This window comes from Arachis ipaensis, chromosome B9, assembly GCF_059453495.1.
Source record: "Arachis ipaensis isolate K30076 ecotype BB chromosome B9, ASM5945349v1, whole genome shotgun sequence".
Taxonomy (NCBI): Eukaryota; Viridiplantae; Streptophyta; class Magnoliopsida; order Fabales; family Fabaceae; genus Arachis; species Arachis ipaensis.
Window position 1 is genome coordinate 157,901,100 of NC_142444.1, and position 70,954 is coordinate 157,972,053.

Sequence of the window (70,954 nt, forward strand, 5' to 3'; positions counted from 1 at the left end):
TCACAGGAAAGGGCAGAGGAGGTGGCCAGGCAGGCGGCCAGCCTCCTTGAAGCAGGGTTCATCCGGGAATTGGACTACTCGACCTGGCTGTCGAACGTAGTTTTGGTGAAGAAACACAATGGGAGGTGGAGAATGTGTGTAGACTACTCTGACCTCAATAAGGCATGTCCTAAGGACTGCTACCCCCTGCCCAACATTGACGCACTCGTCGACGCAGCGGCGGGGTACCGGTATCTGAGCTTCATGGACGCCTATTCTGGGTACAACCAGATACCGATGCACCGACCCGACGAGAAAAAAACGGCGTTCATAACGCCAGGAGGGACCTATTGCTACAAAGTAATGCCATTTGGTTTGAAAAATGCTGGCGCCACATACCAAAGATTGATGAACAAGATATTCAGTGAGCTTATAGGCAAGACAGTGGAAGTCTACGTGGATGACATCCTCGCAAAAACCACACGACCAGACGATCTCCTGAGCGACCTGGGGGGCATATTTGCATCCCTCCGGCAACACGGCATGAGACTTAACCCGCTCAAATGCGCCTTTGCCATGGAGGCCAGAAAGTTCCTGGGATTCATGATCACCCAAAGAGGAGTAGAAGCCAACCCCGAGAAGTGCCAAGCGATTCTCCAGATGAAGAGCCCGGGTTGTATCAAAGATATCCAACGATTGGCGGGGAGACTGACGGCATTATCCCGTTTCCTCGGTGCATCGGCAGCCAAAGCCCTGCCCTTCTTCAATCTGATGAAAAAGGGAATAGCATTCGAATGGACCCCGGCGTGCGAGGAGGCATTCAACCACTTCAAGGAGACCCTAGCAGCGCCTCCAGTGCTCGGGAAGCCCAAGGCCGGAGAATCACTCTACCTCTACCTGGCAGTAACAGAGGAAGCGCTTGCAGCGGTGCTTGTAAGAGAAGAAGGGAAAGCTCAGCAGCCGATCTACTTCGTGAGTAGGGCTCTACAAGGAGCCGAGCTGAGGTACAACAAACTGGAAAAACTGGCGTTGACACTCCTAACTTCCTCCCGAAGGTTAAGGCAATACTTCCAGGGTCACCGTATAGTCGTGAGGACGGACCAGGCAATTCGCCAAGTACTCCAAAAACCTGATTTGGATGGTAGGATGATGACCTGGGCCATCGAGCTCTCCCAATATGACTTGTAGTATGAGCCCCGGCACGCAATCAAGGCCCAGGCAATGGCAGACTTTTTGGTAGAGGTCACGGGTGATCCCCCCGAGGAAACGGGCACACGGTGGAGGCTCCACGTGGACGGGGCCTCCAACCAAACGTCCGGGGGAGACGGGGTCATCTTAGAAAGCCCGGCAGGAGTCATCTACGAACAATCGACCAAATTCGAGTTTCCTGTGTCGAACAATCAGGCGGAATATGAAGCTCTCCTAAGCGGACTAATACTAGCTCGGGAAGTCGGAGCAACGAAGATCGAAGTATGCAGTGACTCACAGGTCGTCACCTCGCAAGTAAACGGAAGCTACCAAGCCCGGGACCCCCTCCTGCAAAAATACTTGGAAAAGGTTAAAGAAATGACAAGTCAGTTCCAAGAGGTCACGATCCAACACGTCCCAAGAGAAAGGAACACACGGGCGGACCTCCTATCCAACTAGCGAGCACGAAGCCAGGAGCGGGTAACCGGTCTCTCATCCAGGGCATGGTGAAGGAGCCAACGGTCGCCCTCCATCTGACGGAGTCAAGCCCCTCGTGGTTGGACCCCATCATAAACTTCCTGGAATTCGGCAAGTTGCCTGACGATGAGAAGGCGGCCAAAACATTGAGAAGGGAGGCAGCCAGATATGCAATTATACAAGGGCAACTGTTCAGAAAGGGGCTCAGCCAGCCCCTATTGAAGTGCTTGCACCCCGACCAGACGGACTACGTACTTAGAGAAGTCCACGAGGGATGTTGCGGCCACCATATCGGGGGCAAAGCCCTAGCGAGGAAGCTCATCCGAGCTGGATACTACTGGCCATCAATGATGAAGGACTCCAGGAAATTCGTTAGAAAGTGCGTAAAGTGTCAACAAAATGCCAATTTCCACAAGGCGCCGGCCTCCGAGCTGAGCCTTCTGACGACTACACGACCTTTCGCTCAATGGGGAGTCGACCTTCTAGGACCCTTCCCGGTTGGCCCAGGACAAGTCAAATATCTCATAGTGGCCATCGATTACTACACCAAATGGATAGAGGCTGAGCCGCTGGCCGGCATATCTTCCTCTAATTGCAGGAAGTTCATGTGGAGACAGGTGATAACCCGGTTCGGCATCCCGGAGGTCGTCATCTCAGATAATGGAACACAATTCACTGACAAGAAATTCACGGAGTTCCTCACCGGCCTAGGGGTAAAGCAAAAATTTTCCTCAGTTGAACACCCCCAGACGAACGGACAGGTAGAGTCCGCAAACAAGGTCATCTTACTTGGCCTCAGGAAACGCCTAGACAACAAGAAAGGTGCATGGGCCGACGAGCTCGCTTCGGTCCTATGGTCCTACCGAACGACCGAGCAAAGCGCTACGGGGGAAACCCCTTTTCGCCTAACGTACGGGGTCGACGCCGTGATACTCGTCGAAATCGGCGAACCGAGCCCGTGGCTACTGCTCACAGGTGTGGACGAAGCGGTAGAAAAGGACCTGGTGGAGGAGACGAGGGAGATGGCCCATTTGTCAGAAACAGCGTTGAAACAAAGAATAGCCCTACGATACAACGCTAAAGTCCTCAGGAGGGATTTTGGGGAAAAAGACCTCATTCTGCGACGCAACGACGTCGGTCTGCCGACCCCTGGGGAAGGAAAGCTGGCGGCAAATTGGGAAGGACCCTACAGAATTAGAGAAGTGCTTGGCAAGGGTGCCTACAAGCTCGAGAGACTTGACGGCAAAGAAATTCCTAGAACATGGAATGCAGGTAACCTGAGAAGGTTCTACTCCTGACTTGGGTAAGCCGACCAGGAGGCCTAACGGACTTATGCATGCCTGTTCTGTTCACATGTTAATTTTTAATCACTTTCTAGCTATTTACTCTTATTGAATACTTACCATATTAACAAGCTTGCCTAGCTGACGATTAATTCTCACTTGTCAAAATATTATCCTACTTATCTGTTACTTCCCAATACGCGCTTCACACGATTGCGTCCTAAAACGGCAGCCCGAGACTGATCACCCCGAGAGCCAGATGGACCATTGCCATAATTAACACGGCGACAACACGACCAAATTGGTCCGAATAGTTACCAACGTAAAAATGACAAACGGGCAGAAGCAATAAGCCCACCACGAAAAAGGCGGTAACAAAAATAATACGACGAGCAAGGCGAAAGATAGTAACGGCCACTCGGCCAAACGACTAACCTAACATAAATGTTACGGAGTATCAAATTACAAAACACGCAACAAACGTTCAACAAATCTACATCAAAATGTTTAAGTTATAAGAAGTCACTTCCTAGGCATGTCGACAATCTTGCCGTCTTGGACCATTTTGAAGACCCCAATAGCCGAGGTGTCAAAGTCTGGTGCCACGATCTTCACCTGAGCCTTCAGGACGTCCTCAGTCATAGAAATCGCATTCTTCCCTTGCTCTTTGGTCGCTTTCAGCTTCTTCCTGAGCTCCTCGACCTCAACCCTAGCGGCTTTAGCCGACGACACGGCTTGGTCCCGCTTCTTTTCCAAGGCTGCCACACGCCCCTGGGCGGCGTTCAGCTGGCTCTCCAAGGTCATCTCTCGCTCAGTTAAACGGGCCACCGTCTCGTCGGAAGCCTTCAGTTTCTCCTCGGCAGATGTCGTCTTTTCCTCGGATGCCTTGAGCTTCTCCCCCATCTCAGACAACTGACTCTGGAGCAGCTCAACCTGCGCCTTGAAGTCATTGTTTGCTTTGACAGAAGACTCGAGCTTCCTCCGGAGGGCCTGCATTCTCGACAACTCGAACTCAGCCTTTCGAGCTATCACGGCCCCCCCAGAGCAAAGTCCGATACATCCATCTTGCCTGCCCGGCTAGGTCGGTCCCGTGGAAATGCTCCTCTGTCCCAGGGATCAGCTGCGAGTCAATAAAAGTTGTGGCATCGAAATTCCTCTCCATGATGGTAAGAGCCCCCTCTGGGCTCGAAGACGCCCTCCGCCTCTTAGGGGTGTGGATGAGTTCCACATCGTCATCTACCTGAGGAGCAGAGGGCGAATGCCCGCCAACGATGACCTCGGGAGGGGGAGAAGCCTGTGCCCCCTCTGGGTTCACACCGGACATATCGGTATCCTGGAGAGGGGGCTCAGTCTGGTCCTCCTTCTTCCCAGAAGGTCCAACCGATTTTCCGGCATCCTTCTCCTCAGCTTTCTCGTCATCGCTTTCTTCGAAGAAGGTCTTCATCAGGTTCTCGAGACCCGTCACTGTAGCAGACATTTCCACTGCAACAAACAAACACATCAACCGTTATATCGTGTAAAGCAAACAATAATAAACAACACAAAAATAGAAAACAAGACGACTCACGGATATAGCTCCTGGCGGCCTCCCGTTCACCCATAAGGAGATGAGGATTTACAGGGTTCTTTTCAAAAATAGCAAATAGCACATCGGCTATTTGCTTATCTACCGAGGACATCCTCTTATATGTTACCTTAATAAAAGAATTCGACCCCGCCCCAAAGCTCCAGTAAGTAGGGATGAGGCGCTCCCCCTCCAAGGATAACCAAAAGGGATGGCGACCTCTAACGGGACGGACTTTGAAAAACTTATCTTTAAACCCATGGTAGGAGTCCTCGAACAGACCAAATATTCTCCTACCCTGGGCAGACCAGAAAGAAAGGAACCCTTTCCTCGCCTTCCCTTGTTTGGAAGGGTTGGTAAGGTTGAAGAAGAAAAGGAAGACATCCACCGACACCGGCAGCTCGAGATACTCGCAAACCATCTCAAAACAGCGGATGGAAGCCCAACTGTTCGGATGGAGCTGTGACGGAGACACGGATATCCGATTCAAGAGCGACATCTGGAATTCGGAAAATGGAATGCGAACCCCAACCTGGGTGAACATGGATTTGTAAAACCAAATCCAGTCGGCAATTCGGGGAGAATGAAGATTGACCTCGTACAGCCGCTCATGGGGGGCAGGCACGAAGGTCTCATAATTGGCCTCTTCGTCTGTTCCCCCGCACAAGTACCCGGCCTGCCGGAACTCCGTCAACTCCGCCAGATCCATCTGGTTTGGCGAATCCTTTACATCCGAGGTTACCCAAGCGTACGGATCATAGCTCGCCGCGAAAGGGGAAGCCCGGGAGACGACGCGAGGCATACCTACAGCGGGGTACCATTCCGTTAGTCTATGAGATCGGGAGCCCGGAAAATACCCAGAAGCTATGATTCGTCCTACTGAACAGTTAAAATCAAGTATGAACCAAGCAAGCCACCTAAAAATCTACCCTGGAATAGTACCCCTCCCCTAATACTCTACCTATCATCAGAAAGCCATGTAGCAACAAAACCCAAATAAGGCAGCAAAAACAAACATACACAAACAGCAAGCATACAATGCCAGAACGAAGAAGAGGAAGGTTCGAGGATTACCTGGATTTTGTTAAAAACTGGAAGGACAAGAGGAAGATGTTCGTAGAAATTGCAGCGACACTCTGGAACTTCTGAGAGAAGAAGAAGGAGATAGCAAGGAAATGGGAGAGGCAAGAGCGTAAAAAAGAAGAAAAGTGGGAGATAAACTATTTAAAACTGCCTCCCAGGAAGCGTGAAAGACTGGGGGCAAAATGGTCTTTCCATGCGGGGTTTCCCAACCCATTATGAGCATTCAATGCTAAGCACGGAGAACGAAGCGATGAGCGGTTACCTTAGTAACCAAAAGACACGCGCGCAGGGGGCACGTTCCCCCCACGGGCGGCCGATCTGACGACGTGTGGAGAAAGAAGACAAACACGCCACCAATAGTCCTCACGGCTACCACTGGCGCGTGGGGGCACTGTTACGGCCCGGCCCAAACCTTCAGCTGGCTTGGGCCGACCCGAGCTCCACCCGACCCGAACGGTCAGGGGGCAGGGCGCTCCGTCACCGACCCGGACACGCGTCCGTAACAGCTCACCCTTAGCTGTGAAGGAAACGTCTCGGGAATAGTGGGCCTGCCTTCACAGGGCCCACCTCTGACGATATATAAGGGGAAGATTTATTCTTCCCCAGAGGTACGTAATACACTCTATCACCCTTTCCGCCTGCACACCTTACTGACAAGAGCGTCGGAGTGTCTTTGCAGGTGGCACCCCCCTCTCACGCGAAGTACCCGGGACCTCGCACACCGCTGACCGGCAGTCCACGACTTGACGAGCCCCTATCATCATCCCGGATCACAACCCGAACCGTTCAGCAACCGACTTACCGAACAAATATATAGACCAAAAGATCAAAAATCTATTTATCCTTTTCTCCTCTAAAAACATATTTTAGTTCCTTAAATATAAAATTTATTATATTAGTCTTTGAAATCAAACTCTGACACTATATTAGTTTCTAAAACCTTTTTAGTATTAGGTCACTCAATAAAATATTGAGCTGACTCACGCTGAATACCAGAATAAAATGTGTCAATAAACTGTTTTGACACTTAATTAAAGTAAAAACAAAACAATGTTATTTAGTCTTGTATTCAATGTGAGCCAATTCAGTACTTCGTAGGGGTGTTCGCGAATCGGATCGGATATGGCCGAAAATTTGATCCGATCCGCACAATTTCCATCGGATCGGATCGAATATGGTATCCGCACTTTTTAGTGTCGGATTTGATCTGATCCGAATCGGATATATCCGCATGATTAAAACTTCTCTTTTTAATCATATTTCTATGTAAAAGAATTCGATAAAAATATTTCTTTCATACTTTTAAATTTATTTATTCCTAAAATATTTTTAATCAAACTCTCTCTAAATAACAAAAATAAAATAATACAATATATGAATAATAATTACTAACTAAAACATACAAACAAGTAAATATAATACCAAGCCAATGAGTTATAGCTCAAATGATATAGTCTTCCCATACTCAATTAAGAGGTTGCGGGTTCGAGTCTCCTATCTTTGGTAAAAAAAAGTAAATATAATATCAAACATATATATATATTTATTTATTTTTTAATTATTATAGTGCGGATCTGCAAATGTAGAGCAAATATCCGCGATCCGATCAATTTGCGGATCGGATCGTATCCGCAATTTTCGAATCGGATGCGGATATTTACCGCACATATGCGGATACGATCCGATCCATAGACACCCCTAGTAGTACTTCATTGACTGACTTAGTATTAATATGATATTTAGATCTAAATTTGAGAGACGAGAGATACTAAAACAGTGAAAATTAGTCCAACAGACCAACACAAGCACACACCAACATAGAATGACAAAACAAACAAGATCTGAATTTGAATTTTGAACTTTCAACAAGGATGAAAATGTGTAAGATAAGCCTCGGCAAGCATTTGACCCAATTGAACTTGAGCCTCTGTAGTTAGGTGAAGATTATCTTCCTTCAACTGCAATCCCTTGGCGTCGACGCACATCACATTCGAAATATCAATCGCCTTTTGTGCCTCTCTCACTTTCTCCATGTACTCAGATCCCGAAGCTATTGCAACCTGTATCCAAAGCCCGCATCATTTTCTATTTTTATTTGCCAGACACACTACTCTACAACAAAAAAGGGCAAGATGGGAATTTACGAAACCTGAATGATTGGAAGAGAAGGGAGATTAAGGTCTTGACGAACGTTTTGGATGAGATTCTCCATATTGACCTTGTAACCCTCAGCGTCTTCCTCACTTGACGTGTCGCTCTCTCCTTGGTACCACAACAACGCTTTGATCTCGCTCTTATCATCTTCCTTCACGCTCTCCTTCGCTCTCTTCACCATGTTCTCGTACAATTCTTCCCCACGCGCCCACTCCTTTATGGCCGTGCCCCCCACCGCGCACGGCACCAATCCCAAAGGAGAGTCCACGCGCCGCCGCACAGCGTTCGCGAAGCTCATGCCGGGACCCACCCCGCATGCTTTCTTGGTGTCGATGTCGGCGTGGAGGGGCTCATGTGCTTGTTCCCATCGGAGGGCGGCGCTGAGGCGGTAGGTGGAAGGGTCAGAGCTGCACTCCGGCGGTACGACGCCGTCCCAGTGCTGTATCGTCCGGTGGTGGTGGTCGTCGTAGGTCTTGATGACGCCTCCGCGACCGGCCATGTTGCTCTGGCCGGATAGAATGAAGATGTGCATTTTGCGTGGGTTGAGGTTGGGATCTGTATTGGATTCTTCCATTGCTTACTTGTGAGTGTAAGTTTTGTTCTTAACCCAATATGAAGAAGGTTCAGAAGCTTGCCTTGCACACAAGTCAAACCCATAACGAAACTGTCAGTAATTAAATGAGTGGGCCTAATGGTTGTCCTTTTTTGTTGGTGGGTGGACTTATTCAATTGTATAGACCCAAGAAAATCATAGGCCGTTCTTCCACAATTACAATGATCTCCAATGAGTTCTTCATATACTAGCAGAAGTTATCACTACAATAAAGAGGCAATCATAAGTAACAATTAGATGGGTAATCGTTCATGACATACTTCACTAGCCAACTGGTCTCTTCGTTTTTTGAATTTAAGGTGCCGGAGCACATTTTCTGAATCTCCTCTCTGGATTAGATATATATTTTACGCTCCCCTGCACAAAACTCCTGCCATGGATCATCATCACGTACACAAGAACACAAGGAAAAGAACGGCCCAGCCCATTGCAACAATAAACATCATGGGATAGTCCAAACAAAACTAACCAACTTGCCATCAGCGTTCAGCAACGTGCTGACTTGTCCCCATCAAAGTAAAGGATGTTAAATATAATTTATAACCATCAAGCAAGATCCTTGTACTGGTGAAGGTAAACGTGACTTATAGTTATAACTCTAAAGGGTCTTTCATTTACTATTTTTCCGTATACATGCTTAGAAAAATGAAATATATACGTTACGATCCGCAAAGACCTTTCTTCTTTTATGAAATTTTCGGGACCCTAAAATGCAGCAGTTCTCTTATAATAAAGGGCTTTCGTCTTCAAGGGTGAAACTACAAAGGGGCCTCAAAATGAAGAATGTTCAATTTAAGTCCTTTACCCCGATAGAATCAAATTAATGAAAATACTAAAATTAACTATTAAAATTAATTATTAATATAAAATATATATTAAAATATAAATATATATTAAAAATAAATTAAATTTTATATATTTATATATAAATATATTAAAAAAAATTAGAGAACTAACAAAAATATAAGCCAATTCTCTCTTTTCTGATTTTAAAATTTAAAAAAATAGAGTTGTGGGGGTTGGATTTTTTTAAATAAACAGGTTTTTTAATTAATTGACTAGAGTTAGCTTCTGTCCTAATTGATTTTTTAGCGGAACGGATATATTACTAACTGATTTTAGTTTATGAATATAAATTTTTAAAAAATATATATAAATAAAGAAAGAACTTTTCCCATCCTTAATCCTTTTCAAATCTATTAAAATAGTTGTTTCTGATTTACGAATAGGCACGCATGATGATCTAAACAGCATAAAACTATAAACTTTAGGAAAGCTTTAAACAAAAGTAGCGATTCCAGAGTTCACATTATAAAAAGACTTGGATCCACGCATCATCAAACATTTGTGTAGCAGAAATCAGATGCACCGAACCTCACACATAAATCCGTCATAATAACCAAACCATATATGTATGTAGGACCAAACAGTCAGCATCTGCTGCGTAAGCTTTATTACTAATAGTCAGCAACACCGACCATTGGTCTCCGTGAAAAAGCACATTACACAGACAAGGATTTGATTCGATTCGATTCAGTGGTCAATGTTACAATCATCGTCACTTTCCCTCCATAAACTAATTAATACTGCTAATCAAGTCAACAAAAGCAGAGGAAAAAAGCTAACAATAGAGTGAGTTTAATTTGTAGCAGATGAAGGGATCTTGTCCAAGATATGCAGAGCCTCTTTCATAGAGGGTCTCTTGTGTGGGGCAACTGAGGTACAACTAAGCCCCAACTTGAAGCATGTCAAGATAGCAGTCTCTCTTCTGGCCACGTCAGACTTGATTGCCACGTCGGCCATCCTCAACAACACCCGGTTCTTCTCCTCTTCCACCGAACCCGGTCCAACTCCAAACCACTGCTCCAACTCCCGGTCTGAAACAATCCTCCCACTGAGAAGCTCAAGTAGAACCATTCCAAACGAGTACACGTCCCACTTGGGGTTCGGCCTAATGTTTTGAAGCGATTCTGGTGCTTGATACGCCATTGGAGTCCCACTAATGGATGATGATGTTCCAAGCATTGTTGTTGTTGTTGTTGTTGTTGCAGCATAGGGGCTTGAACCAATGGTTGCACTTTCTTGCTGCTGTTGAAGTAAGTTCCTAGCTGAACCGTTTGCTCTATGGTTAATGTTGTGGTGGTTCAAGATGAGCCGGTCTAGCCCAAAATCACAGATGATTGGTTCCATCTCAGAGTTTAACAAAATGTTGCTGGGTTTAATGTTGCCATGCACGTGTTTCTTCTCGTGAATGAACGCTAACCCTCGCGCAACCCCTTTTGCTATCTTTAACCGAATTTCCAATCCCAAGTTCAAGGGTGATGATGAACCTCCTCTTCCTAAATTATTAAAGATGAATTAATTAAAAATTAATAAATAATAATTTAGTCAAATATATTATTAAAAATAAGAGATTAAATTAAAAAAATTTATGTATTATTAAATATATTTAAATTATATAGAATGAAATAATATAAAAAGATATTTATAGATACTAAAAAAATCATAATAATAAAGACGTAATCCCCTACAATAAATATTCAGATATACTAAATAATACTAATCGATTCTAATTATATTCTAACGTATATCAAATAGTGTGTTAGAACTTACTGGGACCGATGGAAGCGAGGGTGGTAGTAGAAACGTAGTCGGAGACTAGAAGCTTCTCGTCTTTCGCCCAGCTGAAAGCGCGAAGCCTAACCAAATTTGGGTGGCGAAGCTTGGCAATGGCTCTTACTTGGTTCTCGAAGTCCTTCATCCTCTCAATTCCACACTCACCGATTCTTCGAACGGCGAAGATTCTTCCATCTTCAAGAACTGCCTTGTACACTATGCTGCTGCCGCCACTGTTTCCCAATATATACGCCGATGCCTTCAGGAGATTCTCCAGATCAAGCTTTGTCTCTCCGTCCACCGTCACAAGACTCCCTCCTTTCGCAACCTTGTTGTTTTCTGAGTTCTCCTGCTCACTCTCTGAGCTTGTTGATTCTTCTGATGAGGTCGCTTCTTCTTTCATTGTTAGGCATGAGCATGGGAGTGATGATGTTGTTTTCGCGTCATTCTCGTGGTTTTGTTTTGTGGTGATTATTTCGTCTTTGTTTACGCTGTTGTTGGTTGGTTTTGGATCCCTTTTCTTTCTCTTTTGGTAGACCAAGAGAATGATCAATGCAAGAACGGCCATGCCAGCTAAATCTCCAACAACAATGGCGGCTATGGTTGCAGGTTTTAGGCCACTCGGTGACACGTTATTGCTTCCTCCTGTTGCGTTTGTTGGTGGTGTTGTGTCGATTGTTTTTGGTATGGCTGCAATTGCAGGTGAAGATGTAGTTGCATTGGTTGGAGGATCAGAGAGTGTAGAAGGAATGGAACACAGAATCTTGAGAGGCTTCCCGCATAGATCAGCATTCCCAGATAGAGATTCGGTTTTCTGGTTGAGTAAAGCAGAAGAATCTGGTATTGGACCTGTGAGGTTGTTGAATGAGAGATCAATAGTGGCGTTTCCAGGAATATGCCTTGCAAATGTTTGTGGAATTGTCCCTGAAACCTTGTTGTAAGAGAGGTTCAAGTACCTCAAGTTTTCCCCACCAAACTCATTTGGGAGAGAACCGTTGAGCAGATTTGATGAAAGATCCAAAACCTCGGTGAAGTTGAAACCACTTGGGACCCTTCCTGAGAAGTAGTTACTCTTGAGTGAAACAGTTGTTAGGTTCTGCAAAGAAGTCAGGGTTTCTGGGATTGAACCACCAAAGGCATTGTCAGAGAGATTGAGAACTTGAAGGCTTGTTAATTTGTCAACGAGCTCTGCTAACTCTCCTGAGATGACATTGTTCGAGAGAGAAAGAACTTGAAGCTGTGAAGAGTTGAAGATAGAATTTGGCAGTGAACCATTGAGGAGGTTGTGGGAGAGATCAAGGTGGCGTAGGTATTGGATCATGCCTAGCTCTTCAGCAATGGAACCAAGAAGCTGGCTATGGGGAAGGTTCAAGCTTGTGACTCTCAGAAAATCCGGGGTATCTGGTGTTCCAATTTCTGTGCATGTGATTCCATTCCATGAACATGGAGTTACATCATCGTAGTTCCATGTATCTAAGACTGATAAAGGGTCACTGAGGATAGAGTACTTGAAGTGAAGCAAGAGAATCCCGTCAGAGTTAAGAGCAAGTACTGATGATTGAAGCACAACAAGAAAAAGAAGAACAACGAAAGATGAGACACTCCACCACAAATGGAGAATGTTAGAGGTAAGGTTCATGATTCCTTGAAAAAACACAACATGTTTGCAACTACAAGTTCATAGTGTAGAAAAAGAGCTCCAGGAGCCAAGGGTGAAGTGCAAGAGACAAAGAAGAAAAAAAGAAGGAGGAGATAGTAACCAACTACAAGCTGTTTGTTTTGTTCACCAAATCTATGATCACTTTAACTCAGTTAACACAAAAACCCCTGTAGAGAGCAGCTAAGATGTGTTGTGTTATGTTATGAGTATGGTAGACAAAAGAGGTTGTAAGAAGATCAAAAAATGATTAAATTCTGTACTAAGAAAATAAAGGAGGGATTGGATTGAGTTGTAGAACAGTAGAAGGAAAGTGGTTGGCTGGCAGCAGAGAAAATTAAGATAATTCTCTTGTTCTGTGTAGTTGATATCTAACGAACTGAACCTAACCAAAGTAAAGATTAATAAAAGGTCTTTAAGAAAGTGAGTTAATTGGTACTGCTGTGCTCTCTCTCTCTCTCTCTGTCACATATTGAAAACTATAATTTTTCTTAGACATAATTGGCAAAAATGGAGCAGAGAGGAATCTAACTTGGTACTAAAGGACACCCGAGTGAGTTGGAGCCCATAACTTATTGCAGAGTCCACCACTTCCCCCCCGTGAATTTGGTATAACCTATACACGAAAAAAAAAAAATGAAATGAAAATCAATAGTTAATCATTACTGCTTTGATTTTTAGGAAAGTGATTCATTTACATTATTCTTTACATCCTCCTTTATATTAGTTTTTTTAAAAGTACTATATATACATCAAAATCCACTAAAATAAGAGACCAATATATTTGTGTATAAATATATATGTGATTTAATTTATTTTCAATATGTATTTATATTTTAATATGTATTTTATACTGATAATTAACTTTGGTGATTAATTTTAATATACATGTAACATAGTTATATTTTTTTATATATATAAATTTGTATGACTTAGACGTTAACATGATGAGAAAACTCTTACTTTTGGGAGTTGGATTAGGTCTATTTAATGCTTGTTTAGCCGTTATTATTTTGATAAAAAAAGATTTTTTTTTTAATAATTTTTTTTATTTTTTAGTGTGTTTGACAAATTTCTAGTAATAAAAATAAAATATTAAAAAAATAAAAAAATATCTTTTTTTGAAAAACTGTAATTTATATTTTTTTTAAAAGATATTTTTTCCTTAAGCCATTATTTACATGTCTATCATGCAAATTTTATACTTCTCCAAGTCCTTGTTTTTTGAGTGTGATAAAAGGTAATAGAGTTGCACATTATTTAAAAATAAGATGTCAATAACCTTGAACAATTGCAGCATATAAAAAAAAAATAGAGACAACAAACTAAAGTTGCAACAACAGTTTGGTGATTCAACTCCAAGCAAAATACAAGTCATATGAAATGTTGGATTCCCGAATATCTATCCTTCTTCGTAGATATAATCATTTATATACTTTCTCTTATAGTTTAAGATTTTAAAATAAATAATTTCATATAATTTTTAAAAGAGCATATGGACAGAAATTGAAGTCATAGAATTTGAAAGGAGTAAATGGGGGGCCTCTTATTTTGTTTCGCTTTGCCTCATGCATATTGAGTGCGGTATCATCTACGTTTAGTTCCTATCAATATCAAATACAACAACTGTGGACCTAAGAAAAATAGGCTAAGGTGGTAATGGCATCAAAAGTGGTTATTAGTGAGTACAAATAAGTTGTAAATATTCAGCACTAAAGTCACTAATCAACACCATTTGAAGTTTTGGACACATGCATGTACAGTTTAACAAACATTTCAGATCACGGGTGTGTAAAGTGTAAACTATTTGGAGGTGAAAACATTTCACCCATCACCTCAGATTATATAGGCCATTATTATCATTATTATTATTCAATCAATATTCATCCATGTAGAGGTGGCTCTGTGACTTCACAAGATGCTAATTGAATTCAACTACAAATTTAAGCTCATTGTGACAGACCTTGTCACACTCAGATTCCTAAATAATCGACATTGAACATTGTCACACGCGATGTCGTACATAATCCCAACTCCTACCTTAAAAGTCATTAATTATTGACCTCATAGAAATATAGGTCTAACTGCTTTCTGATCACACCAGTTTTTAATTGGGAAAATGTGGGAAATAATTCTAATTTTCAACACAATATAGCATAAAATCCAAAGCCTATCCCTATTTTTCTAATTACAGTCACGAGGTTACATAGTTCTCTTAACAATATAAGACACATTTGTAGATATATTTTTTTAATTATATATACATGTGAATATAAATATCTTATTCATGAATCATGAGTGTGCTTGCAGTTTCTGTAAAGGGACAAAACTTTCACATGAGTCTTCACATTTTCTTCTGATATGAAACACTGTCCAATACTAAGGGCAGGGCAAGAGAATTTAGAAAAAAAATGAGTCATTATTGGTTAAGTAATTATAATTCCATTAAATGACTTGTTAATGTTACAAGTGTGAAGAATAGAATATGAAATTAACAAAATGGGAGAATTTAACAACATTTTTTTATATTCTTAACTAATAAATCACTACTTAACATAAAACTAGTGATTAGGGTGAGTTTCGTGAAAAATAGATTAAGTAAAAAATAATGGTTAAGATGAGAGATTCAGGATAAGTATACTTGTGAGGAAAACACTTCTATTAATGATGAATAAGCAATACAAGAACTAATAATGAGAAATAGAGGTAGAGAACAAGTGTTGAGACCTCCACTAATGTCACAAGAGGATGAATGAACTTTGTTTAAAGTGGACAATGGCTGGTTAATGGTTGTCGAGTGTTTTGGTGGAACACTCGAATACCAGTTTTTTACTCGTGAAGGTGATGAATGAAATGAAGAACAACGATAAGAATTTTTGGGGAGAGAAAAAGATGGGTTTCTAACTTCTCAGCTTCAGAAATAAGAAAGGTCTCAGAAGAAGGTGAAGGTGAAGGTAAAGGTGAAGGTGAAGGTGAAGGTGAAGGTTTTCAGAAAAGAAGCTCTGCCTTAAAGAGGTGGCTTGAGGTCTTTTTTATAGTGTAAAACCATGATGAAGAGAAAATCTATTATCCAATGTTATAGTCTGACATTTGATTTACTCCTTTTGCCCAAAATATTTTTAGGTATTCCCGTCACTTTAAGTATTGTCAACCGAAAAGGTAGGAAGTTGATTTCCACAAGTTAAACTAAAGCTCATGACATGTGACATTAGTGAATAGACATTTAATTTGGTTTTCTTTCAACTAGATTATACTCTTTATACTCCAAATCCAACCAATCCACTTCCACCAATTTAGTTCTCACTGAAGAGAAATTCAACTCCTCAAAGTGTTCTTTTGAGTTCCATCCTTTTTACCCAATACCTTTAGGAGGAACTTGACTCTTGTTTGACCATGTTTGTAGGTCATTCTTAAAATTAATTATGTACAAAAAAGATTTATATTTTTAGTACACATTGAGTGAGAACATTTGTCCTTGATATAATTAGCATTAAAACTCTAATCTATGGTAAAAAGGTAATCATGTGGGATTTTTTTAAAATAATATTTTCTCTAAGCTGAAGTTAGGAGAACAAATTGCTGATAGAGAATTTGGAACTGTCACAAGCAGCATAATTAATGGTTTGTTTTCAAGAGTTTCTTTTGAGACATGATTGTGAAAACTCATGCAATTGAAGACAAAAAACATTGAATGGTCTTTCGAAACTGCTGATAATAAGGCCATTAGTTGAAGCACTAATGGTCCCTCTGATAAGGTATTTGAAAAGGCTCTAACATGGTTGAAACCAAGGTGGCTAAAAATGGTGACAAAACAATCATTCGAAGCTCCCCGAAGAAGTAAAGAGAAACCAAAACTCTAGCGGGTTAGACAGTGTTTGGATGCAAAGAATGTAATTGTCAAAGGCAAAGGGTGATGATGCGCATGCACTTGGAACCATGTGGATGATAATGAGAGATTCTCGCTTGAGTGTTCTATGGTGAATCCCATGCAATACCATAAGAGTTCCTTTCGTGATTATTCACAACTGCACATGCTACACTTTTTGTCTTAAGTTTTGGCATGTCATTCTTATATGAAAATTAGATAAACTAGTGAGTCTGTTGTGCCATGCCCAATGAAATAAATTAAATATACTATATAATATATTTTAATAAGTGTTATATTGTTTAGAAATTGATCAAATAATATATAAATTAATATTAAATTTAAAGTGTTATATATTAAAATTATTTTGTATAATATTTATTTAATAATTCGTATATAATTTCATATATAATTGTTTAACTAAAATATAATATAAATTGAAATATAATTTGTTATTTTAGAAATTTAAATTTATTTATTTTAGAAAAAAACAAAGATTTTTTTATATTAAAATTATACAAAATTGTATTTTTATTTGTTATTTTTATTTTTATTTTTATATTTACTTTAATTTTCATACTTTCTCTTCTCACTTTAGCTTTTAAATAATCCAAAAAAAGATTAGAAACAAAAATAAATGAAGATGACGAATACACAAAAAATAATGTAATATAAAATTATAAATTAATTTTATAATTATAATATATTTAAATGTACTTAATAAAGAGATGTGTTAAATTTAAATTTGTTTGTAGGAATTTTTGACAATTAGTATGACTTTATGAGAGATTAAGAAATGAAGTAATAATAATAAAAAGCAAGTCAAATAAATATAGTAATAATTAAGTTTTATACACTATGTATATAAATTATGGAATTTGAATATTTGTAATTGAAATTTTTTATAATTATTATTATGATACTACCAATGTATATATATATATTTATTGTATTTAATTAGTATTTTATATTTTAATTGAATAAGAATAAGTATGAGCTTTTACTTTTTATTTTTTTAATTTTTTACTAAAGAAAGATTAGTTGATTTATATCTTTTATCAAGTAATTAGAATTGCTGATATGACATCATTAGAAAGGAAAAAATAACTTAGATTCATTGTATAAAGAGTTGGTATTAACTTTTATATATTATAGATAGATAAATTTATGATTTAGTAAGTATTAAAATTTCTGAAAATCAAACCAATTTAAATGTTTAAAAGTCTAACCGAAATTTATTAATTAGAATTGAATTGAATATAATAAAATAATATATTTATATATAAAATAAATATCTTTTCAAAAAATATTTTTATATTTTATTCTTTTAAACAATTAAAAAAATCAGTTTGACTGATTTACTAATTTTTTATGTGTTGATTGGTATTGGCAACTAATTTTCTATTTTAAATTGAACAAAATATGATGGATGATTTTTTATTAAATTAATCAAATCGATCAATTCGATCTGATTCTAATAACCATAGTCAACAACCACCTCTTTAATTCATTCATGAAGTAGACATAATGTGATGAATTATGTTTAAAAAGTAAAGTATTAACACAAGGCATAACTATCAATGATACTTAAATAATATCCCAAATTTAGTGACTGATGAGGTATATATTTAAGTATGCATTAGCAAGAGTTTGCAACTTTGCATAAAGTCCCACTTAAACTAAATAATAATAACGACAGAAACAGGAGGAACTTTATATCTTTTAGCCGGTTCATGTAAGAAAAATGGTAAAATATATTATCTTATTAGCTACATAATATAATAAGGAAATAAGCATGGGGCTAGTGGTGCAGTAAAATTCAAAAGTCGAACTTGCTTTATTCAAAGTTGTCTGGTAAAGTGATGGTTTTATTCAATTTGTATGTATCAATCTATTATGATAAAGGATTTAATGTTGTTTAAAAGGGTTATCAAGCTGTACCTCACATCTAAATCCACTCAACATCTTTTTTTTACTTTTCTTTTTTAGATCGTATTGCTTCTTTTTCTTCACCGTATATGCTACAATGCCCGTTATGATAGCCAATAAACTATTATACACGTATTATATTTATCCCTATGTTTTAATTGATTATAACTATATCAAGTCCATAATAATGACAATAGTACCTCATCACATGTTTGCATATGCATGAACAAAACAAATGCAAAAAGCAAAATTTATTTTTCTTTTGGTAAAAGACAAAAGAACCTTAGTGACCAAGTATTTGTAAAAGGACTTGGTCACGTGACCCTGTGGATCGAATAATGTACAGATTTTTTTGGGCACTAAACTGAAAACAGTATTTAAGAATAATGGTAAACCGTTCTACCATATGTTTGTTTGTTTAATTAAAGAAAACAAATACTTCCCTCCACAGAGGATAAATTTCACTTTACCTTGTATACTTAATAATTCACATGTAGATACAACACTTTTACAAATCATAAGAAACTCAATTAATCCTATTCGAATGGAGTTTGGTAAACTGATTAAATTCTTGTGTATTCGTTAATAAATTATTTAATTATTTTATTGGGTCATGGATCTTGTATTCTTGGACGAAAGGATATTGGGCTAGTTTTAATTCTTGGTGGTAAAGGAGGCCCAATAACCCAATCAATACTGAGTCGTCAGTCTTGGGCCCAATAATAGGCCCAATAATAGCTCTATTTTTATTTTTTTGGTGACAGAGCTACAAAAGTTAAAACTGTTGGCAGCTGAGAAAGCAGAAGACGGAGAAAGACCAGTGAGCAGCCAAACAGATTCTCTTCTTCTTTTACAGAAATCAAACTGCAATGCAAACGCTACTTCCGCCGGCGACACACTCCGGGGGGTTCACGGTGGCGCCGGCCGCGGTTCCGCTTTCAGCCTCCGCAATCTCCTCCTGTCGGATTCCCCGAGCTATTCTCCGCGCGAATTTCCTTCCCTCACTCTCTCTGAAGCCTCTTCCCTCACTTGCACCTTCGTCTTCCTTGTTCGGTTCCTTGGTTTCTCGCCGTCCGTGGAAGCTTCCCTTCATCGTGGTGAGTGCTTCCTCTCAAGTTTCTCAAGCTTATTCTCCCTCCAACGACGAATCAGAGAAAGCAAAACTTGATCAGGTACTCTCTCTCTCTCTCTCTTATCGCCGTCCGCATTTCTCTCTCTAAAGTTCCAATGAATGTAGATTTCTGAATTTCAGAAGAATTTCCAGCTGCTTCGTAGCTCAGTGTCTCTAAATTATTCGAATGTAGAGTTGACTTCCGATCTCTAGGTTTTAAAATTGTAGTTTCAGTTGATGCAATTCGAAATGCATTTACGGCAAGGCAATGTTGCTTCGTGTTGATAACACTTATGCAGGTGTCGAAGAGATTGGAGAAAACTGCGAGGTACTTCAAGCGATTGGGTAGCTTAGGGTTTTGGGGTCAGCTAGTGTGCACCGTGGTGGCTGCAGTTATACTTTCCTTTTCAGTTGTTGTCACCGGAAAAGTCACGTCGCCGGCTACGTTTTATGCAACTGCCGGTGGAATTGCGGCTGCTTTCATCTCTGTGTTTTGGTCGTTTGGTTATATTCGGCTCTCTGAGAAGCTTAGAAGAACTGCCAGCGACCCAACCAAGGTGCATTATCATTGTTATTTTTTATTGTGTGAATTATGAATGATTGAGATGATGTTGAATTCTAATGTGATTCATGCACTTCCGAATGTGTATAATTTCTGAATTCTGAGAATAGCTTACTCAGTTAGACGAAAATGCTGATTGTCCCAAGCATCTTCATCGTTTTAATGCGAAATCGTTTTCTGTTTATAATTCTGATATCAAAAACCAAGATAATTGACTCTGACTTTGATGTTTTTGTAAAACCACATCAACATTATTGATCTCATGTGGATCTTTTTTATGTGTGTATGACTGATAGTAGCTTACAATTTCACTGGTGTTTTAGGCTCCCCCTCGTGCTGATGTAATTAAAAGCTTGAAAAATGGTATCGTAGTGAACCTTTTGGGAATGGGTGCTGCTATTCTTGGGATGCAAGCTACTGTTGGATTGTTGGTTGCAAAGGCTCTCACTTCCTCTGCCAACCCATATTATCAGGGAATATCTCCGGGCTACAGCCCTGTTCTTGCTTTGGATGTATTTTTGGTGCAGGTAAAGCATACTATGATTCCTTACTGTAGATGAAACCTTTTTTATTATCTTTGGTCTGATGTAGGACAGAGAGTCTTAGCTAGGTTATACCAAGAAATTGGAAAGTTTTGAGAGAAGAATATGTCAACAACCAATGGCTAGTTTTGTTAGTGTAACATCCAGGAAAAGAAAAATGTTCCATTAGTAATTCAGATAGAAACAGTTGTGCATATAAAGAAATGAAGAATAATGCCCGGCTAAGACTCGGATTCCATCTCTTTAAGTACAGACAATCACATTCTGAACATGGTTTGCTATTCTAAACTTAAAAAAAAAAAAAAACCCAAAATGTAATTGTTGACTCTTACGACAAACCCAAACCCATTAAGAATTTGTGGGACTTACGAATTGATTATGGTTGGTGGAACTTGGATTATAGGACTCAGAGCAGAAACCACAGATCTCTTGTCGCATAAATAACATCTTATGAAGTTATCTATTATAAAAATATAGTAGGGGGCCTGTGTATGAATTGCAAACGACTTCTTATCTTGAGAAATCTGTAACACTCAGTATGAAACTTTCTGTGTGCTGCTTAGTGGTGAATGAAAAATTGGAAAGTCTTAGTGGACCTTATTAACTGTCATGTATCTGTAGCCTGTAGGTTTATTATATTCCATAACTGCATTTTCGTTGCAGTTAGTAAATTTCTTTCTTTTATTTTTGGCATTTTTCCCTTTTATTCTAAATTATCAGCCATGCCAATTTTCTTTGCAAGCAACTTCTTCATATTGAGTTGGATACATCTGATGGCCACTGCTATTTGAGAATTATCAAGAAATTAAAAGAAACCTTTAGCTTATGAGACTGAGTAAATGTTATTGAAATGTTTGTTATCCTTCTTTGATTTACAGGCTTCCGCCAACACCATTCTTTCTCATTTTCTTGGGCTAGTTTTCTCACTAGAGTTGTTGAGATCTGTCACATTACCACCGTCAGAAGCAACTCCATTTCCCAAGTTTGCATAAGGTGTGCTCAACATTAGTATTATGGTCAACTATAAATATCACTCCCGTATGATAAACGCACAGGGGAAAAAAATTTAAGAGTTCCCACATTTGCAGTAGTTGTTTTGTTAATGGACGATGCTCAGCCTTGATAAGGCATTTGGTAGTTCCAAGTTTTGTAAAATCCCAGCAATATTTCTAATAAGCTTCTCACCAATTAACACTTGTAAGAAATGATTGTACATTAGACCTGCGGTACCATCCTTGGGTATTTGTATTTTTTTTTTGTGCGTAAAAAATATAAGCATGCTTCTCCTATCTCTGGATGTAGAGGTTTATTTGAGGAACAAGGTTTGTCTTGTTAGCGTCGATTCTGGACGTAGTTTTTGCAGTTGTCACTTTTTAAAAATAATCCGAGATTTTTACAGGATTCGTTTTTCTGTTCATGCTCAGTAGTAAGTATTCACATGGGGTTTTATGAAGGTATTTGGTCGATCTTGGCATATATTAAAGCCTTGAGGAGAAATTGCAAAATAAAATATCCAAACCAAACCAGTATAGGAAGGAAGAATAACTGCTTTTCACTTCTCACATAGCTGATCCTGAAGCAGTCCTTTTACTTCATATACAAGGTTTCCGTTGAACTTGTTCCAATACGGATATATAAAATTATTTAGTGTTATTTGCTGCTATTTTTATTGATAAGTGGTAAAGATCTTCAAAACAAAGGCATACTGCATAAATCTTCGTGGGTCTGTCTGGGGTTTATATAATAATTTGTATGACAGAAATAAACATGCCTTAGTAGCTAGTACTGGCGATAAGGCTCTATCTAATTCTTGGGGACCTAAAATTTGGAGGAAGTGTGCAATATTGCTCAATAATAAACGTGAATTTGAATAGACTTGTTTGTACTATGGTTAACGATTTACTTGGTTGTAAATTTCAATATCTAAATATTATGTACTACATACGTATTGCGTAACGAAGGAAAAGTGGAAAACCATTTGTCTAAAATATACCAACAATTATACAGGAAACCAAACTTCGTGGTCGAGGAAGGAAACGACCGTTACCAATCAAAACATGCGTCTTGCTGGGAGCAATGACAAAAATGTGGCAGTAAGCCACACATTTAGTTAATTCTTTTGATTCTCATTACTACATTCCTACTTAGAACAATAAACAGATGATAAACCGAAAAAAAAAGAGGGGGGGGGGGGGGGGGGGATTTAAAAGATGATAAATACTTCCAGTAATTATCATATAACGAAATACCAACCTAATCAAAATCTTTTCGTGGTCAAAACCAATCTTACAATCGTGAAGAAACAAATAGATAGGCAAATTCTCCCATGTCCTTTGTTTTCTTTCTATTTTTCTTCCCTTCCTGATCCAGTAATCTATTCCAAAGTGAAGCATAACAAGGGTAACATACCCAACTAAAAAAATCCAAAGAAAGCATCTTCCAATGGGTAGGTACCATATAAAATTGGAAGAGAATATTACCTACGCTGCAGCTATTTGTCAATCTTGCGTCTCAAGAATTACCATACCATCTAACCATCAACTAAAACAGCGAGAACATCCCAGCTAAAGAAAAACCTCAAGTACTTCATATGTTAAGCACTCATTTATACGCCCCTAAATTGACTTCGCTTGTCCATGTGCACCCTGAATTTCAAACTTGAAGAAGTTAACCCAAAAATTCAGGTAAACCATTTTAAGGTTTTTAACATAATGCTTCATTCATATTGCTTATAAAACTCAGTTATGATTGTTAAATCAGTTAAAATGATTAATCAAAACAGTCATCTGCTTAAAACAGAGAGATGTAAGACAAAAGGACAGAAATGATCAACATACACCAAACTAGCATTATGCGTATATACTACCAGTAGAAGCAACATAAGATTGCGTTTGTACTTGGTATAGCAAAAATTGAAACATTTCATCACATAGATAAATTGCTTACAAAAATAAGACCGCAATATTTGCTCTTTTAACAACTATCAGGTTCAAATATGAAAAATGAAGGTACATGTTGCTTACCTACTGCACCTTCTTTTCTTTGTTTGACAGTTTTGGAATCTTGCTTGAAATCCTTCTATAATGTGGCTCAATAATTCCATTTATCATGTACAGCTTAGTATCGATTCGGTCCTGGAACTTGTCATACAAAACAGGAACTGACAAGCTTAGAAGAACACCTATCAAGAAAATTATTGAAATATCAGCAGCAAATTAATGCAGGCAAACTATGTAAAAAATATAATATCCGTGTACAAAAGCTAAAGAAGTAGAGAGCCTACCAATATAGATTAAAGTCAGGAAGTTGAACAGACCACCAATAAAAGATATTACCCACAATGCACAGGCAACCTGATTCAACATGTTCACATACAGAACTATCGCGATAAGTACTGATCCCAAAATTAAACACATTGAATTTGGCAATACAAAAAGATGAGAGAAAACTATAGCCGCATACCTGTAGGCAAAGGAGCAAATTCCTCTCGATAGCTATGTCATGTGCAATGGACAATGCATGATTTATCCAAATTTTAAGCATGTCAGCAACCTTGGCAATGGTTTGCTCAGAAATCTCCAGATCAGGTAGAGGAGGAAGAGGCCTGAATCATAGAATCAATTTCAGATGAAACAAAAAGCATACTGAAAAATGAGACCTACACAATATGTCTCTGAAAATTTCAGAACACTGCACTCTTATAAGTTAAAATTAATCCATGTGGACATTTTATTAGAACAGTAAATAGAGCATAAATCACTTTTAGTCATGAATATCATAAATTAACAATAGAAATGATATTTTAGCAGATACGATTCAGCGTAAAAATTGAAATAGAAATGTGATACCTATTAAGAACTCTAGCAGATTTGGCCCACAAGAAGAGAATAACGACGAGAAGCAATATTACATTGGCCACGAATGACAAGAAATTATAGCCAGCTCGTTCGAAGAGGTACCACAAAGCGGTAGCCGAAGCCAGAACAACACCTGCGCCACACCAATTCTTCCAAAGCAACACATCGGCAACTGCCACGAATTCAAATCACAAACCGAAACACATGAAATACAAACCAATCAGCTTCTAATTTTTTCTACGGAGAAATCTATCAATCGCATCGTTACGGAACAGAGCTATAGGAACAGATCGTTTTCCTGACTATCAGCAACAGAAGTGAAGGATCCATTGCGGAATTGGATTTGTTTAGAAGACGAAATCAGAGATTGCGAGAGAGAAAGAGAGAGAGAGAGAGAGAGAACCTGGGCCAGCGCCGAGGGCGTGGTGAACGGAAATGCGTTGGCGAGGCGTGGTTTCTCCCATTGGCGAAGGTTGTACGGAGAGTGAGTGAGTGAGTGGTGGCACGTCGCGACTGTCGAGTATAACAACCAGCGGAGACTCAGACGTTACTAACAGATACAGTTGCGGTTACGGTGGCTCTTTCTTCTTTCCGTTTTTGCTCATCCCACGCATGCCTTTCTCCCTGTGCTTCGGTGCTTCCAATACCAAACACTGAAATACGAAAGTCCGTTTTCACCTGCCCATTAATAAGATGGGCCTCACTTGGGCTTTCTTCAGTCCATTATTCTCCTAAATGTCTCTCTGATGGACCACGAGCAATTATGGCCCAAAACTAAACTATTTTTTTCCTATCAACTCTCATAAATAAAAACCCCATAACGATGTACCAATGCAAGTTGGCACAAATAGACGAGGGTTGGCACAAATAGACGAGGGTCTGTGTTCCTTAACTCATTAGGCTTGTACCAATGCAAGTTGGCACAGATAGACGAAGGTCTGTGTTCCTTAACTCATTAGGCTTCCGGCCTGATGGATACTCTGGTGCAAAAAAAAAATAATAATAACCCATAACGATGTTAAAAATATCATGTATAGTCACCAAATCAGTCTATATTATTTTTTACATATCTCTAATATGCATTTTGTATTTTAAGTTTTTATTTTTTAACATAAACTCCATGCAAATAGCTGTTTTAATGGTTAATTTTCAGTATATGTTGTATGACAAGTTGGTTCGTCTAACTTTCCATATCAAAGCTTGCTTATGCTTAAAGGTTTTACTTATTTACGCATGATTTAGTCACATCAGTAACAAGTAAGTGGCACGCTTCTTTTAACCACAGAGCTTTGAAACAACGATGTTCGTTCAGGAGAGAAACTTCATCTTAAATTTTGTGCTAGTTTATACAATATAAAACATACAATTCTAATTTAATTTTAGTTTTGGGGGAAGAAGCTTGACGTAGAAAATCAGTCAATCTCAAAGCAACATGATCTTCTTACAAAGAAACCCATGCAACATCACAAATCAATTCGGCCTCAAGTCAAAATCCACCTAGCTTGAACCAAATTTCAAGTGTTTGAGTACAACTAAAGCTTCATCTAAGGTGCTGCCTCTTCATCTTTATCAGAGTCTCCATCATCTGAAGTATCTTCTTTCTCTGGCTGCTCTTCTCCGCTGTTTAATTTCATCTTCTTCTCCTTTTTCCTTTGCTTCTTCTTTTGACGCTTTGCTCTTTTCTTCGCCGTCCGTTCTTCTGCAGCTTTTAGCCTTTCCTCCCTTCTCATTTTAAATTCTGTTAGCTCTTTCCTCTTCTGGTAGTCAACCTCCATCCTAGCAAGTCGATCTTGCTCCTTACGCCGCATTTGCCGATACTATTGCAAACAGAATTTGAAGAGTATTAAAAAACAACCAGAACAAATTATTTATCACCTTCTGAGTTATTGATTCATAACAAATAAGAGAACAGCTAAATTCTCATAAGTTACAATATTATGTAGGCCCAATCACACTAGAAAAACAAGAAAATCAGTGAACAGATGACAGATGCCCAAAACATAATTAAGGACAAGATCTCAGGTGCAAGAAATGATGTATCAGCATCATCAACAATGTCGCTTAAAAACGAATTACAGAAGCAAGCTAAAAAGCACTAACAAAGTTTGTGCAATAGAAAATGACACTCGAAACCAAAAGATTCAAAAGTCATTTGCATTTGAAAAATCAAGAACACCCATCAAATGAGCTAGTAGCCTTCACTTAACAAACATGCAATGATCAAGATCAACATTTTTGCCAATCAGTTTGCATCAAACATCCATATGAAACTTCACAATATGTTTTACAAACTGAGCTTTGAGATTTAATTATCCAAATAGGAGAGTTGTATATTGTTTTTTTGGTATAGGAGTGTTATACATTCTTAAAAGTGCTATTTCGATGCAAAAAATTATTAGTCACAATGAAAAATTGATACAGAACACTTTAAGCCCTCCCCTTCCATTCTAACCCCTGCAAGTACAAACTAACAGTAATCCTCGCCTCCTTGCATAAACGTTCAACTTATAGAACTTCTGCGCCCTACCATGCTTCTGAGCTTCATACATGTGGAGTTTCAGCTATGCACCTATCCTCCTCATTATGGTTCCTTCTGAGCCTCATGCATGAGAAGTTTCAGTTATGCATCCATCCTCCTTATCACTACCATAAGAATTGAATAATGCAGTGATCTAATAGGCAAACAAAAGATACAGTTGCAGCATCCCTTCATGCTGCTTTTGTCATCTTGTTACAATCCAAAATGGGGCATGATTCATTTACTGCAGCCCTATCCACAAACCAAAACTAAAATTTCCTACTCCCACTCATGTCCTTTTGTAATTACTGTTTGTGCATATAGATTGAATCAAACAGTTTGTATTGATTACTCCTGAATCAAGAATCTTAGATTCTTAGTGCAAGTTCTACTACAAATATGAGGGCATCATTTGTCATTGATAAACACTAATACCATTAATCAAACAACTAAACCACAAGGGAAGTTCTTATTTCTTTATTTCAAAAAATAAATGCAGAAAACAGCATTCGTACCTGATGGAAGTCACCGGAGCCAGAACCGGCAGAACTACCGGAGGTGTTGCTGACACGCACGGGGACGTTATCGATAATACGGCGTAGCTTGACTTCCAGGTCCTCCTCTTCCTCCTTGAAAGTCACCGGTGTTGTGTATTCCACTAAGGCATTCGAAGATGATGGCGCTAGCGGCGGTTTTGAGCTTCCAGGCACTGCAACCATCTGAAAGTCACCGTCTTTGGGTTTGCCCGTCGACATATCTGGAATTTACCAAAACCCTAATAGTTGTGGTGTGCTCCTCTCATTAGTCTTTATCAAAACCTAAATGGTAACCAAAACAACAATAAATATCATCCAGACTATATACTATATATTACTTCATCATGTACCAAAAAAAATAGAGAAGTGATACTTGCATATTTACAAATTTCTGCTAGTTTGGAGATCTTGATAAAAATTTTGCGAAGCTGAGAAGATGCGATGGATGCTGCGGAGTTGTGGCGATGAGAACCGAGAAGCTACGATGGAGGCTAGAATGAGGGCGGCTGACTGAGCCTTGACCCTAGCCCGGTTGAATTAATAGACCGGATAGCAATTTTAACCTTTGGGTCTGACACTCTGACCTGATATCAAGCCGGGCCAATTTTAGCCCAAACACACCGGATCTAGGCGGAGCCTTTGGATAATGCCGATGGTGCTTACCCCTAAGTAATACGGGAATTTTCTGTGCGATTTGGCTTGATTTTGACTCTAAAATTCATCAAATTTAAATACTAAGTTTGTTTGTGTTTCGGTTGAAATCGAATGATTTTTTTTTTTCAAATAATCCGATCCAATTTTAAGCAATTTGAATTTTACTGAATTTGTGATTTTGTTAAATTAAAAAAATAAATAAATATATAAATAAATTTTTTCTTTAGAAGTTTTTGTGTTTATTATCAAGAGAAAAACCAAAAAAAAAATAAGTCGTATAATCCTTTCATTTTTTTTTGGTTTGATTCTTTTTTATTTTTTGTTTTTACTCTTTTTAGATGGTGAAATAAGAAGAATTATAAAGGTGTAAGACAAGAAGAATTATAAAAATAAGAAAAAAAGATGAAGAGTTATTTTAAAAAAATATAAAACATAAAAATAGTATCAAAATTTTTTAATCACAATACAATAATATCTTAAATTTGACACTAAAATTTTTTAAAGTTCTAAATTTAATACAATAATTTTTTAATAAAAACTTATTTGATTTCTTCTTATTCTTCTTTTTTTTTTAGCTTTTTTTTGTTATGCATTTTTTTATTTTCTTCTCTTTTAGTTTTTTTTTTTTTTGAGAGAAAAAAAAAAGAAAAATAGAACTGAAAAAGAGAAGAAAAAGAATATAATGATGATGTTAATAATGCGGAAGAAGAAAATAAAAAAAAATGTAGAAAAAGGAGGAGGATAAAAAAGAAGATCAAGTAAACGGTATATGTAATTCAATTATTTATATTTTTGTGTTAGCTAAAATAAATTTGGTATGTGAATCTAAATTGTATTATTTCAACTTCGTTTGACTTGGTTAAATAAAAAATTTGGATGCGTAATTTTGTTTGGGCGCCATTATTTTGTTAAAAAAAGATCTTTTTTCAATGAAAAAAGATCTTTTTTTATTTTTTAACGTGTTTGGCAAATTTTTAGTAGTAAAAGTAAAAGCACTAGTAAAATAAAAAAAAGATCTTTTTTGAGAAGCTGTAATTTACATCTTTTTTTAAAAGATCTTTTTTCCTTAAAAAAAAGATGTTTTTCGTGTAATAAATGAACAAAAAAGTACTTTTATATTGTTATACCCAAACATAATTGATAGATAAAAAGATCTTTTTACATAAGATATCCAAACATAAAATTACTTTTACTTCTCTATAAGATCTTTTAAAAAAAGATAACTCAAAAAAAGATCTTTTCTCAAAAGCTCACCCAAACAAGCCCAAATTGAATAACATTACAGTAGGATTAATGATACTTCGCTTTTTCTTTTTTTTTTTATTTCCTAAAACACTTAGCTCGTTTTCATAAAAGGAAAAAAGAAGTCACCAAAAAAAAATAAAAGGAAAAAAGAAGTCACCAAAAAATAAAAGGAAAAAAGTCATTTTGGGCCTATATTTTTTCATAAAAGGAAAAAGTAATTTTGGGCCTATGTTTGTTTGTGCTGTGGAATCCGGTAGAGGGCCCAAGTTCATGTAACTAAGTTTGATTTTACTATATGGTCCCTGCCCATCTCGCATCTGAGTTTGAGCGACCGGAGAGAAGAGAAAGAGAGAGATTCATTCATAGATCAGAGTGCTGGCATTCGCCATTCGAATTTCGCAGGGAAGAAAGAATCCTGGATCGACTTCTGTTCTGAGCTGACATAGCAAAATAGAAGAGAAGAAGAAGAAGTAGAAGAAGAAGAAGAAGAAGAAGAAGAAGAGGAGGAGTTGTGAACAGTGAAGAAGGCAAAGAAGGATGTTGCCCACATCATCTTCGAAAGGACGCGCTTCGTCCTCCTCTTCTTCCTCTCGACCTAATCCCATGCTCCTTCCCTACCTCCGCAGAATCATCAAGGTTCTCTCTCTCATCTCTCTTACTTCCTTCCCAATTTTCATATCTAAGATCCAGTTCACATTTCATTCTACCATTGTTAATGCCATACAACGTTTTCCCCAACAACTTTTGCCATGGGAAACCGAATAGGTTCAGCTCTAATACTCGTGCTTTTTTGTGACTTCTAAAATAGTTCGATTAAGTAGGTTTGATTCTGAATTTCTGAATTGAATAGTCATAATTCACTGCTCATCTGTGTCCGATGAAGCAGGTGTGTATGCCTTTCGTTGTTGTGGATTCTGTGTTATGATTCTAATACGGAAATCCAAACAGCGCACTGGAAATTTATATATCTTGATATATGTTTTAGTTCTAATTTCTACTTTGTTAACTCTTTATTTTCTCTCTGTGATTTGATTATGCATTGTAGTGGCGACAAATGGATATCGAATATACGTTTTGGCAAATGCTTCATCTATGTACGTCACCAAAAGTTGTGTAAGTGTTAAGTAAATATAGAATTTTCCACTTCTAAAATAGCTAAAAACACATTTTGTTATCATGATCTGCTCCCACAACAGTATGATCCCTCTTTTATTTGACAAATTGCACCACTGTATGGTGTACACACAGACTTATTCCGATGTTCTGGGTTGTATATGTGCTTGGAATTCTGAATTACCTGTTTTTCTGTTTGCCTTTTTTGGTGCACTTGATGTGGAACTGGATAATGGATGCAGCTACCAGCATACAAAGTATCATAAACGTACGTCCTCTTCTGATGATTTTCTTGTTCTATCTTGCCGTAAATATTTATAGATCATGATTAGTTCAATGATTATCTTGTTCTATCATGCCGTAAATATTTATAGAAAATTATTAGTCCAACAATGTTTATTAAGCTTCTTTTTTACATGTGTATTACTGGGTTATTATCTGCAACACTTATGCTAGTTACATGCATATTTCACATGTTCTGGGATCTGGGGTGTGGGGATGACAAATAGATGTTATCCTCGGTAAACTCTTGATAAAAGCATTGTGCATGAAGTAACAAGTTAGAAATGCATTTAGTGATAAATGATGCTGATATGTTATCCATCTTATCTAATCATGTATTGCTGAAGTTTCTTAATCCTGAAATTCACTCACATGGTCTGGCTTTGGCAACATTGCTGCTCAAACAGAGGGTGTTATGAATGTCAACTGATATGGGTCTCATCCCTCTATTACATTCCCTTTAGTTGTATCTCTTAAGATTTATTAGTACATTTTAGCAATTTGATCAATTTTGTTCACAGTAATAATGGGGTAAAAATTAATAATTTTACAGTTAACCTGCCTTTTGAGTGAAGATATCACTATGCCTTTGAACTTGAGCCTTAATGATGTTTGTTAAGGATGTTTCGTCATCAACTTAATTTGGTGATATATTACACAGTTGTTTCAGAACAAAAATGGAAACCATTTCTTACATAAGTATCTATTTTGAAGAGCAAATTTCTTTGTGTTTCATAAAAGGTGTTTAATTTGTTTCTTTTGCCTTATTTGGTATCAGAAACCAAGAACCAATGGGCACGTGACGACCCTGCTTTTGTTGTGATCTGCAGCCTTCTTGTGGCCATTGCAACTCTGGCTTATTGTGCAGCGTAAGTTTCTCTTACACCATGCTGGTGGTGTCTTATCATCATTAGATTGCAAGGAAAATAAAAATAAAAAGTTTTAACTATTGTGATGCGAAATCAACATATAATCACAAATGAAAGTCCTTGTGTTTCATCTATGCAGCTAAAGGGTAATTGTTTCGAAAAACTTTACAAGCACCAGCAAACAGGCTCATTGAACCTGTGTGTTGCTTTATATTTCGAAATGTATGACTTAGCAAATCTGAAAATACTTGTTTCTAGACTTATATTATTTGCCTCCTTATTGAGTTCAGCAAGTGCTACACTGTTCTAATCTTAACTTTTCTGTATTTTGCCATTTATTTTCAGGTATGATCATAGTAGTGCACATGCTATTTTTGTTGTCTTCTCAGTATTGCTCTTCCACTTCTTTTTGACTGGGTTATTTCTAGCTACTTTTTGTTGGTAAGGAAACTTCCAAAAGTAAATAATACATCTATTTCTTTTTTAAGATCTTGATATTAAAGCTGATCTGCAATCTACAGGTTCCTAACTAATGCCTATCTTCGAGAAGAGGCTCCAAATAGTTATGTGGTGGAACAGCGTGTTGAATGGTAAGGTCCAGGATGTTATTTCCTGCTTACCTGCTATGTTAACAGTATTTAGTTGCATACATCAATTTCAAGAGCATGTCCTGATCTTTTTTGAAACTTAATTTGACACTTCTTCTTTAAAGGCTTGACATCATTGATAAGCATGGGATTTAATTGGTCACCTGTCTCAGATTTTATTTATTATATTCTAGTGGCTGACTAGATATTTTTTTCTTTCATGGAAGGATGTATGCATTTGATGTGCATTGTAACTCTTTCTTCCCAATGTTTGTATTGCTATATGGTAATTTCTTACTCTTTATATGTTATAAGATTCTGTCATAATGTTGGCAGCCATATTTCTCGCATTAGAGGGGCACTAATTCTGGTTCCTTGGCAGTGATCCATTATTTTCTGTCTCCTCTATTGGTGGCTCATGGCTTCATTCCAGTTTTGCTGTCAAATCTACTGTTCATGGTGGGCGCATCATACTATCATTATCTAAATTTTTTAGGTTACGATGGTAATAATACTCTTCTTTCTCTTGCTTGCTCTCTGTCTCTCTTATTTTAGGTTCTTGGCTTAATAACTGATTATTACTTTCGGGATTGTATATATATAGTCACTAATGTAATTATCAAGTTAAGCTGTGTACATTACACCTTTTGAGTGCGGCCCTTCCTCAGACCCTGCTTTAACACAGGATGCTTGTGCATCAGACTGTCCTTTTTTTTTTCTATATATGGATGTTACAATATATTTCAGTGTAGTTTCCATTGCTGGTGACGGAATAACTGGATGTTAAGAATGTTTGTGGCAAACTTGTTTCTTAGGAATTTAATTTCAGCTTGAATTTGAATTAGTGGGAATAATAGTGAACTAATTGACTGACGTATATGGCTGTAGTTCTGCCCTTTTTGGAGAGGACCACCTTTTTCCTTTACCCGATTGGTGTTGTAATTGTCCTATCTCCCATTTGTAAGTATTTAAATACGTCTGTCATTTTTGTTCTTTCACGCTGTGTTAATCTCGCAATAAACTCAATTTTCGGTTTGCAGTGATTTTGAGTGGCTTCAATCCTTCTAGATACTTCATGAATGTGTACTTCAGCCGACAAATATGATCCATTCCGGCTTCAACTTTTGACCTGTCAAGTGTCCTTGAGCTTATTAGGGTATTCTAAGACTACAAGATGAGAAGGCATGGCATGGATGAGTGTTTGATTGTTTGTTTGACGAATGCTATAGCTTGGAAATGTCTCAATTTAGGCCTCCTACCACCCAATAGAAGTTGGATCTGTAGTAATTCAAGATAACCAGTGTATTTTTTACAGTATTAAATAGAAAGATATTTGTTAAAATGAATATACCCATTGTAATGAATTTTTTCTGTCAATCTGTTATCTTTTAGCTAACAAAGAACATTCATGTTAAATATATTCTTATTTTCATCAAAATTCATACATGATAGATTGATAATTGTGTGTAAAATACTCCTGTCATGATCAAACATCGTATTGGTAAATGTTTCCATTGTGTGACACTATCAGATAGACATATAGACATTGAGCTTTTGGTCCTAATAAGTAATTACTGTTAGAGTTGAGGAAGGTTAGAAAAAATTAAAAAGTGTTTGATTTTGATGCACTAGAGTGTACACTGTCGATCAATTATATTAGTTTCTTTAGATGATTATTCACGTGTTGATTATTGAAAGAGAATATATACCATCGTTCAATTATATTAGTTTTTTTAGATAATTATTGACGTGTTCATTGTTAAAAGTAATTATTTTTATTGATGTAGTGATATATAATTAAATACACATATTAGTTTTTTTAGATAATTATTGACATGGTCATTGTTAAAAGTAATTATTTTTATTGATGTGGTAATATATAATTGAATACATATGTAAAACTCATTTACATTGTGCGGGCAGGGCGCAACTGAAATATATTAATTGTTGTTGGCTGTTGCAGTTTATTGACTAAATATTTCCTTAGGTTACTCTCTGCCTATTCTTGTGTGGAGTAGGTGAAATTAAAATATGTACAAATTGTCGCGTAAGGAAATGAAATGCAATGACTAATTTATATCAAGAGATAAAGTCATGCAATAATGAAGCTGTCTCTTAATCATTAGATGGTATTAAGAAAGGTTAAAAGGAAAAAATAATGCCAAATGCCCAGTGAGACATACATGCACGTCGTTATATAATATAATATTGTCATTCATAGTTGAAGTTGCTACACCTATACGGAGAGAAATGGTCGTTTCTGGGACACATACCAGTGACTACAGCCTAAAGGGGTAAGCTTGCCTTAGATACAATGCATTGAAGGCGCCCTTTTGATTCCGAAATACAACCAGCTACATGAATGGGGGGAAAATAAATCATATTAACTAACTTGATTGTTGGATAAAATCAGAGTTGGCTTAAGTAAGAACTAAAATTTAAATAGTTAGTCAAAACGGTCATCCAAGGGTGGATCCATAAGTTTAATCTCGAAGTGCTTAAGAAATAATAGAAAGAATCTTCATAAATGGCATCTGTTAATCAAATTATGGTTTTGTTTATTTATTATATAAAATTATTTTTTTTAAAAATATCTTTTTAAAATAAAATAAAATTATAACTTCTAAAAAAAAATTGATTAAAAAACAATAATATTTAGGAGATATTTTTCGTATATCATAAGAGTGCATACACTTGTTTTACATTATAAGTTGGTGAAACATTTGATTAAAAAACAATAATATTTAATTTAAGAAAAAGTATAGGTAACCAATAAGATTTTTGAACAATGTGTAAACAATGTGAATTAATAGGGTTAAAAGAGTAAATTTAATTATTAGCATTAAATTAGGGTGTAGTGTATTTTCATTTGATTGGTAGTTGTTTATATTGTTCAAAATTTTCATTGTTCTCCTAGCACTTCCCTTAATTTAATGCTCATTGTACTTTCGCGGTGACTCTTGTATTTAATATTGTGTAATAGAGATATTTAAATCTTGGGCAATTATTGAAGAAACAAAATACCAGCCTCGTCATAATATAATAATCATTATTGATCTGAGAATTAGATCAAATTAATTGGTTAAACTGAATTAATTAAAACTTATTCATATGATCATTTTGGTTTAGACTAAAAAATTTGTTAAAATCTGATAAAATCGATAAACTAATGTGATTTTTTTTTCTGAAAAATAGTTAAAAGATTAACTTTTAAAAAGAAAATATTTCTTTAGAAAAATATATATTTTACAAAAAATACTATTATTATCATTATTATATTTGATAATTAAATTTTTAAATCTCTAATTTTACATGATTCAATAAACGTTTTCAATCATGCAAACGAAGAATACGAAGCTATAAAGTGTAGTATAAGCTACGAAGCATGTTCCAGTTCCACTTAACTAACTACGTGTGTGGCTGAGAGAGAATGTCTCATTTTCACTTTCAAATCAAATATTAGGTGGGTGGTGTCACTCAACGACTTACACTCTTCCACACCTTTCAATGCAAGTTGGTGAGCCACTACCCTAATCCATAATCTTTTCTTTTCAACTTTAAACGGATGGAAAATGAAAATCATTTTCAATATTCATTCATTCATTCATCAAGAAGACTCCAATTACAAAACAATAAGTTTGGTATCACAAATAGCTTTTAACAGAGGAAACAGAGGAAACAGAGCACTCATGAATTAACAAAACACAAAGAAACTACTTAATCGGGTTTATGCATAGCACCCCATATATAATCTTCTTCATCAAACTTGTTTAGTTGGTATAATAGTAATAATGTCACTGATCAAGCTTGCTTCCTTTAACATCCACAACAAACCTGTATCTCACATCGTTCTTCTCCAGTCTTTCCACTGCTGTGTTGATATAATCCATGTTCACAATCTCAATCATCGAACTCAGTCCCTTCTCCTTCCAGAATTGCAGCATCTCCTCTGTCTCCTTCATGCTCCCAATGAAGCTTCCCGTGATTGATTTCCTCCCTACACACACACCCCAATACCAATATTAACATTAAAACCAGTATATGAAATCAAAAGAGTGGTTGGTTGGTTCAGAAGTAGTTACTTACCAAGCATGACCATAGGGCTAACGAATTGAAGAGGGGTGTTGATGACACCCATCAAGATCAACTTGCCATCAAGCTTGAGAAGAGACAGATAAGGTTCAAGAGGGTGTCCAACAGGGACAGTGTCAATGATGTAATCAAGTGAATCAGCAGCTTCTTGCATGCTTGAAGAATCAGAGCTAACCAAGTAGCTATCAGCACCAAGATCCTCAAGTGCTTCTTTCTTCTTCTTATCAGAAGAGCTTATAACAGTGATGTGGTGACCCAGTGCCTTTGCTATCTTCACACCCATGTGTCCAACTCCACCAAGCCCCAATATTCCACCTCTCATGCCACTCTTCTTCAACCCAAAGTGCGCCAGTGGACTGTACACAGTCACACCTGCACACAACAATGGCGCAACTTGCTCTGGCTCCATGCCTTCTGGTATCTTCACAACAAACCTGAAGTGAACATTGAACATCATATCAAATGATGGGTATTTCAGGATTCGCATAAAGACAAGGACTTGAATGAAGAAGCTACTTACTTTTGCTCAACGATCATGGTTTCAGCGAAGCCACCCTGAGTGGGTCTTCCATCAATGTAAACATCGTTGTAAGACCAGATCTTCTTGCTGCAGTAATTCTCTACTTCAGATTCGCATGCAGAGCAGGTTTTGCAGCACCCAACGAGGAGTCCTGCTCCCACGATCTCACCCACTTTGAACCTCGTAACGTTGGAGCCAACCTCGAGAACCTCCCCTACGACTTCGTGGCCAGGGACCATAGGGTAATTGGACATGCCAAGATCGTTTTTAATTTGGTGGAGATCGGAATGGCAGAGTCCACAGTAGTGAACTTTGATGTAAACATCATCGGGGCCCGTGTCTCTGCATGCATGGATTTCAATTTAATGTTGAATGACACAAGAGATTTTTGTTAGTTAATTAGTACAAGTGATGGAAGAGATTATTAATTACCTGAGAGGGTATGTGTATGGAGAAAGAACACCAGAAGGGTCTCTAGCTGCCCATCCAACAGTTGTCCTTTCGGTCTCAAGGCTACCCATTTTTCTTGTGAATCTCAATGAAAATGGATCTTAGCTTTTAGATTTAGTGGCTGTTGCAGATAAGAAGGATATATAAAGAAAAGTAAGGTCCCATACATGATGCCAAATACCAAGGTGGTGGGTGGGCTCCACCTTGTGGTAGGTGAGTGACTATGCACCCTATTTTTTTTTTCAAAAATGTTATTAAAATACTAAAATTAGTTATTAAAATCAACTACTAATATATTTGTGTATAAATATATGTATAATTTAATTTATTTTTAATATATATTTAAATTTTAACATATATTTTGCATTTATAATTGATTTTAATTTATACACACATAATTCTATATTCGTCCAAATTCATTTTAAAAAATACTACTTGTATAACACTAATCAGCCTTTAATCATATTTAATTATTTTTTTTTATTAAAACATATCCCTATTTTTTAGATACATATCTATAAATTAATTTAATTTAAATATTAAAAACAAAAATTTCTCTAACAACATAATTCACTTCATAGGTAGTTATTGGGACTTTGCTTCTTTTACGTAACTTCTGATAATAAATACGATTTGTTATTCTTTTTTTACGTAACATTTACACTGCTTTAGTGAATTTCAAACGAACAAGAACCTTCAAGCTGAAGCCTCCTCTTTTCATATCACCACCTTCCAGCTGAAGCATCCTCTCGTCTTCATTGGTGGAAGGTATCACCACTTTTTACATATGTGCTTTAGTAATGTTATGAAATATCATGTTCATCATTTTTAATTATATTTAAAAATAAACATACAAACTCCATTCTTATTTAATCGAAACAAGTTTGATTTTATTTGATTTTATCAATAGAATTGTTACAAATAAAGTATTTTGAGTAAAGAAGCAAAAAAAAATTTATAGTTTAAGAGAGAAGATGGAGCTGATATGGTCATAAAAATTGTGTATTTTTTAATTATAACACATCTAATAGTAGGACTAGAATATTATATACAAAATATTTTTAAAACACATCCAAAATCGTAAAATTTTAGTTTTTAAATATAAACGTTTTCAAAATCGTTAAATTATAATTTTTAAATATAAAAATTTTCAAAACCAGTTAAACTCACTTCAATTATTTTTTTTATTCAAAATATTCAAAACTCATGTAAACAACACATCTAAAATTAAATAAACAACATAAACACATTTAAAATTATGTATTAACACATCTAAATTATTATCATTGTAGTTCTAAATTACATATTAAACACAAAAAAAATTAAACTTAAATACACATCCAAAATTATAAGAATGCACTCTAAATATTTTATAACACATCCAAAACTCATGTAAAAAAATTTATATATGTACATAAAAACATAATGAACAACATAAACACATCCAAAATTAATTTAGAATTTAATAAGGGGGAGACGCTACAACTCTGGATCTTTACGAGCGAAGATTTTACTAGTGATTTAAGATAGTTTAAGATTTATTTTAGAATTTTAAATTCGAAATTTTGAATTCTAACTAATTTGATTTTTGGATGTGTATTTAAACTGTAATATATTAATAATTAAATATATTAAATCTGAAACAAAAATTTAAAATTTAAATTTAAATTTTAAATTTTGGTTTTATTTAGTTTGTTTTTTGAATGTGTATTTAATTTTAACAAGACACTAAATCTATTTATAATTTTTAGATGTGTTTGTTTTATTTTTTAAAATTATTGTAATAAAAGGCTGAATATTGTACAACTTTTAAAGAATACCTAGTTAAATTGATTCACTTTTAGTCAAATCTCTCTATTATTTTAAAATTATCTATAAATATAAGATATATATTAAAATATAAATATATATTAAAAATAATTAAATTATTTATTTATATACAAATATATTAATAATTAATTTTAATATATAAATAATATTTTTAAAAATAAATATATATATATATATATATATAATTATTTTATATAAGATGAATATATTTATAAATAATTTATTTTAAAAATCTATTTCAAACATAAATAAAAAAAAAGTAGATATTTTCTGTGCGTTGTACTGATATAAAGGAGAAAATATTGCTTTTGCATCTGATTATTTATCTTGAGGCAACAAATATATGACTATCTGAGTGACCGAAATTATAAAGGGAAAGAAATCTTCCAATTAAGCTCGGTTTGCGCATGCGGATATGGTTACTAAAATTGCATCATACATACGTCAATTTTATTTCTTTATTTGCATATAAAAATAAATGAATGGTTATATTTTCTGTGGTCCAAAAGTTGCTGGGACTTCCTATTCCATTTCGTGTTCTTTTTCTCTCAGTGAATTGAACTTATTAGTTATTACTTTAACTAATAACTTGCTAACTGTAGAAAGAAGGGAGTTACTAATAATTAGGAGTAGAATTCTCTCTATTAGCTATTAATATGAATTAATTTTTGTTCGTAATTGGTAATTAATTAAAAGTCAACTAATATAATACCCAGAGACGATAAAGTTAGATAAAATATTAGAAGAGAACAAAAATATTTATATAATAAAATAAAACTAAAATAAAATTTTAAAGATGACTAAACTAAAATTTATATATAATTTACATATAAAAAATTAAAATTAGGAAGGCCATTACTCTCCTTTCCTATCACTAGGTTCTGTCCCTGATAACACCTATCTATATATATAAGAAAGTAGAAAAAGTTTTGGAATCAATATTTTTATTAAACTTTAGTCTGTACTTAATCAATAAAATTTTTTTATATTGTTAAATATAATTTTATATTATTAAAAATATTAATAATAATTAATTGATAGTTACAAATTACAAAAATTGATATCCTAAACCCTAACACTCCTTTCACACGTTCGTGCTACAATCACTCCACCACTTACCATTTTCTCTTTCGTAAGTTTATTTTTTGGTAAATTTTTCGTTAGGTGTCTGTTTGTTTTTGGATACTTAAGCAAAAAAGTTAGGTGCATGATTTGACGTGAACCAATTTATTTTAATATTTTCTTATATATATATATATATATATATATATATATATATATATTATCAGCAAGAGTTGAATGTTTATGCCAATGAGTAATAGCTCAAATGACATAGTCTCTCCATACTCAATTAAGAAGTTGCGAGTTCGACTCTTCTATCTTTGGTTAAAAAAAAAAGAGTTGAAGGTTTATCATTATCAAAATATAATATTTTTATTCAGCTATATATATTATATAGAAATAGACTTTTTTTTTTAATTTGACAGAAGGCAGAAAATGAAAAATAGAATACCGGACAATCAATGTGAGTCCTTTGAGATTATCCCTACATTACCCCAAATGTGTAATTTTTATTAATTAATCTTAACTAATAAAGACTTAAAATATTCACCAAAACAAACTAAACTACTATTTCATCACATACACTAGAGAAATAAAATGGATAAAGGGTGGATGAAAAGGAAGATAATATTTTAGTTGAAGATGTTGATCGTTGGTGGCCAAGTCGTAACTAACTCAAGTTAAAAAATTAACTTTATTAATTAATAATAAAATATTATTTATATATTAAAATTAATTATCAAAATTAATTATTATGTATAAATACATATGTTATATAATTCATTTTAATATATATTTTATATTAACAGCAAATTTTAATAACTGATTTTAGTATATACTTAATATGATTAATTAATAGTTGTATGTTAAATTATATCAAATAATAAATATGTGTAGGTTACATGGAAAAATTTTTATTAATAATTTTACCAAAAATATAAACAATTGTGAAAATATATTATTGCATTATTTTGTATATATTTTTAAAATTGAGATTTAAAATCATTTAAAAGATAAATGTGTTCACCATTTAATCAATGTAATATATTGTTTTCTATCTTTTTTAATTTTTTTTTATTTTTTCTAGTTAAGGATAAAATTTTTAAATAAGACTAAACCATCAAAATAGATACTAATATAGATAAAATTTTCTGATGTTAGAAATTCTCTCGCCGGACATCAAACAATCATTCACGTAGTTATCAAAATGATTATCCAACATTTGTTAATTGTATATACTTAAATTGACTCGTACAAAATAACCACTCTTACGGGGTAGAAAGAATCGACGATAACGCATGGAGACAGGGGAGGAGATTCAATAGTGGAGGAACAAGATGTGCAAGTCATTCCTTTGATGTGCATCCGACATACCTGAACATTTCTCTCATTGAATTCGTCTCTGTCTAAGGTGGCTTCAAAACCAGCATTTTCAATGGCCTCCCAAATGGTCTCGTCGTTAACGAAAGTGGGGTAGAAGAGGACTTGAACACAGTTGTTAAGAACATCTATGTTGCAAAAGGTGGCCGGAACTCAAGCCTCCATCGTTGCATACGCAAGTTAACGCCAGAAAATTGTTAGCCATGGTGGCATACGAACAACAACTAACATAACAACAACAACATCGGTCAGAGATGAAAGAGGAGGAGGAGTCGAATTGGTGGGAGTAAGGGTGGCGTCGATGAGGTGGGGCACAGCAGCAACAACGGCACGATGGGGAAGACAAGCGGAGCGCGAAGAGGCTGGACAATTGACGCAAACTGCGCGACGGTGCTGCTCGGGCGGTTGCGGTGTGCACAACTGTTGGTGGGAGAGACTGGGCGAGAAGGAAGTCACCTCGCATGGGGAAGAGAAAGGCCGTTTTGCACTATACGTAATTGTTGCAAATTCTTATTTAATTTGACTTTCAAATTAGAAATTATTAAAAATCAATTAATTTAATTTTATTTCTATTGTACACATTGTACACTAAATTTATTGGTTCTCCATATTTTTTCTTTAAAAAAATAGAGGTAAATATCAAATCAATACCCGAAAGATTCTGACGCTGACAAAATAATCCCCGAAAGATTTTAAAATTTGACAAAAGTGACCACTTCTCAATTGAATTACTTGGAGTTAAGGTTTAAGGGTGACATGTCCGTTAACAATTTTCATAATTATAAAATTTACCACTTTTAATTTTTATAATTTTAAAAACACCCCAATTTCAATTTTTTAAAATCCTCCTCCAATTTTCTTCTTCTTCCCCAATAAACTCCTCTTCATTTTCGTTCATCGCTGCCTCTACCTTCCTCCTTCTTCTTCCTCCGACTAACCTCCGACTCTGACTTACTACAACAGCGCCGCCTTTCTCCCCTCTCTCTTCTAACCAAAGATGCTTATCTGAGACTCAACCCTTCTTCACAAGACTCAACCCCTTTTTCATTTCTCTTTTTTTTTTTTTTTTTCTTGACCCAGTGGTTGTGATGCTATTATGGCTGTTGAGCTCATGATAGGTAGTCATAGAAACGACAACAGCAGCAGTGGCTTCGCCACTTCTAAGGCTGAAGAGAACGCCGTCCAAGAAGTGGCATCTTTATCAGACTCAGCCCCAATACTTTAGCGCTTCTTCTTCTTTGTCAATCAAGGCATTTTCATTACCATTATCATCCATAGAAACTGACACCTTAATAGCGTGGTTCAATTCACGTTCAATCTCTTGATCCGCCCCAAAAGAAATTAGATTTTCGCTGTCAACTTGCCCCCACTCCCAATTTTCATAAGCATCTTGTCTAAAATATTTGATGTATCCTTCTTAGCCGTCTTACTTGAGGTCTCTCTGGTGAAAAAAGGAGAAGAAAAAAAGATATTAAGATTTTTTGAAAATGATGATGATTTAGAAAAAGAGCGAGAGTTCCAGAAAAAACGGATTAGAGTATTTTAAAAATTAAATTGGGGTATTTTTAAAATTATAAAAGTTAAAAGTAGTAAATTTTGTAATTATAAAAATTGTTAACTGACATGTTACCCTTAAACTTTAACTCCAGGTAACTCAACTGAAGGTTGGTCACTTTTGTCAAATTTTAAAATTTTTCAAAAATTATTTTGTCAATAATAAAAATTAGATACCATTTTACTAGAGTTAGAATCTTTCATATACTAATTTGGTATTTACCTCAAAAAAATATAAATAAAAAATAGTAGGTACACGAGGCTAGAATTGTAGCATTATAGATTTAGAGTAGTTATGTTGTGTTAGTCAGTTACACTGTGTTTGGAACAAAAGAAAACTAAAGGAAAGAAAGTGGAGAGAATGAAAATGAATGGAAAACTTGGTTTTCCTTTGATTGGATGTGAAAGGAAATTTGATGGAAAGGAAAAAAATGGACGTGGGACTCATGTTAAAGTTTTCACTTCACTTGTGGAAAGAAAACAGAGAAAAATTTGTAAGTAAGTGTAATATTACAAATTTACCCTTTATGTTATATTAATATTATAATTTTTATATAATATAAATAAGGATATTAATGTAATTTTATTTAGTTATGATTTTCTCTCTTCTTATTTTTCTTTCTACTTTCTTTTTTTTTATTTTCTCCTCATCCAAACAACACAACAAAAATTAACTTTTCCTTCCATTTTCTTTCCATCCATTTTTTTTTTCATAGGTAGTTTAATTTTCTGACTCAATTGAAATTGTAATTTACAAAGGCGAGTGGTAGTTCGCATCAATGCATTCACAATGGTGCTCTTTCAGCTAAAGTCATATTGGCGCACAAAGCCAAAGTTCCGGAAATGTGGGACCAAAACGAGAGATGACCCTTTTTAATAATAATAAAATATTTGATACATAAAAAATATTAACTAAAAACAGTTAAAATTTGTGTTATTTATTATTTATTAATTTTAATAATAATTATTAAATATTAAATAAAATAAATTTTAATTATTTTTTAATATTACTGTATAAAAAAATTAAAATACTAAAACTATTATTAATAAAAAAGTTTAAAATAAACAAATTAATATATTGACAATTTTATTTTGTATATTTTATATAAAAAAATTCAATTAGTAATTCTAATATGTATTTTTAAGATATATATTGATTAAACAAAAAAGAAACATCAGTCATTGAAAATGAAATCGAAAAAAAAAGCAGATAAGCAAAGTGAGACGGACAAATTAATAATTGATCAGATAAACAAGGAGAAGTTGTTTCCTCTGAATGAAATGATTTATTTCTTCGCACATAATTCTTTTTTTATTGAAACAGGGTTAAACGTCAAAAAGAAACGATAATTAAAAAAAAAAAAGAGAGAAACTAAATACAAATCATATTGGGTAAAGTGATCCCTCTATCATGCTCATTGAGGATGCTAACTAACTCTGACAGTGACAAGTCCCAGAATAAAAAATCTTCCTCTAAATTTATACTTTTTCTAACTAGAGAATCAGCACAACTATTTCTTGGCACATAATTTATAGCATTCATGTGTTTCATGGGCCTCATAGTTGGCCCGGTAACAATAAGTTTCCAAAATTAAGAGTTTGATTGCTTTTTTATTTTTTATTTTTATTTTTAGTATTTTTTATTTTTAAAATTTTGTGAAAGAAGAAGTGAAGATAAAAAACAGGATTTTATTGTTTTCACTTTTTTCTTCACAAAATTTAAAAAATATAAAACACTGAAAATAAAAACAAAAAATAAAAATGCAAATATAAATGTTTCACTAATGCAATTCTACTTTCTCTATATATCCAAGTGCCAGAAAATAAATATTCTTTGTCTATTCTCTGTACCCACTTCACAAGTTTATTGTTTAATAAACAAAACTTTGAAGCTAGTTAAGATATTCAATTAAGGTAAGGAAACACATGCAACTTAAATTATGCAAAACCCAACCTAATGATATATCTTAGTATGACAAGAATTCACTTAATCATACTCCTAATGCATACAAACATCTGAGAATGCAATTTATTACTTGCTTAAGAATCAAATGATTAAATTTGAACATGACAAACGTGCAGCCAATTATTGAATTTGTGTTACTCAAATATTCACATTGTTTTATTCCCATTAACACGTAAACACTTGATTGAGATTTTTATTAGAAGATAAAGATTAAAGACTATAACATTCTACCATCTCAGTAGCATATCAGCATCATTTCCAGAATTAGTGTCCTATGCCAGCACAGCAGGGCACTAATTAAATGACTAATTTAAATAATAAATTAATGAGCCTCTCATCTTATAAACTCTTTATTCTTCCTTGTTTTCTTTGATGTGGGACTAACTTTCAACACTCTTCACACTTGCAACATTAACACTTGATTTATGACCCTTTCCACCAGGGCTTGGCCCTGAGTGCATCATGGTCCAAACCGTTCTTGCAGTTGTGTTAACCTCAAGTGGCCGAGCCGCAGCCGCAGCCGCCGCAAGGAAATGAAGAACAAGAAGAAGCATAAGAACACTAAAACAGAAAATCCTCACTTTCTTATAACTATACATTATTTTGTTAATGGTCTTAATTGAATTTGAACTTTGAAGTTGATACTATATATGCATGAAACTATGACAAGTTGACAACCCTATATATATATAAGAGAAATGAAGGAGGGTATGGAAAATAAAGAATGAAAATGATATGCATTGAAATTTGAAACTGAAAAAAAGTGTTGACTCAAAACTCTTGGATGTGTTAATTTCCACATTTCAAGCTTTGGTTTGAACAGTGAGGCCTACACTTGAGAGGGTTTTGAGTAACATTGTCTTATGGTTCCCATCAACACTTGATTTCAATACAAAAAGGTAACATTTACTTCAGCCTCACGTTACAAAAACCACGCCAACTCTCTTGATATATGTTTTTTCCTACTTTTCTTAATCTATACGGTGACCAAAGAACTGAAATTCTAAGTGAATAGTGCACCTAATATCGAACTTGGTGCTTTAACATTAGCTTCAAAATTTCACTTATATTTATTTTCCTTTTTTAGGTATTCACAATCTACAAATTCATATATTATTAGCCAAGTTGATGTTTACACAATAAGGTTAAGAAAATTATCATTAAACACTAAGTTTTTGTATTCCACTATTAAATTTTAACATAGTCCCTGCTTTAATACTCAAACTTTTGTTCTTTATCATAAAAATAGTGCTAAAAATTGAAGAAGTAAAGGAAAGACAAAAGAGGAAGGGGGTAATCCATTGAAGTCTGATTTTCTTTTGCAACAGAATATTTTAGTTATGGTTTTACTGTTGAAAGCGAAAGCATGGATTTATTTTACTAAGTACTTCAGCAATGCAAGCAACTAAGCCTGCTAGTGCCCAAAATCTATTAAAAGAAAAAAAATTCTAGGAGAGTCACTTTCATGATTTTTTCTTAAAGCTGATGTGATACTTCAGTTTAGTCTCATGAAAAAAAGATGGATAAGTTTGGGAAGTTAAGGATGGCCATTTACCATGTTAGCTGATTTAGAATCAAGCAGTGTTTCTTAATGTTCAAAATTAGGTTCTAGTGAAATCTGATATTGATGGTTGTATAAGTAGTAATCATGACATTGACTAGCAAAGAAAGTCAATGTTAAAAATAATTTAAGCCTAGCTATAAGCCTATAACTCAGAGTTAGGCAACAGTGCACTTTGCATTTCTGAGTCTTGTTAAATCTTATTTTTCATCAGCCAATGTTCCAAAATCATTTAAATCTCATGCATAAGTTAGTTGCACAGTTTAATTCTGTACACATTATTGAGTATCTCCAGATATATTCTAAATTTCTCTATAAATTTAAACCACAACAGTGAAGAGATAATAGTATTCTATCTATTTGAATCTACACTTATGTCAAAAGAGTAGATATGTGTTACATTTTTGTTAGTTAAAAACATTCCAGATTGATGATACATTCAGTGAATGTTGTAAAGTACCTACCGTACACTGTTGTTAACTAATTTAAGTGATGAAATGAATGATGAAAGTTAGTGAAAGTGAAGCATGAACTCTGCACATGTTGCTTATGAATTGAAAGTAGCCGAAAGGAGAGAGACCCATTTTCGTCATTGTCTTCCTTTACGCTTTTCCTAACTCACTTACAAGAAAATAAGTCTAGAATTTTCAGTTCTTGATTAGAGTGCTCTCTTCTTTTTCTGAAATTTGACTCATAGAAAACCAATTAAGTAGGAGGTGTAATGTACATTTGTACATCAACAAGAAGATCTTTTTGGTTTGGTGCTGATTTCTACTGTTACATTAAGAAAATGGTGCACCGTCTGGATCTCCAAAAGATTTGCTTGACAATGATTAGTTTGGATGAGAAAAGTAAAAAACAGAATTTTGGTTCACACTTCACACCTATATTTTGGTTCATGCTTGGAATAATATTAGGAACTACTTTTGGCTAACCTATGCTAACTAAATTCCTAACTCTTTCTAAAATTTCAATCTTAACACTTTGCATTCTTTTCGAATTAGTTTTCTTCTTCTTGTCCTTTTTTTTTTGTTAAGATTTATATTCAATAATCAGTAAAAGTTAGTGTAGAACTTAAAAAGCAGCTTTTTATAAGCACAAAAATGTGACAATAGACCAATTTCATAAGGAAAAGTATATAAAACCAACTCCTAATCAGTTAAGAATGGAACAACTTTATTAATTATAATTATATTAATAATTAATTTTAAATTTTTAAATTCAAAATTTAAAAAATTTAAAATTGATTAAATAAACATAATTAAAACCTATAAAAACCTCAATCTTCTCTCTTACATTAACTTACCCACTTCCAATAATCACACACACAGACCCCACCGTGAGGCCCTCTTCGCTTTCTCAGTGCGACTCACTCCTCTTCTGGCACCTCTCTGAGCAAGAATTGAAATATCGGATTTCAACCCACATGCGGATTTCAACTTTAGTTGACAACACCAGGACTCTGCACTTATCGGTACTATCTTTCGATTCTTCTGCAATGTAGCGATCACAATCTTGAATGAGTTTGGTGAATCTGGAATCATCAGGAGCAAAAGAGGCACCAATTTGGAGTGCTACCTTTGCAGTTTGATACTCTTCCAGCTTAATGAACGCAGTTCCCTTACGAAGGTAGGCCTTAGCCAGCAAAGGACTCAATTGAATGGTTTTGTTCGCATCAGAAACAGCTTCTGAAGTTCTCGAGCTTGTATAAAAAAAACATTCATTTAATATGAAAAAAAAATCATAATACTTAACAAAAGAAATATCAATTATATTTTAGCAAAAATAATTAAACATCTATAAAATTTAAAAAAAATTATAAAATTCTTAAAGAAATAGAGACATTAGATTCTGATATTTATCAGAAGAAACATCCATATATATTAACTTATTTTTATTAAGATGAGTTTCGAGATCCAGCCCATTAAAAAGTTGGCAGGAGTTGGGTGAACTCCTTCTTAGTTTAATAGGTTAATGCATAATCATTAATTTCCCAAAAGATGGGACTTAATTTATTGCTTGGACATGGATTTAATCACTATATATTAATTTCTGCTATATGGTCAATTGGTTCTTTGCATGAAACTAATGAATATAACAATTTTCTGGCACAGCCCTTTTTCTTTTTTGTGGTTGTCAGTGTCTTTTTGGTTCCACCTCACAATGGCGGCTTTTAAACCATAGACTTAATTCTAAATTAGCAACTCATTTGGGATTTATTTCCATATGCTAAAACAAACAAAATTATGTGTTTAGAGTTTAGTTGTTTTTAGGAATTTAACTTCCTCAAGCAATCCTACTCAGAGTGGGACTCTTAACTGAGATTTTCCAACTTAATAACAATATCTCCAACATTATATAGTTAATGGATTAAAACTCACATTGTAAAACTTATCTGTTAATCTTAACATCCAAATTAATAGTGGTTAGGTTCAAAGCCATGTGGTGACTTAGAGAAAAATAAATTAAAAACACTTACTTGATTCTTCCTAGGTCCAAAGTAAAGGAATTCTCTTATTAGAAATTTCAGTGACTGCATGAGAAATTGCAACTTTCTTTGACTTATATGCTCAACATGTCACTTTCAAGAAACCCCATATTTTCAAAATGAAGAACCTGCCTTGTGTGTTTCCTCAGCAAAGGTATAGATCTGGTGCCACCTCACTATTTCTACATGGTTTGTGAATAGTAAATAAAGCACACTCTTTGATAATAAATCTCATAGCAGCAGAGGGTTTTGTTTTTGTTCCCTATAAATAGGCCACTTGAGCAATACAAGAAATAATAAGCCTTGACCTTATTATTATTATTATTCTTGATTCAAACATGGACACAAGACCACTCAAGTGTGTGTGTGTGACCTTCCTCCTCACCCTTATTCTTCTTGCTTCTGTATCAGAATCCAGGCCATTGCATAGTCCTGTAAATGGTGTGTTAAGAACATTGAAGAACTCTGGTCCAAGCCCTGGTAAAGGCCACATGCTTAAAAAGCTTCAAAACGTTGCACAGATCAAGCACTCTGGACCTAGCCCCGGTATTGGTCACAACGTTAACAATTCTCAAAACCTTGGAGACATTAAGGAATCTGGTCCTAGCCCCGGTGTTGGTCATTGATTCAGTTCATACATCTCCTAGTTCTTATGCTTTTTTTCATTTTGCATTAGACTAGTGATGTATACTCTCTTATCATTTTTAACTTGTAACATATTATTATTATTATATAGTCCATAGCATACATGTTACTTGTGACATCTCCTGCATTTCAATCTATATATTTCATTTCTATGATTATGCATTTATTTGTTACCACAGTAGATTAAAAATGCTATAGCAGATACATTAATTAAGAAGATCATGGATACTTAATTAGTGGATGCCGCATTGGAACATTATTTAAATATATATATATATATGGTTGTTCAGATTTTTATCCCTCCATTGTTTTGAAAGAGACTAATTGTTTTGATGGTTAGTTGGTTACTTTACGGGTGGGTTTGTTTGTCCTATGAAGAAAATATATTTAGAGAAAATGATAAATAAGTCCTTGACCTTTTGTCCCGCGGATATTTTCGTTTCTGACTATTGAAAAATACTTTTAAATCCCTGACCTTCACAAAACTTGGACGGATCAGTCCCTGACGGATGCATTTGGATGGAGGGACTGATCCGTCCAAGTTTTGTGAATGTCAGGAACTTAAAAGTATTTTTCAATGGTCATGGACGAAAATATTCACGGGACAAAAGGTCAGGACCTATTTATTCTTTTCTCATTTATTTATGAAAAGAAAACAATAGAAAGTTGTGTGTCGGAGTTTAGGTGAGCAAATTCCTGCAGAGAATGTGGCAAATTTTTTTTTTTTCCATATAAAAACGAAAATGAAAATCGAAAACGGCGAAAAGCACGTGATTTTTTTTTGGACATTGAAAAGCACATAATTTTGACTTTTGACATACATGGCCCAGACCTAATGGGCGGTGGTGCTACGGCCCAATCTTCATGTCTGGGCTTACAACCTACCTATGTCTCAAACCAAAATAATTTAATATTTATTTATTAACAAAATTGTTATAGTATCTAAAATATAGTGTTTAATTTATTAATAAATATTAAAGATTAATATTTAATTTAAAAAGTATAAAAATAAATATTTTTTAAATTAAGCAAAAGTTAAACATTATAGAATTTATCGTATACTGAATCACCAGAATAAATTGGATGATTTTATCATGACAAAAAAAATGGATGATTTTCTTGTTGGTACATGTCCATGAAAAATGTGATGATATATCTATAGAGTATGATTCATAAGTAGAAGAGTCATACTACTGCATGATAACTATTTTTGAATCGACATATCGCTAATATATTGGAGGCAAGCTTGACCACCAAAGTAAGCACAACAACATATCATCTCCAACAATCTCATCTCACCTCATAAAGTTATAACTCAAATGGCATAGTCTCCCCATACTCAATTAAGAGATTGCGGGTTCGAGTCTTCTATCTTTGATAAAAAAAAAAAAAGAACGGTGCAAAAGTTAAAAATATAATCCCATGATTACTGTCAATAAATTATAGTTTAAATGGTATAGTCTTTCTATACTAACTTCCTTTAGTGGAAAAAGTAAAACAAGCATTAGCCTCCCTCCTTTTCCTTAATTTACTTTAATGATGCCTAACGACTGTTGTTAATTTTTTTTTTTTGAGATATAGTTATTTATATATTTTCTCTTATCAAATTAAGTTGTAAGACAAAACAAATTATTATATAATATTAACATTTTTATTACATACAATTATAAATTCAATTTTTGTTACTAAAAAAAACATATAAAAATATATAAAATTTTATGTAAATCTAGAAAAAAAATATTAAAAATTTAATTATTCATATATCTCTTTGGATCACCTTAAATTTTTTGAACAAATAGTTTCAAGTAACAAGATTTTCCATATATAACTTGTCTATTTTCTAAATACGTATTGTTTAGTAGTGTGTAAATCTAAAATAAGGATTAGAAATCCGGTGGTGCATGCATGATGCAAATTATATTATGGTTATTGGTGACTAACTTGATGCATGTTGATATCATCATCAACAGTAATCAAACTAGCTAGTGCCTTAAAAAGAAGTAGTGCTCCATTCTGCTTTCTTCTCAAAATAAAGATAGATTTTAAATCCAAATTTTTAAATTAAAAAAAAATAAAAACTTTGAGCAGAAGCATCTCCTGTTATATAAGGTTTCTATTCAAATGATGTACTTTAACAATTTTATACATAATTAATGTATGGAATACGGATTAACTTTGCTTACGGCTTGGAATTCAGCCATGATTTTAAGGTCACATAAAATAATTCATCTGTCAGTAACTATTAATTTTTTGTGTGTGTCTGTGTGATATTATTAAATTTTAAATCAAAATTGTAAGGAGTATTTTCATTTTTTAAATTGTTATTTAATTCTCATCAGTTAATTTTTTTCTATTTCTGGATTATAGATTTATTATTGTTTTTAATTTAAATTTAAAAATATTAATAAAATAAAATTTTAAATTTTATAATCATAAACTCCAAATCCTAAAACAAAATTAACATTAAATCGATAAAACAAATAATACAAAACAAACATATTCATTTACTCTCAAAACATGCAAGAAATTTATACAATATACCTAAAATAATTACTCATATAATTCATAAATCATATTCATTTTACCAATCGTTTCTTTGAAACATGCATTTTTTGTCAGAGTAGGGCCACTAACCTTCAACGGAGACATGGCGGCAACTGGCAAGACGACGGCGAGAGCAGAGACGATAGCAAGCGGTGACTCGAAGGTGAGCTGGTCCAAGCCACGGACAGAGAAGCCAGCGAGGATGGGGACGACGTGCCGAGCTACCTGGGTTCCGAAAAAGGAGAAGAGGAAGAAGTGGAAGCGCTGAGAACCTGGGGACAGCCGCGGCAAAGAATCTAGGGCTAGGATTTTGCCGTTTTGGTTTGGGACTTTTAATACTTTGCTTCAGAAGGGGGGCAAAAATGATTAGGGAAATTGGAGAAGATGAAGAACGATTGATTTTTTATTTTTTTGATATGTTTTACTTTGCTTCAGAGGGAGGGGACGAATGATTAGGAAAATTGGAGAAGATAAAGAACGATTGATTTTTAGTTTTTTTTTTATGTTTTTATTTTGTTGTTTAAATTATTTGAAACTATAAAATTAGGATTAATTGAATTCTAAAATTTGATTAATTTAAAAGAGTATTTTTGTCTAATCAAATAAAAAATATTTAAGATGACTTTTTATAAAATTAAACAAAAAATATTTTTTATTTTTATTTAATTAAAAGAGTGTATTAGTAAAACACGAAAATGAAAATAAAAAACGGCGAAAAGCACGTGATTTTTTTTTGGACATTGAAAAGCACATAATTTTGACTTTTGACATACATGGCCCAGATGGCCCAGACCTAATGGGCGGTGGTGCTACGGCCCAATCTTCATGTCTGGGCTTACAACCTACCTATGTCTCAAACAAAATAATTTAATATTTATTTATTAACAAAATTGTTATAGTATCTAAAAAATAGTGTTTAATTTATTAATAAATATTAAAGGTTAATATTTAATTTAAAAAGTATAAAAATAAATATTTTTTAAATTAAGCAAAAGTTAAACATTATATATCTATAGAGTATGATTCATAAGTAAAAGAGTCATACTACTGCATGATAAAAATTTTTCAATCAACATATCGCTAATATATTGGAAAAAAAACAAAGAAACTAAATAATAGGTTTTCTCTTGTTTTTGTAAAGATAGATGAAATAATATGTTTTCTCTTGTGTTTATTATTATTATGAAACAGATATCATCTCACTTCATAAAGTTATTAACATGGACGGTGCAAAAGTTAAAAATATAATTCCATGATTACGCTGTGTTAAGAGTATCGTTATCGTTTCTTAATTAATAAGATTCTGAAAACCATGCAAGCATATACATGGCTTCATTCACAAAATAATTATATTATATGAACTACTAAATAGTAGCACTTGAATGCATAAGGTCTATTACTCCACTCAACAGAAGTGGATGAAATTAGAAGAAAGAGCACATACAGTGTACGCACAGTTAAAAGAAGCATTAGCCTCCCTCCTTTACTTTAATTTTAATTAATATGATGCCTAACAATTGTTGTTTTTTTTTTTTCAGATATAATTATTTATGTATTTTCTCTTATCAAATTAAGTTGTAAGACAAAAAAAATTATTATATAATATTAAAATTTTTATTACATAAAATTATAAATTCAATTTTTGTTACTAAAAAAAAGAAACATATAAAAATATATAAAATTTTACGTAAATCTAAAAAAAATTTCTTATATTAAAAAAGTATTAAAGATTTAATTATTCATATATATCTTTCGATGACCTTAAATTTTTTTAACAAATAGTTTCAAGTAACAAGATTTTTCATATATAACTAATAACTTGTCTATTTTATAAATACGTATTGTTTAATAACTTGTCTATTTCTCATCAACATCATCGTATTCGGAAACTACTATAGTTGATGAAGCCGGTCCTAGCCCTAGAGGAAGAGGCCATGACTCACCAGTCACCACTACTTCCACACTACTACTATTATCAATTGCAACACTAATTTGACTTATAACTTATAAGGCGTCCATTTACATGCTAGATAAAAAAAAAATAAATTAAACAAAAAAGTTTGAGCATAAAATAATTCATCTGTCAGTAACTATATTAATCTTTTGTGTGTCTGTGTGATATTATTAAATTTTAAATAAAAATTGTAAGGAGTATTTTCATTTTTAAGATTCTTATTTAATTCTCATCAATTAATTTTTTTTCTATTTCTGGATTATAGATTTATAAATAAAATTTTAAATTTTATAATTATAAACTCCAACCCCTAAAACAAAACTAACATTATATTAAATTGATACAATAAATAATACAAAACAAACATATTCATTTACTCTCAAAACATGCAAGAAATATGTACCTAAAACAATTACTCATATAGTTCATAATAAAAATATTATTTGCACGTTAAAAATAGTCATTATATATTTGTATATAAATTCATGTATAATTTAATTTATTTTAAATATAAATTTTGTTTATTTTATATATATTATTTTATATTAATAACTATTTTTAAGAGGTAAATATCAATTAGGTATCTGAAAGATTTTAATACTGGTTAAATAGTATCTGACTTTTGTTATTGACAAAATAGTTCATAAGAGCAACTCCAATGGACAAGAATTTGAGGTCCTATTTTTAACAAAAGTAGGAAGGCACCGTTGAAAGGGAGAAAAATGAGTTCCTGCACGGGTCTCAAGGTAAGAAAATTCCTCTAAATAGGGACTCAAATTAACCAATAATAACTTGCTCCTTCGCAAGTTATTATAAAAAAAAACAATAATATAAAATCTGAAATAATTAAATCATAATTAATTTATTAATAATTTTAATAATTAAATAGATTAAATAATTAAATTCTTATTTAATTAATAATTTATATTAATTATTTATATCATAATTAATATTGAATATTATTTATATTATTATATTAAATTATAATTAATTAAATTTACTTACATTAAAAAATAAATTTAATTTTTACACTTTATAAAATAATTTTTAGTTGGGTTGGTTATTTTTATTTTTAAAATTTAAAATGCTAAGGACATTATTAAAATTAGCAGTTGTAAACACAAAATTATAAATTAGTGTAATCCCAAATTATATATTGTGTATTATTGTTATATATGAATTTATTTAATATTAATATCTTTTAATAGTAAATTATTTTTAAATTTAAATAATATTATTGAAAAAAATCAATTACATTAATTTTAAGTATTTTAATTAATTAATTAAGTGGGACCACAACATGGACTAAAGTTAGTTCATCCTAATGGAGAAGAGAGATGCTTTGAGTTCCTATTTACTGTTTATGACGCAAAAGCTAATGTGGAGTTACTTTTTATGATAGGTGGGCCATAAATAGGGATTGAGATGAGTTTCCTACTGGAGATTGTCTAAAAGATTTTAAAATTTCACAAAATCACCCAACCCTAAAAAGATGACGTCATAGTGAATAGAAAATGCTGATGTGGCTGTCGAAAGAGAGCTCCGACGACGTTTTCGGTCTTTTTCTTCTTCTTCTTTGCCATAACAAAAGGGGACACAGCGACGAGGTGCTTCAATGGCGGAGGAGACACTTCTTCTTCTTTGCCATGGCGGAAGGGAACGCAGCGGCGAGGTGCTGCCATGGTAGAGGGGACGCGGAAGAGATGCAACGGCGTGTTGAAGAAGAAGAGAGGTGAACATGAGAATACAGCAAGCTACTGCCATGGCAGAAAGGTAAGCAACGGCATGCTATGGCGGTTTAGCGGAAGGGGACGCGAAAGAGTTCGCAGTGGCATGTTAAAGAAGAAGAAGCGACGAACACGAAGAACACGACGAGGTGCAGCAGCGTGCTACGGCGGTCTGCTTTTTCAGCTGTTATAGTGGAAGGGGACGCAACGGCATATTGAAGAAAAAGAAGTAGCGAACATGAAGAAGAAGGAGCTGCCGGAAACGTTGTTGGAGCTCTCTGTCATCATCAGAGCTTTCTTTCGATGGCCACATCAACATTTTTCGTTCACCGTGATGTTATCCTTTTCACGGTTTGGTGATTTTGTTAAATTTTAAAATCTTTCAAGGACTATTTCGTTAATAACAAAAATCAGGTACTATTTTGTCAGCACTAAAATCTTTCGGCATTTACCTCCTATTTTTAACTATTGATTTTGGTATTTACCTACCATAATTGAATTCATAAACTATCAAATTTGCATGACGTGTTCAAAAATAAATAGCCGGGTTCTAAACCAAAACAATCCTACATATCAGATGAGAAGATAGACATATATGGCTCAACAGAAAGCAAGAAGCTCGACCAGACACAATAAAATAATAATGATGTATACCAACTTATTAATTGTATCCAAGTCTCTTTTTTCATTCGTCCTGTCTCTATCGTATTCGGAGAGGCAAAGGATAGATACGTTTCCATTTGCAGATTAAATTCATCTGCACATATAAATATAATTACGTATTTTTGTAACTCATTCCCAACCAAGGATAGTGGTTAACAGTGTCATATGTCTTGCAATCGGTCAAAGCTCCAAAGTCTGAGGCTTTGGATATTAATCATATATGATCGGAATTTTAGTTAGTTTTTGGCCATATTAAAATATACATTATTATTGTGTAGCTAGGCTCCATCACCATCCCACACCTGAACATATACTTTTGCCTTTCGTCAGCTTTGAAAAGTGTATGATAATGCAAATAAGATTAAGGGGGAAATCATATGCATATATAACACTACTTTAGAATAGTTGCCCCGTTTCGTGAAATGAAAGAGATGCAATGCATGAAGACATGAAGTCCCCTATTTAAATTGCTAGTACAGCACTTATCATATCATAATAAAAAATATTAAAAAACTATCAGAATTGACGTGTACCACAAAGTTCGGATAAAACCGTAACCAACCATATAATTTAGATACACCCAAAAAACACAGAAAAGCCAAATCAAATTCAGATAGACGTCACCAACGTCTCTTCTGTTATCAACAAATAGAAGAGAATCTCGAAACAAACTAAAAACGTCACACATCATCCGTCTATATAAGCGGACAAACTCGACTCAGAAAAGCAGGTTAGAAATACTCTCACTTTTACTTATTTACCTCATATTTGAATACCTTCTCTAACTTGAGCGTCGGAGTGCTTTTTACAAGTGCTCCTGCCGCCGTGTTCTACAAACGCCGAGGTTAATCTCGAGCTTGCTCCTGAGGCAACCTATAGCTCTTCCTCGTAGCAGATAGCCTCACTCGGAGACGCATACCTCGGCCCGAACTGAACGGAACAAGAATTATTTAAGATTAAAATTTATGCGCAATTATTTCTATGTGAAGTTAATAATTAAAAATTGTTAGATTATAATTTTGTGAAACTTGTTAAATGATCTAATAGTTCTTAAATGTTAATTTCATATAAAAGTAACTGTAAGCGAGTTTTTATCATTATTTAATTAGAATTTAGAAGTGATTCATGCAGCTTAGTTTCTACTTATTAGTTTGCCTATGGACCAAACTGGTGGGAATATGCATGGTATAGTATGATCAATGAAAAGTTAGAATGGTGAGGTTCAATTCATGTTTCGGGAAAAAGGTATATACATACAGTGTCCACAGTAATTAAAAGGTATATACATAAGACTACTCAAATGAATAATTAATGTGTCAACAATTTTTGGTGATGTCACTTTCGTCCTAAAGGTGTTTGTTTTTCGAATTTCATTCCAAACTCACAATTCCACGGGGCTCATCAGCTTGCACAAGCTAATTAAGTCGAATCTTCATAGCAACTTCAATGGAATGAGGAGATACTTTTTCACTCAGACAGCCATATCTATCTCATCTTTCTCTATGTATAGCTAACTAACTATATGTTTAGGCTATATAGAAAATTATTTAACTAAATTCTTAGCTTCTTCATCATATTTGTGTTTATTTATCTAGAGATAACAAAACTTATGGTAATCTCTATCTATTGGTTTGTGAGAAGACTGAGAACTAATTTATCACTGATTATAGTTCTAGTTAAAGAATTTATCGTTAATTAGTTAGTTAATAGGACAGAATTCGAATTATTGATTTTTATTTAAACAAACTAATAAATTAACTATTAGACTAATTTAAATTGATTTTTAGAAATATAATTTAACACACACACACATATATATATATATATATATATATATATATATATATATATATATATATATATATATATATATATAGAAAGACTTTAATCCCATATTGGACTAAACTAAAATTAATTGAATAATAAACTTACAAGATAACAGAGAATATGAAAATATTTGATAATTAAAAAATATTAATTAAAAATTATTATTTTTTATTTTATTTAATATATTTTATAATAAATAAGATAAGCTTGAGTTTTTTTATAATAACTTAACTTTGTTATGTACAAATTGGAGGTAGACATGTTATGCATTGTTACCTAAATACCTATATTTTGGTGCATGATGTCCGCCTTAATTAGCAAAGTAGTGATGTAGCGGACTCTAATTAATTGATTTTATGGGCGTAATAGTCACATGCATTATACATGTTATATCAATGAACAGTATATAGTATATACTACTCCACACATACAGGTCCAAAATTAAATAAACTCCTTCCAAAACATACTATAAAAAGGGGTGCACAATGTTACTCTCTCTTCACAAGAAAAAAAAAAAAAAACCATTCACTAATCATATATACATACATTATAACATTAATATCATGGTTGCTAGACTCAAATCCTTTGCCTTGTTTCTCATTTTACTATCTTTCATGTTAGGTGGCATGTCAACGCCACTAGAACCAACAATAAAAAGTATCAAAGTTGTGAAGCCATCATACATGGCAGTGAAGAGTTTGGTTGCTGAAGCTGGTGATAATCATAGGAAAAGGAACATGGTTAGGAAACTAGTAGTTGATGAAGCTGGTCCTAGCCCCCGAGGAGAAGGCCATAGCACACCACCTACATATTATTAATAATAATTAACTCAACAAAGCACACTTTCATGATGAAGAAAGTTGCCTTAATTATATTATCACTTGGCTTTTTCGCTTTTATGTTGTGTCATGCATGGTCATTTTCTCTGTGTGTGTGTTTGTGATACTGAATAATAATGTTTTGTCATTTTCGATTATTGTGTCATTTCTAGCTACTAGCTAGCCCTACTATATGTAATAATAATGTAACAACTTAGCTCTTTACAAAAGTTACTATTGTTGTATTATATATTCCTACCTAGTTCCAAAAAGATTTCAATGAAAGGGAGTTCCAATCCGATCTATATGTCATTTCTACTTATTATTATATGTCATTTTCTTTCTAAATAAAGACCATTATTATTGTTTCCGATCTTACTCAAAACAATGAATCCTTGCATTTCTATTTTTCTCGTGACACTTTTATTACTAGTAATTACAAGAAAAATTCCTTGCACAATTTTATAGTATGAAGTGATAAAACTGAGTAATTTTGTTATATTTGACCTGATGACAAATTAAAGCAATAACTACTAACTAATCAGCCATCAATTATTTAAAAGAACAAAATTTGGAAAAAAATTCATTTGGGCCAATAACTAACTACATTTATCTTTACTTTAAAAACTGTTTTTTTTTAATCCTCTTAAGTCTTTTCTACCGGACCTAATGAATTCTTAATTGGAATTTGAAGATCCTTTTTTATTTTTTTATTTTCTTTTTTATTTTCAACTCATTGTAGTATTTTACATTGTTAAAAGGTCATATTTCAAAACAATCATATGATGACAAAATTATCAAAGATTGGCATTCTGTATTTCTATTCAACAACACATGAATTGTTTCATGATTTTGGATATGTGATTGTTGAATTTTTTTTGGAAAGAAATAGGAAAAAATGGATTAATATTGATTTGATGTGACTCATTATCCGAGATCCATTCTGAACCGGATGGATCATAGAACTATAATGAAATACACGATCAACCACCAGTTATCAAATTTGAAAAAGAATCAGAAAAAATGGTTTGATCCTCTTATTTTGATTTCTCGAACCGAGAGATCCATAAATCGGGATCTTAATGCATGTAGATACAGATGGTCCAATGGGAGCAAGAATTTTCAAGAATATTTAAAACTTCTCAATTCTGAGCAGAATAGCCATTTTCAAGTAGTGTTCGATCGATTACGTATTAATCAATATTCGAATGATTGGTCTGAGATTGAGGTTTAATTTGTCACCAAGATGCCAATACATTTTTACTTTGTTGATTTGTTAATTAAAAAAAAATAGTTAATTTCTTAACCGAACAACATAATTGAACACGTTAAATGATTATAAATGTGACATCATATACAAACCATCATATATATTTTCCTTTTAGATTTTTGAGAAATACTTTTGTTTTCTATTAATGCTTAAAATGTTCTTTTAGATTGAATGTTTTAATTTAGGAACTAAAAGATAAAGATATTAACGTGAATTATGTTAATTCTTCTATCGTCTATTTTGTAAATGTGTGATGAATTCATAGTTTCATACTAACATAACCAATTAATTGTCGTCGTTACAATTATTGAAAAAATCTGTTCAACAAATGAATAATCTTGTACCTGAAATACGATGGTTGAGACTTGAGAGTGAATTATCGTAGACTAAGGTTTCATTTTATAACATTTTACATTTTAAAAATAATTTATTAAAATTGACTTTTAAAAAATAACATTTCAAAAATTGTTGTATTTATACTCAAACTAAAAATAACTTTCTAATCAACACAAACAATAATAATTATATTTATTAAAATAATTTTTAAATTTAAATAAATTATAATAAATTTAGATATTAAATTAACATATGAAATTATATTAAATTTTTTAATTTTAATAAGTATAATTAATTTTTAAAAATTATAAATATATGATTTTTTTATTTAGGTTAAAGTACTAAATTGTCTGGCGTAATTCTGTTTTGATTCTTAAGGTTTAAAATGTTCTATTTAAATCCAAAAAAGTTTCATTTAGCATCAATTTAGTCCCACAGTGAGGTCAAAGTTAAATAATTAACGGAATGTTCTACATAACAACAGTACAAGAACAAAATCGATAATCTGGAGAATAAGTACAAGCTCTAGAGGCACAAAATCAGTCGTTGATGCATCAATACATTTATTTATCATTCTCTTTAGCTCTATAAAAAATATTTTATTTATATCATAAGAAAAATAATAAATAAATGTATTGATGCATCAACGATTGATTTTATACCTCTGGAGTTTCTACTTGTTCTCCAGATTGTCGATTTTGTTTTTGTACTGTTGTTATGTAGGACATTCTGTTAATTATTTAACTTTGACTTTACTCTGGGACTAAATTAATGCTAAATGAAATATTTTTAAATTCAAATAGAATACTTTAAACCTTAAGAACTAAAACAGAATTATGCCCAAATATAAATTACCAATTTATTACTTTACCCTTTTATTTATTAAACACATACTTAAACTCCTTTTTAATTTTTTTTTTACCAAATCATTACAGTTAGACGCCGCCTGAGATTGCAAATTCAATATGTATAGTTTTTAACGTCAAACAAAAATATTTAGTATACATTAAAATTAATTACTATCTATTATATATATATATATATATAGTTTAATTTAATATATTTTATATTTTAATATATATCTAATATGATTAAAATTCTCATAATATTTAGAATGGAGTAGTGGGGGAATAATATATAACTGTATATATATACATGGTTAGACACCAAAAGAAAAATTTGAGACACCAAAAAAAGTATATATATATATATATACATGGTTTATGCATCAACAGCTAGCATCATCATGCGGAAAGAATAAAGTATATACGATAGCATTATTAAAATTATTTATCATCATAATGCAGCAGTCACAAACGTATATACTATCGTATCATGATAAAGTTTGCAAAAGCATTATTAAATATACACAATAATTTATTCCGCATTATTATATTATTCCACTTATTTATTTGCGCTGAAAAACTTTTACCAACCTAATCCCAATATTCTGCATGTCACTGTCCTCGGTATAATTTCATTTTGGTTGCTTTAACTTCTAGATTTCCACTACTACGTTGGACTTGGATTACATTATACGTTTAATTTCCACTTTATATTGTCGTCCCTTAAATACACGTTTCTTTTCTATTTTGCTCTATGTTTCTTTTCTTTTCGTTTTAATTACTTTAATTTGCAATTGAAATGACACTAAACGCAAAATGATATTATGCAAACTAATAATCTTCTCTTTTTTATTATTTTAAGTTCTACATTCTTTCATACATGAAATCTCTCATATCTTATAGCCTCCATGCATTATATGTAACAAATAACTGAAACGAGGTGTAAATGCATAAAATATCATATAATATAATATTAATCTTATTAAGATGTAAACATACATAACATCGGGTTGCTACACATACAAATCTTTTTGGTTTACAAGTCTTATAAGTTGGCACAAATCCAACAAAACACACGCGCATTACACTCTTACATTTAAGAGTAAATAAACGCACGTTATTCAACCACTTCCTGTTTTCAAAGTGCACTACTCACCATATATTATGAACCACTATTCTTCTTCTTCCTCCATGAAAACGAGTTTCTTGCCAAATTTGAAGATAATGGAACTTCAGAAATACACCCAAACGATTACAGAAATACACCCAAACGATTACAGGAATTCACCCAAACGATTATAGAAATACACCAAAAGGATTACAGAAATACACCCAAAGAATTACAAAACTACACTCAAAGGATTTAAGAAATACACCCAAAATTCGTTGAAGTACATCTTATGCATAATTTAGAATTCTTTCTCTTTATCCTCCTCATCTTCTGCTGTTTCTTCTTCTTCAAAAACGATTTCAGAGCTTGATGTCAAAAAACAATGGAAATCGAGAATAATGAAGAAAGAAAACAGAGAGAAAAGCACGTAAATGAAGAAGGAAAAAGAGAAGGTAAGAAACAAAAGAAAATAAGAAGAAGAAGAGGAGGAAAAGGAAGAAGAACGTGCAACAAGAAGAAGAAGAAGGTGCAGTGAAAACGTGCAGTACGGTTCGAAGCGCGTTAATATAAATGATTTGTATAAAAAAACGCTTGTACGTGAAGAATTATTCTATATTCAAATAATTTTTTTTAAAATTCCTTAAAATAATTATTTTTTTTGATAAAATTTTCAAATGCCTTATTGTAACTAGAGCTCTTAACTAGATAAGATAAACGTTCTTGCATTGATATAATGGATCTTACACTTGGCTTATTGAGATGAAATATGTGAAATTCATTTGACTAATTAGAGAACCATAGTCCTCGAAAACTCGAATACATTATACATTGCGTGGGTAATTAGGTATAGTAACTTCTCCTATTTCCACTCCTTAACCTAATTTTTCCTGTGTTGAGATCTTAATGACTAAGATGGATCATGGATATCCCATACCCAATCTGCTTTTAAATCACTATAAATAGAATTACATTTATTATCATATTCTCTTATAAGCAACTCAAGCATACATCAATTAGAAAGATAGAAAAAGCACTAGTTTTAATTTCTAGAATTTAACCACACACTTACTCCCTTGCATTGTCATCATGGGTGTCAACAAATACCAATCTTTTGCCTTTTCTTTTATTCTAATTATTATGATTTGTTTCAATCTTAGCATTCTGCATGTGATGGCTCGTCCACTAGTTAATAATAATTTAGGGTTGCATGATTCTGGTGAAATGTCAATGGGGGGTGACTTCCAAGATTCATCATCAGCAAGCTCAAACAATGATGCTAATAATGAGGGTCACAAATATGACAATGTTTTTCGAACTTTAGAGCAAGTTATGGAGTCTGGTCCTAGCGGTGGAGGAAAGGGACATTAATAATAAGCTCTCATATAATTAGCTACCTATTAGTATTATAATAAGGTGAAAACTCAAGTGAAGTCGACTTCACAGTGAAGTTGATATTTGAGAGTCATTAGATAAAAATTTAGTCAAATTAGTCAAATCATCTAACGGCTGTCAAATATCAACTTTATATGAAGTCGACTGCACCTGAGTTTTCACTCTATAATAATAATAAAACCTAGCTCTGATCTATCTCTATATATATATATATATACATGCATGCATGATGCATCTCTAGAATTTTATATATAAAGGTTGGTTTCTCCTTCTTTTGTGTTGGTAGTCGTTGTTTTATTAAACTGTTGCTTAGTTATAGTAAGTATATATATCGTTGTATGTAATCACTAATTAATAGTGTGATGCTTGTAATTGTTAAGTGTATGTCAAGGTATTTACACGTGTATAAATTAAACTATACATACAGCACAAGCTTATTTACATTTTTTTGGGTCTTGGCTCATTTACATTTCTTAATCATGAAAGGTGATCTTTTCATGATTTTGATTTGTGAATCTAAGAAAATCTAATCTAATGTGGTCCATCTTAATACTCTACCATGTGTGTTCCGTTTTATTAATTTATTCTGTTTTGGTCATGGATGTTTTCCGTTTCGTTCTATCTAACCTATTTATTGACATGGACCCATCATAAACCTGGACCAATATAAATGGGCCTACATGTGAGGTTACAAAAATAAATAGATCCTGGACTAATAAATAGTTGACGTGTGTAGGCCTGTCCTGAGCTAAATTTAAAACCAGTGGACCAACTAATTTAATATGTCAATACAAATTTTGAAGATAGGATTTTTTTATTTATGGGAAGATTTGAACCATAAACAAATGGAGATAAGGAGCATGTTTATTTATTAGCTAATTATATTTACGTATAAGTATATTTGAATAAAATTATATTTTTTAAAGTAATTATCAACACTAATGGAATAATGGTTCTGTGAAAATAATTTTTGTTTCTTAAATATGTTATAGTAATAGATGTAAAATTAGTAAATATAACATCGGTGGGGTTTTTTGCGCAAGGTACGTCACACTCACATCAACATTTGGCTTCGGCATACCCATATGCCACATTAATTACTTTTATTTGTGGTAGCTGTACAAATAAAATAAATTATTTATATTTTGTAGTTGTCTTTTTTTCTGTCTGAATGCATGAACATGTTATAAAGAAATTAATGGTGACTAAGCTTTTGAACCATCCCACTATGGCATAAAATAAGAGAAAGTATAGGGGAATTGGCAAAGGCATAATCTTGCTGATGAATCAGGTGGACGACATTAAACCACATCGACGCACCTGCTCTCCATTCTTGCTTTGCAATAACCACCATAGGCACGCTTCATTTCTCAACACCATATCTTAAATATATTAAATTATTTCACAATTTTTTATTATTAGTATTTTCATATAAAAACATTTGGATTAAAATAAAGAAAAAAAAGTAGGATTTATTAACCAAATCGAATTGTTATCTCTTTATTATAAAAATAAAAAAGTCTAAAAAAAACTAATTATAACATAAGTCAATTCAAGTCAATTTTTCGTATTTTTAATTTTTAAATTTAAAAAATTAAAATAATAAATAATTATTTTTTTATAACAAATTTTTTATTTTTCAACTAATTAGTTTTAGTTAGTTACACTTCTAATTAGTTTTTAGTAATTTAAATTCAAAAAAATATTAATATAAATCGAATTTGATTATATTTTTAGTAATTTATTTTTATTATATAAATAAATATATTCTAGTTGATATTTGTTAATATTCTTTTTTATTTTTTAAAAAAATTATTAAATTATTAATTCAATTTTTTATTTTTTTATTGAAATATTTCAATTTAACTATTTCATATTCATTTATTTATATACTCTATTTTTAGACTCTAATATATATCTAATAGATAAGATATATCTAATCAATTAGAATATAAAACTTTATAGATATAATTAAAAAAAGATATATTATATTTATGCAATAAATTACGTATCTTTGTCTTTGGCTCAATTTTTTTTTTAAAAATTGAGCCGAATTTAATTCTAATTATCTAAAACGAACAGTAACTATTAGATTACAAAGTATCCATTGTTAGAAATTTAAATTTAATCGCCTTTCATACTTTACAAGCAGGAGCTAATTTAGTATTTCATTTGCTAGCCTTACAACTGATTTCATTACTCTCCGTAGCATTTTAAAGTGATCTATCAATCTATTAATAAGGGTGTGTTTGGAGGTTACGTTGGAGAAGAGAGAAGTTGGTTTGAGTACTTTGAAGTTTGAACGTCCCATCTTTATGTTTGGCAACTCTTTGAAATTTTGAACCCAGAAGTGATTTTATCTCTAAACGTACGTTTACAGGAAGCTAAAAATTATAGCTTCTGCGTTCACGTTGAGGAAGGCTAATTACAATTGAGAAATTAAGAAATTATTCTTCTTCTACCAATCCTATCCTTCATTTTCTTCTATAAAAATGATGTAAGTAACCATATAATTTTCACACTAATTTTTTTTATCAAAATCTTTTAGATTTGTTACTATCATTTTAATTTTTTTTATTACTTTTAGTATTCTCTTTCATATTTTAATTTTTATGTTTTTTATTGTATTTTTTTATTTATATATAAATTTTTTTATATTATTTTTTTAGTATTCTGATGTCATATTTTTATTGTATTTTTTATTCATATGACAACTATTGTTGGTATAAATTTTTATTTTTATTAATTTTTATGATATTTTTATTATTTTTTGTTTATATAAATTCTTTTTTTTATATAATTTTTTTTTTCTATCATTTATTGTACTATATTTATATTGTGTATAAAATTTTTTATTTTTTTATTTATTTTTATTCATATGAATTCTATTTACTTCCTATTGTAATTTTTTTTGTTCATATGATATATATTGTTAGTTGTAATTATTATATTCTATATTTGTATGGAATTTTTTTGTTTTTTTAATTGTACTTCTTATTGTACTTTATTTTTGTTTTTAATATATACTAATTATAAAAATTTATAGTCCAAAATTATACTAAATTAAAGAATAGTAACGGTACTAAAATAATATAGAACATTTTCTTGTTGTTTGACATTATAAAATGTATAGTACTTCCTTTAGTGTTTTTATGTATTAAAATATATTTTATCAATTTTTATATGTTACTTTAATTTAGTAAGTAAATATTAATTTTATTATAAAATAAATTAATAAGATTTATTCAAATATCTAAAGTAAAATAATAGGATAATATAAAAAATTATTTAAATTGACGTCTCTTTTAGTAATTTTTATCTAAAAGTAATTTTGACTAATATATTTCAAACAACATTTATTTTACTATAATCCATTTTGATATAAAGATTGCCTAATATAAATCATGTTAACATAAACTTACTTTTCATCAAAATCAAGTTTACAAAATCACTTTTATACAAACTCCCGTTGCAAACTAGTGGAAACTCAGGTGCAGTCGACTTTACGTGAAATTGATAGTTAAACCGTTAGATAGTTTAACTGATTTTGACTAAATTTTCATCTTACAATTCTCAGCTATCAATTTCACGTGAATAATCCAAACACACACTAAGTCGCTTAACAGCAATTCTACTAATTACTTTATTGTGAAAGACCAAAACAGTTTTTTCTCCCATAAGTTTCTCTATATCTTGCTAAGTGGAATTAAGTTCAACAATGAATTTTAATTAATAGTTTAAAAATTTTCCTTCTTTACTTACGTTGATTAGCATAAAAGTTTATTTAAAAAACTAAGATGTTATCGAATCAAATTTTTCTTACTCGTTATTGAATCATTTTTATTTTGACATAATTTAAATTCAACCAATTTTTGAAATGTAAATAACACTAAACTTAAAAATTATTTTATTTTTTTGTTTATAAATAAAAAAATTTTGATGATCTGTTTTATTCTTTCTTTTAAAAAATTTATAAATAATTTTGTTCTTGCCTTTAAAATTCAAAGAACCTGCAAAAAATGATTTTGCCATTTTTTTTAATTTGTTGCTGAACATAGTTTATCACCAAACCTAACCTAAAAACTTCAAATTGGTCAATCTTAAAAATCAAAGCATTATAGTCAAATACGGCTCTCTAAAATAATTATCTTATTATTTGTTGAAGAATGAAGAATGCTTGTAAATAGGCAACTGGATACTAATCATTCATGAATTTCATCGATGAAGCTTAACACTATTAAAGAATAGATTATTCACTAATCAATCTCCACTAAAAAAAAAACAGTAACGATATAATAATATCTCCGTCACTCTGTTTGTGAAACCATGGCTTCCGACGAAAAAACAGAGCTCCACGTTCTGTTGGTGGCGTTTTCAGCGCAAGGCCACATCAACCCGCTCCTGAGGTTCGGCAAAAGCCTCTTAACAAGAGGCCTCCACGTCACACTCGCCACCACCGAACTTGTTTACCTCCGCGTCTTCAAGAAGCCCACCGACGACGACACCATCCCTGCCTCCATAACCGTCAACGGAATCCACGTAGTCTTCTTCTCCGACGGCTTTGTATCAGAGCCAGAGCTCAAAAGCACCAGCGTCGACGACTTCATGGAATCAATAGGAAAATCAGGTCCCATCAGCATCTCCAATATCATCAAAGATCACTTCCTAAGTAACACTTCCAAGAAGCTAGCATGCATAATCAACAACCCCTTTGTTCCATGGGTTGCTGACGTGGCAGCAGAGTTCGGAATCCCATGCGCATGTCTCTGGATTCAACCATGTGCTCTCTACGCCATTTATTACCGCTTCTACAACAATCTCAACTCCTTCCCAACTCTCCACAACCCTAACATCCAAGTCCAGCTTCCCGGTCTTCCATTGCTGCAACCACAAGACCTTCCATCTTTTGTTCTCCCGTCAAACACTTTCGGAAGCTTCCAGAAAGTATTAGCCGACATGTTGCAGTTCCAACACATGAAGAAGCTCAAGTGGATTCTCGCCAATTCGTTCTACGAGCTCGAGAAAGATGTGATAGACTCCATGGCTGAGATTTTTCCTATCAAACCGGTGGGTCCGTTGGTTCCTCCGTCGTTGCTGCTAGGTTCAGACGACGATGACGACGTTGGAATCAATATGTGGAAGCCACAAGACTCGTGCATGGAGTGGCTCAACCAAAAGCCACGCTCTTCGGTTATATACATATCGTTCGGAAGCCTCGTGGTGTTATCGGAAAATCAATGGAAGAGCATAGCGGACGCTGTTGTTCGGAGTAAACGACCGTTTCTTTGGGTGATAAAGCTTAAAGATGGGTCCGTACAAGATCCGTCGCAAATTCCGTCAGCGAGTTTCTTGGAAGAGACGAAAGAGCAGGGCATGGTGGTGCCATGGTGCCCGCAGACGAAGGTTCTTTCACACGATTCCATTGCGTGTTTCTTGACTCACTGTGGTTGGAACTCGATGCTGGAAGCCATAACTGCAGGGGTTCCGATGATTGCGTATCCGCAGTGGACGGATCAACCAACGAATGCGAAGCTCATTTCGGATGTGTTTGGAACGGGGATCCGGCTCCGGCAAGACGACGGCGGCGAAGGGTTCGTTGCGACGGATGAGGTGGAAAGAGCCATTGAAGAGATTTTTGTGGGCCCCCGAGCAGAGGAGATTAGGAAGAACGCCAGAGTGCTGAAACAGGCGGCGAGGGATGCGGTGGCTGAGGGTGGTTCATCTGACCGAAATATCCAATGTTTCGTGGACGAGATTCTTCAAAATCAGAGATGACGACAGATTTCAATTGATTTGGTTGGGCCACAAAAATATGTGTTGATTAGTTCGTATAACTGTCGGTATCTAATGTCGATGATATTGGACTGATCGAATTTTGGAGTTTATGAATTATGATGATTCATTTGCTGAAATTCTTCGCCATTAAATAAGAGAGAGTTGTAATTCAAATGTCATCATCTCAATATTGATATAAAAATTATGATTTCAAATCTTACTTCTAATTTAAAAAAAAAAAATCACAACCACAACCTTTACTTTCTAAGATTTTTGTCCTTTTTTAATTTTAATATTGGCCAATAATAATTTTTTAGCTATATTAGGGGAGGAGATCCTCTCTAGCTAGTAAAAAAAATTGGATGGTATCCAGTATAGGATTTCATCCTTTATTACTCTCTCCTATTTAATTTTGGTCCCATTTATAAAATTAAAAGTGAGATATCACACTTTATTCTCTCAAGTATTAAAAAAAATTGAGAGGATCTATTTCTCTATATTAGAACTTAATCCTAGTGTGTGACACCCAAAAAAAACCTAGTGTGTTTGACCTTTAGCAATAAAAGTTGTAACATATTATTACACAGAGTCTTATAGTTAAAGACGTAAATTAGAGATAACAAGATATTATGATCTATAAAAGCAAAGAAATATATAAATATAGTTAAAAGAATTTATATCTAGAATTTCTAAAATAGTATCATACTTGCATAAATAATTGTAAAAGAAATAGATAAGATCAAAAGAAGGTTAAGAAAACATAATATATAGATCGGAGTTCCAAAATACAGATATCAAGCTTCAGATTCGACCTGCGAAGCTAAGGTTAGTCGGAGTATGTAATTATATATATTTATACA

At 33.5% G+C, this 70,954-nt stretch overlaps 8 protein-coding genes across 11 annotated transcripts; 3 read left to right on the forward strand and 5 right to left on the reverse strand.

Annotated features, from left to right (window-relative positions):
* Positions 1-7,094: 7,094 nt before the first annotated feature.
* LOC107619513 (carbohydrate esterase, putative (DUF303)) lies at positions 7,095-8,380 on the reverse strand. The gene is made up of 2 exons (XM_016321807.3): positions 7,724-8,380; positions 7,095-7,634 (listed from the first exon to the last, which is right to left on the reverse strand). Exons 1-2 carry the CDS (start codon positions 8,300-8,302, stop codon positions 7,437-7,439), a joined length of 777 nt encoding a protein of 258 aa, XP_016177293.1. The 5' UTR covers positions 8,303-8,380; the 3' UTR covers positions 7,095-7,436.
* Positions 8,381-9,758: 1,378 nt separating this feature from the next.
* LOC107618064 (receptor protein kinase-like protein At4g34220) lies at positions 9,759-13,216 on the reverse strand. The gene is made up of 2 exons (XM_016319997.3): positions 10,955-13,216; positions 9,759-10,680 (listed from the first exon to the last, which is right to left on the reverse strand). Exons 1-2 carry the CDS (start codon positions 12,594-12,596, stop codon positions 9,980-9,982), a joined length of 2,343 nt encoding a protein of 780 aa, XP_016175483.1. The 5' UTR covers positions 12,597-13,216; the 3' UTR covers positions 9,759-9,979.
* Positions 13,217-19,179: 5,963 nt separating this feature from the next.
* Positions 19,180-21,912, forward strand: TIC21 (translocon at inner membrane of chloroplasts 21). The gene is made up of 4 exons (XM_016320968.3): positions 19,180-19,580; positions 19,819-20,076; positions 20,405-20,608; positions 21,502-21,912. Exons 1-4 carry the CDS (start codon positions 19,278-19,280, stop codon positions 21,613-21,615), a joined length of 879 nt encoding a protein of 292 aa, XP_016176454.1. The 5' UTR covers positions 19,180-19,277; the 3' UTR covers positions 21,616-21,912.
* Positions 21,913-22,831: 919 nt separating this feature from the next.
* On the reverse strand, positions 22,832-25,287 carry LOC107619387 (Reticulon family protein). Of its 2 annotated transcripts, XR_015899779.1 has the most exons (7): positions 24,884-25,140; positions 24,472-24,652; positions 24,086-24,227; positions 23,907-23,976; positions 23,647-23,804; positions 23,104-23,268; positions 22,832-22,997 (listed from the first exon to the last, which is right to left on the reverse strand). XR_015899779.1 is itself a non-coding variant. In XM_016321664.3 (6 exons), exons 1-5 carry the CDS (start codon positions 24,942-24,944, stop codon positions 23,647-23,649), a joined length of 612 nt encoding a protein of 203 aa, XP_016177150.3. In that variant the 5' UTR covers positions 24,945-25,287; the 3' UTR covers positions 22,832-23,268. The 2 variants fall into 2 exon arrangements, 1 of the variants encoding a protein (XP_016177150.3); XM_016321664.3 differs by having other exon boundaries at positions 22,832-23,268; positions 24,884-25,287.
* A 496-nt stretch (positions 25,288-25,783) lies between these two features.
* LOC107619165 (PRKR-interacting protein) lies at positions 25,784-28,235 on the reverse strand. Of its 3 annotated transcripts, none has more exons than XM_016321404.3 (3): positions 27,912-28,235; positions 27,514-27,816; positions 25,784-26,297 (listed from the first exon to the last, which is right to left on the reverse strand). In XM_016321404.3, the coding sequence occupies exons 2-3, from the start codon at positions 27,751-27,753 to the stop codon at positions 26,025-26,027; spliced, it is 513 nt and encodes a 170-aa protein (XP_016176890.1). In that variant the 5' UTR covers positions 27,754-27,816; positions 27,912-28,235; the 3' UTR covers positions 25,784-26,024. The 3 variants fall into 3 exon arrangements, with proteins under 3 accessions (XP_016176890.1, XP_088353996.1, XP_016176891.1); XM_088497870.1 differs by having other exon boundaries at positions 27,920-28,174; XM_016321405.3 differs by having other exon boundaries at positions 27,908-28,043.
* A 1,502-nt stretch (positions 28,236-29,737) lies between these two features.
* On the forward strand, positions 29,738-33,756 carry LOC107619023 (UNC-50 family protein). Its single transcript, XM_016321229.3, has 10 exons — positions 29,738-30,069; positions 30,479-30,546; positions 30,789-30,814; positions 31,607-31,697; positions 32,043-32,138; positions 32,219-32,287; positions 32,512-32,570; positions 32,667-32,789; positions 33,173-33,244; positions 33,325-33,756. The coding sequence occupies exons 1-10, from the start codon at positions 29,971-29,973 to the stop codon at positions 33,387-33,389; spliced, it is 768 nt and encodes a 255-aa protein (XP_016176715.1). The 5' UTR covers positions 29,738-29,970; the 3' UTR covers positions 33,390-33,756.
* A 2,096-nt stretch (positions 33,757-35,852) lies between these two features.
* LOC107618077 (cinnamyl alcohol dehydrogenase 1) lies at positions 35,853-37,491 on the reverse strand. The gene is made up of 4 exons (XM_016320006.2): positions 37,329-37,491; positions 36,897-37,238; positions 36,371-36,810; positions 35,853-36,281 (listed from the first exon to the last, which is right to left on the reverse strand). Exons 1-4 carry the CDS (start codon positions 37,415-37,417, stop codon positions 36,079-36,081), a joined length of 1,074 nt encoding a protein of 357 aa, XP_016175492.1. The 5' UTR covers positions 37,418-37,491; the 3' UTR covers positions 35,853-36,078.
* Positions 37,492-68,388: 30,897 nt separating this feature from the next.
* LOC107618710 (UDP-glycosyltransferase 84B1) lies at positions 68,389-70,309 on the forward strand. The gene has a single exon (XM_016320842.3). It carries the CDS (start codon positions 68,646-68,648, stop codon positions 70,092-70,094), a length of 1,449 nt encoding a protein of 482 aa, XP_016176328.1. The 5' UTR covers positions 68,389-68,645; the 3' UTR covers positions 70,095-70,309.
* The last annotated feature ends 645 nt before the right edge of the window (positions 70,310-70,954 follow it).

Bases quoted from the DNA above. Each gene is read 5' to 3' on its own strand.
- LOC107619023 (XM_016321229.3), top strand. From the start codon at position 29,971: ATGTTGCCCACATCATCTTCGAAAGGACGCGCTTCGTCCTCCTCTTCT. The intron at 30,815-31,606 runs GTACGTCCTCTT...ATTTGGTATCAG, and splicing joins GCATACAAAGTATCATAAAC to AAACCAAGAACCAATGGGCA. The intron at 32,571-32,666 runs GTAATTTCTTAC...GTTCCTTGGCAG, and splicing joins AATGTTTGTATTGCTATATG to TGATCCATTATTTTCTGTCT.
- LOC107618710 (XM_016320842.3), top strand. From the start codon at position 68,646: ATGGCTTCCGACGAAAAAACAGAGCTCCACGTTCTGTTGGTGGCGTTT.
- LOC107619165 (XM_016321404.3), bottom strand. From the start codon at position 27,753: ATGTCGACGGGCAAACCCAAAGACGGTGACTTTCAGATGGTTGCAGTG. The intron at 26,298-27,513 runs GTACGAATGCTG...TGTTTGCAATAG, and splicing joins GCTCCGGTGACTTCCATCAG to TATCGGCAAATGCGGCGTAA.
- LOC107618077 (XM_016320006.2), bottom strand. From the start codon at position 37,417: ATGGGTAGCCTTGAGACCGAAAGGACAACTGTTGGATGGGCAGCTAGA. The intron at 37,239-37,328 runs GTAATTAATAAT...CCATGCATGCAG, and splicing joins CCATACACATACCCTCTCAG to AGACACGGGCCCCGATGATG. The intron at 36,282-36,370 runs GTAAGTAACTAC...GTGTGTGTGTAG, and splicing joins TAGCCCTATGGTCATGCTTG to GGAGGAAATCAATCACGGGA.
- TIC21 (XM_016320968.3), top strand. From the start codon at position 19,278: ATGCAAACGCTACTTCCGCCGGCGACACACTCCGGGGGGTTCACGGTG. The intron at 20,077-20,404 runs GTGCATTATCAT...CTGGTGTTTTAG, and splicing joins CTGCCAGCGACCCAACCAAG to GCTCCCCCTCGTGCTGATGT. The intron at 20,609-21,501 runs GTAAAGCATACT...TTTGATTTACAG, and splicing joins TGGATGTATTTTTGGTGCAG to GCTTCCGCCAACACCATTCT.
- LOC107618064 (XM_016319997.3), bottom strand. From the start codon at position 12,596: ATGAACCTTACCTCTAACATTCTCCATTTGTGGTGGAGTGTCTCATCT. The intron at 10,681-10,954 runs GTAAGTTCTAAC...TTAATAATTTAG, and splicing joins CCTCGCTTCCATCGGTCCCA to GAAGAGGAGGTTCATCATCA.
- LOC107619513 (XM_016321807.3), bottom strand. From the start codon at position 8,302: ATGGAAGAATCCAATACAGATCCCAACCTCAACCCACGCAAAATGCAC. The intron at 7,635-7,723 runs GTTTCGTAAATT...CTTTGGATACAG, and splicing joins CTTCTCTTCCAATCATTCAG to GTTGCAATAGCTTCGGGATC.
- LOC107619387 (XM_016321664.3), bottom strand. From the start codon at position 24,944: ATGGGAGAAACCACGCCTCGCCAACGCATTTCCGTTCACCACGCCCTC. The intron at 24,653-24,883 runs GTTCTCTCTCTC...AATTCGTGGCAG, and splicing joins CGCCCTCGGCGCTGGCCCAG to TTGCCGATGTGTTGCTTTGG. The intron at 23,805-23,906 runs GTAGGCTCTCTA...TTTTCTTGATAG, and splicing joins CCTGACTTTAATCTATATTG to GTGTTCTTCTAAGCTTGTCA.